A 72,089-nucleotide genomic window follows, 5' to 3' on the forward strand; every position below is an offset into this window, starting at 1 on the left:
GCCTGTTTTAGCCTTGGATCCGACTATTTTGTCTTTTAGTGGATGTGAAGCGTCCTTTATAGGGCGCGAGGCACCAATTTGACTAAATGTGGACATTTTGAATTTTTGACTAAGTTTGACAATCAGTCAAACTTTAGGGTTATAGGTCATATATTGAGGTTTGATCTTATATATAATGTTTAGGTGATTTGTGAGACCAACTTTCACATTTCCTGCAAGCTGTGGTTATTATATGTTTTATCTATAATGTGAGTTTTCTCACTATACCATTTAAGACACAAGGTATCAGTTTATGCTTGTTGTCTTCGTGACTCTTGCTTGTATGTTCGTATGTTTGATGGGCGAGGCCCAATTATTCAGGGTGAGGCAAATTATTTAGGACGGGGTCCAATATTCAGGGCAATATCCATTATTCGGGATAGGGTCCATTATTCAAGGCGGTGCCCATTATTTTGTGTTGTATATGGTATCTATGAGAACTCATTAAGTTTTGTGCTTATAGTTTTAAGTATAAATGGTGTAGGCACTTTTGATAGAAAAAGGAAGAGTTGCATCGCATCTACTAGAGATTCCACACTATCTTGTTTTTTATATGATTTTACTATGATATTTGATTGAGAAATCTCCAGAAAAGTCTCAATATTTTCAGAAAAGTTACACTTTAGTCTCAATATTTTTTTTGAATGAAAAAAAAAATCCTAAAAACCAGCAAAATTTTGTATTTTGATCCTTTTTGACCGGTTGGAACCGGTACCAAATTAATTTGGGACTATTTCGTAAACTAACCCAAAATATTTGGACTTTTCTAACACAAATATTAGGACTTTTCTGCAAACAAAGTCGTTATTATTATTATTATTATTATTATTATTATTATTATTATTATTATTATTATTATTATTATTATTATTATTATTTTGTTATTATTATTATTATTAAAAGTATAAATAATAATACTATTTTTTGAACTTGTATTATTAATATTGTTAATAATACATATAAGTACATTTAAATGAAAAAAAATAATATTAATGACATTGTTTAAGGGTGGATGTGGAAGAAATGATGATGCTTTTAGATTGTTAAAGAAGTTGCATATTTGTAATTCTTCTTTTAAATATGCATCTTCTTTTAAATTGTTAAGTATTAATATTTTAAATTGAAAACAATAATAACAAATGTGAAATGATCATATACAAAATAAAAATATACAAGCAGACATTCATGATTTCAATGCTAAAAGCATCAACATCTTCTCCACCTCCACCCTTAAACAATGTCATTAATATTTTTTTTTATTTAAATGCATTTATATGTATTATTAACAATATTAATAATAACAAGTTCAAAAAATAGTATTCTTATTTATATTTTTAATAATAATAATAATAATAATAATAAGAGTTTTGTTTGCAGAAAAGTCTTAATATTTAAGATTAATTTACGATATGATCCCAAATAAATTTAGTACCGGTTACAACTGGTCAAAAAGGGTGAAAATGCAAATTTTTATCTGTTTTTTAGACTTTTTCGTTCAAAATTTTTTTTGGGTCTAAAGTATAACCTTTTCGTAAATATTGAGATTGTTATGACAATTTCCCTATTTAGTTAGTACATCAAACTCATACTTTATTTATCTTTTGAGGGTTAATGACATAGGAGGGTAATGCGGTTTTAATTTTGTCCACATAAGGTCCTCATGGTATTTTTTTTTTGTACATATTACATCAATATGGTTGTTATAAACCGTTTAAAAAGGGTAATAATGTTTTAATTTTGTCGATATTAGGTTCCTAAGGTCTTTTTTTGGTACATATTACACCAATATGGTTGTTATAACCGTTTAAAAAAAGATAATAAGGTTTAACTGTGTCCATAGTAGGTCCCTATTTTTAATATTTTTTTATCATTTAATCTAAGTCTTTTACAATTTATATTAGTATCTAGTTAGATGGCTTCATCATTTCACCTTTTTATTTTAGTCGCTCATTCACCACTACAATGATTTCAATCGAAAGGTTACATAACATTTTTTTTTTCATTTTTATGAAAAAAAGCTAATAATAATGAAAGTCTTAATGATTAAGACTACATTTGGCGCCATGGCTAGCTTATAAGCTAGTTTATTTTTTGATATTTTTTAAGTTATCATGTTTGACATGCCAAAAAGTATCTTATAAACTAGCATTTTATAAAGTTATTTAGACTAGTTTTTTAAAAGTTTTTTTTAATTTCCAAATATACCTCTTAATTAATTAAGAAAACATATTTTTTAAATGCCATTTTATGTCATTATATAAATTTCGGATAGTTTATAAGCTAGTGGCAGAGCTAGAGTCAAAGTAAAAGAGTATCCCCGACAAGTAATGAGGTATCCCCGATAAGTAATTGACTGTCGGGGATTCTCAATTGGCGGAGCCATTACTTATTGGGGATATTCCATTACTTTTCGGGGATACTCTTTTACTTTGATTTGACTTACGTAATCTTTTGATTGAAACCGTGGTTGTGGTGAATGGGCGACTAAAATGAGAAGATGAAATGATGAAGTCATCTAACTAAATACTAATATAAATTGTAAAAGAGTTAGATGAAATTACAAACATATTAAAAATAGGGACCTAACGTGGACACAGTTAAACCTTATTACGGTTATAACAACCATATTAGTGTAATATGTACAACAAAAGACGTTAAAGACCTATTGTGGACAAAATTAAAACCTTATTAATAAACTAACTAAAATCTTATCATATTTTTTAAACGGTTATAACAACAATATTGGTGTAATATGTATAAAAAAAACCTTAAGGACCTAAAGTGAACAAAGTTAAAACCTTATTACCCTTCTAAATAAATAGGGTTTGAATGGTTTTGATATATATATATATTTAAAATTGAAAAGTTTACTCTATCTTTTGGGATGTTACATTTGTAATGTAAGCTACTAACTACTATCACCAATTGCGAGACATGGTTGTCGACGGCGGAGACCAGACCTTGAGTCTCTTTGTTGCCTTCGACAATCTTGAGGCAAAATTGAACGACAAGAATTAATAACCAACAAAGAATAGACACGTCAACACATTTAATTGATATTTTCATGTAACATACTTGTTTTTATTCGTAGGTAACAAGGACAATACACAATACTCATAACCAAATATGGACAAGAATGACAAATGCTTATGTGACACTTGAAATTTTAATAGGAAAAAACATGACTGATCTAAATGCATGCATGATGGACTAAAAGTAAATATGAGAACTAGTCCACTATAGTCTACTACACAAATGTGTTTGTATCGACCAATTAACTTGTTCTCAGCAGCTTGAACCCCACTCCGGAAATCATCCGATTTCTCGTTTTCCCGGGAGGGACAGCCTTTATCGTCAATTTACCAACGGAATCTCGACCCGGTCGTTCTTCTTCAAGAAACAACACAAAAGTATCGCGATGAGTAAAAAGGATCCGATAGCAATGGCTAGGATGGCACTGTTCGTGAGTTTCCTGGATGTGGGGCATCGATTCAACGGGGGCCCACATAAGTGCTCATTCCCGGAAAATGAAGAATCCTGGAATTTTTGGAGGGAGAACGGGATTGGACCATTGAGTTTGTTATGGCTCAGGTTTAGGGCATGGAGTTTGGTACAGTGGATGAAGTCGGGAACAGGTCCCAAAAAGTAGTTGAATTGGAGTTTGAGGGTGGTGAGACGGGTGAGATCTTTTAGTGTTTCCGGGATGTTTCCTGTGAAGGAATTGTTGGAAAGATCTAACGCCATAATGCTGGGAGAAACATTAGTAGGGACAGTGCCAGAAAAATTATTGTGTTGAAGGTAGAGATTCTGGAGGGAGGGATTGGAGATGATATCATAAGGGAGAGACCCGTTTAGGAAATTGTATCTTAGGCTCAACACTTTGAGGGAACGCAGCTTTCCGATGGTATTATTCGGAATTGGACCGTATAGTCCCTTAGTAGGGAGATTAATGTCAGTAACATTGCCCTTCTCGTTACACTTGATGCCAACCCAATCTTTGCAGTTACGGATTGTGGAACTCCAGGTTAGTTTGTGTGGCTGTGGGAACGACGAAGAGAATTTAAGAAGAAGCTCCTTGTCGTCATTGCTGATGTCATTGTCAGCGGTTGTTTCATCAAGATTATGAAGTAGGAAGATAATGGTGGCAACCGCTAGAAATTGGAGGTTTTTCATTGTGGATATGTATATGTATGTCATGTCAACCTTCATAAATATGAAAAGAATTTGGAAATAAGAGTAAATATTATTAGCAAATGAAATTATGCAAAACGAAGGCTTACTTCTATCATTAATCACATTCCTAACAAGTGCAGACTGAAATTCTATGTAAACTAGAAGAATAAAACAATAAAATTCAGATGAAAGGGAAGAAATGGTTGGTCGTTACCTTGCAAGAATTAAATATGGAGGATGGAAGTGACTATGCCATAAATTTTTTTACCTTTTCTATATGGGGAAAAGCAGAGGACAATTATTTTTAGCTTCAGCTTTTCCACTAGAAAGTGGAAGCTTTCGATTTCAAGAATAGACAATTTCAAGGACATAAAAAGAATCATTCCCGTAGAAACATATAAAAAGACCATCACAGTAGAACCTTTTTCATATTATTATATTACTATATATTATATACGCTGATGTATAGCTGAAAGTCATGTAATTTTATATCTGTTAACAAGCACATACAGATGCCACGATCAGAATTCTGAATTATAATAACAAGTTCACGAGTTTTTAACCATTATTTACCAATCTAGTATAGCTCTAAAAATATTTATCAAAATAGTATTTTTCTTCATTTTACTTCTATTTTCTTATCATCTTTTTACTTTAGATATCTTTTTTTTCTATCTTTTTAATTTTATTTTTAATATCAGTTTTTTTACTAGTTTTATAAATCAGTCTTTTTTTTAAAGAGTAGATAAGTATAACGAATATATAAAAATGAATATTTATATATATGACTACATATGAATTCAACGTAATATATCTAACACCACTAATATTTTTGTGCTATCATTTCTATAATGCAATTATATACTTTAGTAACAAAGGTTTTTTTTTATTGTTATATGATCTTATATTTTGATTACCTTTTTTTCTCTTGCTTTAATCAAAGTTTTTTTTAAACAAAAAGAGAACAACATAAGTATACATAAAACTTTAAGATGTAAATACTAAGCCATAAAAAGATTTAAAAAACCATTAGGTTTATTATAGAAAATAATCACAAAAATTCAGTATAACTAATCTAGTGCACACTTGTTATTTTGGTTCATTAGATGCCTATTCGTTTAGTTTTTTTAACATTTCTATAGTGATTAAGATGTTTTTTGGAATTTTTTTTACCTTAGAAAAAACATTGTATAATGTTGAAGTTTTTGCATCTTAAAGAACATAGTATGTGCAATGGTAAATTTAATTTAAGATGGCTAAAATTTGTTCTTCAAAATGGTTTGTATAATTTGTCAAAATAATGTCAAAGCATTTATGTTAAACATAACTAAAAAAAACTAAAAATTTGAAATAAAAAACTAAAAAACTGATTTAAAAATAAAATTAAATAACTAATATTTGAAAAATAAAATAAAAAAGAAAATAAAAAACTGGAAAAAATATTTAAAGTAAAAAGATAATAATAAAAACTAAAAAAATACAAGAAAAATAAAGAAAACACTATTTTAGTAAATATATTTTTTATAAGACATGTAGTCATATATATAAATATTCATTTTTGCATATTCGTTATAATTATTTACACCTAAAAAAACTGATTTTTAAAACAAGAAAAAAACTGATATTAAAAATAAAATTAAAAAAATAGTAAAAAAAGATATTTAAAATAAAGCGATAATAAGAAAAACTAAATAATAGTGAATAATAGAAGTAAAACGAAGAAAAAAACCTTATTTTAGTAAATATTTTTAAAACGTAAATAGTTTTTTCAATAACCGTTTTAGTAAAAAACCCCAAGTTCACTATGGAAGAACCACATAACAATTTATGCACGTGGTCAATAATGTCCAGAGAGTACCATTTGGTGTTTTGTTACCTTTGAATAAAGTTAGGGATCCCCACAAAACAAAATGAATCTGATACGCTGCTACCAATCACATGGATAATAGGACAATAACACATTTATTAGGATCCACAAATTAGTTATTAATTACCAAAACAAATGGGAAGTCTTTCATTTGATTTGTTGATACATACACACCATATGAAAATTCAATTCAATTCAAATCAATTGTTTACATAGTAACGGTAGCAATAGATATTCTGTCTAAGTGTTGAAAAACTATCACTAATTATTATTTCTCTAACCAAAGGGTCTTTGGTTTGGCGGTAATGAATGACTCTCTCAAACGAAAGGTCATAGGTTCAAGTCTGACTAGGAGACATAAATAATATTTAGGATTAGATTAGGAGTAAGATCGTTCGCCGTTTCACTATTTAAATTAAACTAAATAAGAAAAAAAAAGTAATTGCAATTATTACTACACCACCAACCACCACCCCCACCACCATCACCATCATCCAACATTACCAATTACCACACCCACCAACCATCCCCAACACCGCACACCACCCACCACAACCACCCACCACCACCACCATCCACCTCCGTCACCACAACTACCCAACACCCACCACAACCACCCCCCCCCCCCCCCCCACCACCACCACCATCACTTACCGCCCATTACCATAAACCACCCTTACCACTCTCCACCAACCAACCACCCCCACCACCACACACCATAGCATTTACCACCCGCCACTACCATCACCACCACAACCACTACAATGACCATCACCACCACCACTATCTTTACTACCAACACTAGCACCACCGTCACCGCCACTGACACCATCATTAAACTATCCCACCCTTACTCACCCCACCAACTCACTTACCCCCATACATGTACATAGTTGATATATTCACATGTAAATATTACATTGTATATTAACTTGTGAATATTACATGGTATATTCACATATAAATATTAAATAACATATTCACATGTAAATATACACTTTTATATGTTTTTCATATGTAAATATTAATATGTGAATATACCATGTAATGTAATAGTTACATATGAATATACCATTCAATATCCACATATAAATATACCATTCAATATCCACTATTTTTACCCTCACCCATCACCTACACACACCATCATCACCACCATCCCCACCCTTACTATCCCTACCACCCCCAACACCGTCATTCGTCGCCACCGTCAACCCCCACTTTGAGTCCCACAATTACATTCGATTAAGTTATTCATATATGATTAAACCAAGTTATTCACATATGATTAAAGTTATTCATATATGATTAAAACATGTTATTCATATATAATTAAGCTATGTATATGTGATTAAAACATCTTTTTTACATGTGATTAAGGAATGTTATTCACATGTGAATATACATATAACAAAAAAAAAATTAAAAATCTTTTTTAGTGTTTATATTTAATCATATATGATTAAACCATATTATTCACATATGATTAAGTTATTCACGTGTGATCAAAACCACCTGTTATTCACATGTGAATATACACATAACGAATTTTTTATTTTTTTAATAATATTTCTTATTATACGTATCTATTTATATGTGATTAAACCATATTATCCACATGTAAGTAGGATTTCATATGTGATTAAAACTGTTATTTGTATGTGAATATACACGACAAAAAGAAATTTAATAATTTTTTATTGTATGTATTAAGTCGCATATGATTAAACGATATTATTCGCATATGATTAAAATTTTCACATGTGATTAAAACCTATTATTATTCATATGTTATCAATCTATTCTCGTGTTTTTGATTCCATAAGTTTTCTTGTTTAAACCTCCCTATGTTTATTATTTATACATACGATTTTTTTTTTATAAAAATACAATTTTTTATTTTTTATTTTTCTAATTTTTGTATTAATAAAATATGAATAAACATGTTATTCACATGTGATTAAGCTAAATGTGTACAAAAATAAAAGTTATTATCCCATACATATATTACAACTTTATTTTATCTAGTTCCTAAAAAGCATTTTCACAAGGTAAAATCAATAAATTACTATAAATATCATATATCCAAAAAGCTCTAAGTAACAAAATGATATACTTTCTTTTGGACCAAAGACAATTATGGATGTCATATAGTTTAAAATACCACAAAAAATATAACATCTGTCAAATACAACCACACCAATCGAACTAATAGTGATATTTCAATTTTGTTTCAAATCATACGCCTATCCATCACACGTTTGAATTCATGTTCTTTTCGTTTATCATAATTCCATACAAACATCACATGAAGGTTAGTGAGAGTAGGAGTGGGATCTATCCACATTACCTTTTGGAACCTTGAAGAAGGCAGTTGAGAGGTAAAAGAATTTGATTGATCTGAAAAGTACAAGAAATAAAGCAACGGTTATAATCTGCTGCTTCCACACAATTATTATCTACATCGTCATCAAACAAGTTGTCACAAACATCTCATTGGGTCACTACCAGACCTAACCAAATCAAAAACGAGAAATAATTACTCAATAACATCTAATCTACATCCAGCGTGCACAATACTTAGGTCATCTACATCCGTGCAATGCCACTAATCTTTCAATTATGACACATCAGCTTTGCAATTACTACTCACATCAGTGCAATAACACTCATCTTTCAAAAGTGGTCCTCACTGCCACATCAACAATTACTTTATATATATATATATATATATATATATATATATATATATATATATATATATATATAGGGTTAGGTTATTTTGTTTTCACTATCTATTGTGTGCCCGTATGACTGATTTTGGACCAATCATTTTAGTTATTTTAAGAAAGTAATTAATGCATATTACATGTTGAAGATATAATAGGTATTAATTACATCTTCAGCATTTAATATGCATTAATTACTTTCTTAAAATAACTAAAATGATTGGTCCAGAATCAATCATACGAGCACACAATAGATAGTGAAAACATTTGAACCTAACTATATATATATATATATATATATATATATATATATATATATATATATATATATATATATATATATATATATATTTACTTAATAATAAATAAACAAGATGAAATATTAAATAAACAATTACTTTATATATATATATATATATATATATATATATATATATATATATATTAATATTTACATAATAATAAATAAACATAAATTTTATTATTATAATTAAAATAATATTTTTAAAATAAAATAGCAAAATAATAATAAATATTAAATTTATTTTACTTTATTAATTATTTAAATATTAAGACGTTACAAAAAACATGAATTATAAAACAAATATTACAATATTATTCCTCATTTTCTTCGTCTTCAAATCAGTTCCAAATCTCTTCAATCAAATCTGCTTGTAGTTTTTGATTTATGGATCTGTTACGAATTTTTGCATGACTCCGAAGATACATTTCATATGAAGGTAAACGATTTCGGAAAATTTCAGGCCTAACTATATTAAAATTAACATCATTATCTGTATAATCAAATTGACGAATATACGAATCACGTTCATCTTCCACAATCATATTGTGCATAATGACACAAGCTCTCATTATTTCTCCAATTATTTCCTTGCACCGCATACGCGATGGTCCACTAATAAAATGCAAACCTTGCTTGTAATATGCCAAACGCTCTTTCAACATCTTTCCTAACCGCCTCTTGTTTCTTTGCAAATAGTGCATGTTTCGGTACTTGAGGTAATGGTATTGATTTTACAAAAGTTGCCTAATTAGGATAAATTCCATCAGTGAGGTAGTAACCTAAGTTGTAATTGTTACCATTCACTTGTGTGACAACCGTCAAATTCAAGTTAAAGTCAAAGTCAACAAGTCAAACCGGTCAATTTGTCTAATACTTGTATGATTAAAAGTTATTCTATGAAAACGTACATTTGTATGTCAAGAATTCAAGTGTCTCGGTAAATCTATGTGTTTATTAATGTGAAACCCTAACAAGGGAGTTAAACGCATCAAAACACGACTAAGGACCCTTTCGGGGACTTAAAATAATCATAAACAAAGTATAACGGGGTCCACGGACCTTGCTTTGCAAGATTATTCGATAAAAATGGCTAAAAATGAATCTCTCTCAAATCTCTCCTAACTTTTTATAGTCATCCGGGTAATCCCGACCCTTAACGTGGCCAAAAATCTCGCTAAACGGGGAGTTACATTGAAAAATAGCCATTTAGGGCCGAAAATCCTCTTAGGAGCCGAAAGTTTCAGAACTAAAAGTGTCAGAAGCCTCTCGGACCGAAGCCAGCAGTGAGGACCGAAACCAGCAGCGAGGACCGAACCTTGCCCCACCATCCGAGACCCTCGCATCCCCCTTCGGACCTTAGGACCCTCGGCCAACTCTCGGTTCCTCCTTTTCCCAACTCTCGGTTCCTTCTTTCCTCCTCCTACTCTCAGTTCCCTCTCGGTTCTCATACTCTTAGGAGTCGAACCTCACAGGTTCGGTCCCTAATGTCCGATTTTCGACTACTTTCGCCTGTTTTTGACGAGATTTTTTCACCAAATTCATATTTTTATCATTTTTAACCCCTATAACTATTATTTTATTTATTTCTCAAGGATTTATTAATTTAAAATCAATATTTTATATTAAGAGGATACTTACCCCACAAGTGGGTCAAGTGTGCCCACTTGCCTTCCATGTGTCACCCTCTCACTTGACACCTTATCCACATCACACAAACCAATGCACACATCACTTCAAACTAACAACTTGCTCCAGAAACTCCCCTATATAAAGAAATCCCTGGAGGATTTCTTGATTCACTAGATCATTCCCACACGGTTACACCTTTCTTACCACACAAATGAGCTTATTTTCTTTCAACCTCCAGCCACTTTTAGAAGTGTTCTTGATCTATTACTTCACTTTTTGGTAAGTATTCCCTCAAAAATCAAGTGTTATTTCATGTTTTCATAGCATCCTTGAATCATCTACACACATTCTAATGCCAAAGAATCGTTCTTAGGATCATCCAAGCTTTTACGTGTTCGTCAAGCGACTTGACTTGATACTCATCGTCTTGACCTTCCACTCTTCCAAGAATCACTAAAGGTGAGTTCATACCCCTAAATTTTCTTGTTTTCTTTAGTTTTCAAGGGGGAATACAAGTTAAAACACCAAAATATATTTGAAACTTAACTTGACAGCTTACAACAGAAAAGTTGTGACCTGCTCACGAACTTTTACCCAACTTAAACTTAATATTTTTCAAAACTGTTCAATATGCATATAGTTCAGGTTTATACCTTTAAAATGACTACTTGCACATCTTCATACGATTTTTCTATAATTTTTGGTGATTTTTACAAAACTGTCTATCACTGCAGCAACGAAATCGGACCAGGTTGTGAAAATGAACATTTTCACAATGGTTTGAGAACACCAAAAATTATAAGAAAATTTGTGAACATAGTAGACTTTTTTTCCAAACTCTCTGAGTTTACGAATTTAGTTTTCGACTTACGATGATTTTTCTATAAATAATCTAAAACAGTGACAGTTAAGAATTTAATTATTAAAACAAGATAAGTGTTATTCACACCTTGTAACATGTTGAGCAAGGTGTTGGATTAGTGTCTAAGTCCATAATTATTTTGGTATGTACTTGACCCGATGGTGCATGGTCCTTTTGGGTTGCCTTCACCAAAGCAACTTGATAGGATGAATTATGGAGAGAAAGGATTAAGTATGATTTATTAATATATTATGAGAATAATATATTAAAGGAGAAATCATATTGTTTGATTAATATTAGTCAAGAATTAATTGATAATTAATTTTGTGACTAAAAGCGATTAATTAAACTTAAGGGACTGGAATTGTAATTATAAGATAATTGCAATTGGGCTATGGATTACCTTGTAATATAAGGTTGGACGAATTCTATGGGAAAACCTTTAGAAATCGTCCAAGGCTTGTTAAAGAAGGGTTCATGGGTTGCTTAGGGTTTAAGCATCCAAATTAGGGTTTCCATGTTAGATAACCCTAATAGCCTCACTATTTAAGGACCCCTCGGGCACCAAAAAACGTGGCCAACTGAATCACTAGGGTTTCTACATGTCTTTGGGTGTTTCTTCTCTTCTTCTCTTCATCCTCTTGCTCTTGGTGTTTGTGAACCATTAGAGGAGTGACATTTGTGACTCTAAGCTTTCTAAAGTCTTTACAAGGAGGATTTGAGATTGTTATTGCTACATAACAATCAAGGTATGATCTAAACCCTAATTCATATGCTATATTGATTATGATATACTAGATCTAGGGTTTATAGTCTCGGATGAATTGCATGTACAATAGAGAAACCTAAATCCAAGCATTAGGGTTTGTATGAGCACATAGGATGTTCTCATGGCTAAAACCCATCACAAGGTGTGTAAGATTTTATATTTAGCATTTTCAATGTCATTCTATTCAAATACAAGGTCATGCTTAACAAGGTTTCATTTACAACATAAAACATTTTGATAAAACTATAATAGGTATAGTTTGGACACCTCAAATGATAATACTATCGATTTACAAAACGAGTATTTTATTACAAACTATGTGAACGTGTTAATGAATAAATTTGTGAGACATTCATCTTTAGAGTACTCTTTAGTACTACAGAAAAGTCTTGTAGTTATAGCCAGAATCTCTTGTAGGGAGAGCATGATAGTTGTATATAGATCTATATTGGGTTTGACAACCCACACCTGAGCTGCTTGCAACAGCTAGACCGACAGATCTGGGGTGACAAGTGTCATAACATTCCGACGTGTGAAGAACGTCGAGTACGAGGTCCTCGAGTCATAGTATGATTATAACAACTCACATGGGAAAATTAACAAGCACACCGTTCACGGCAATTTAATGATTTCACGAAAATGAGTTTTATTTAAATATAAAACCACATATAAGTATGATGATTTACTTACATACACTAAGTCTTTGTTCAGTTAAGACTACACTAAACCTTTTAGAAAATATTGGATTTTCTGGAAACAAACTTATAACAAACTTTAAGGAACAACATGCATTTTTCATTCATAAATTGCTTATGAACTCACCAGCTTAAATGTTGATACTCTTGCAAAAACAACTTGTATTATCAGGTAATCAGTAATACAGGAAATCACAAGACTTTTTTGAAGGCAAGATGCTAAGGCGTATATTTCTTTTGAACTATTTTGACATCATATGTAATTTATTTGGAAACATGTATTTTGCAATGATGTAACCTTTTAAATTATATTTATGATGGTTGTGTTTACTTTCTTCACTATGGTTATGATACTGAACATGACGTCCTCCGCCCCCGAACGTTTCCGCCGTTCCAGTTTTGGGGTGTGACAGATTGGTATCAGAGCTTTGTTTATAGTGAACTAAGTATATCGAACCACATAAGATATACAAACTATAAATACAACGGGACAAAATTCTTTGACGTAGCCTTTCAAAAATACTTTTAAGAATAAAAAATTCATATTTTATATAAAGTATTCGTACAATCGCACTCACTAGTTCAGTAGCATCAATAACATAAAAGTATTGAGACAAGTTGGACACCATGATCTAGTTTCGGGGTATGTAGTTAGGTCTTGGACGAATATAGCTTGATCAACTATATTTAGCCAAGGTATGTCCAACGTATGCCGAGGAGGGATCATGATGAGCAGCAAGTCTTCAACTTACCAAAAACCTCGAGAATCAAACGTAAAAATGCTATAAGAGTATTTTAACACAAAAACCATATTAAGCACTTTATTATTTTGCGTTAACTAACTTCTTTTGACACGACATTCTTCTTATCCCTATTCTCGTACAGGCGTAATGTGTAACGCCTGTGTTTCTGGGCTTGTCATTAATATCAATGTATTAGTCTACGTTAACCTTTGTAACCCATTTTGAAATAATAAGAATATGTTATTTGAGTATTATATGTTTTGTGCTTAGTTGTGTGGCTTAAATGAATTAAGAATAAAAAATATGCGTCAAAATAAAATAGTAGATAAAGCCGATATCTTTGGATAATGTTGTAGTAGTTGAAACGAGGTTTCCGAATATATAAAGAATGTCGAAATCCGAGTTATAACGAAAAAGTTATGATATGTCGAAGTTTCGCGACAGAACCGGCACGACGCCGAATGACATAAAATACGAATTTAAGATAGAATGATATCTAGCCTTACTAATCTAAACAAAAGTTGAAGAGTTCGTTAAACCGAGAGCGTGCATAAAAATAGTGCCCAAATCTGACTTCGTATGAGGAAGTTATGATTTTTTGAAGTTTCGATTTAGCAGTATGCAACCCGAATACTCGATTTGAGATCGAGCGGTTTTTAGCCAAAACAATCTAAACGAGAATCGAAGATCTCGTTAATAGTAGTGGAACGATAAAAAGATAGGCAAAAACGGACGTCGGATGAAGAAGTTATGAATTTATAACTGAGTTTTCCTGTCCCTACCTACTAAAAATAATATATAAGTAATATATTTATAATATATTAAAAATAAATTCAAAATTAGCCAACTGAGTCTAAACGAGAGTTGTAGATCATAATCTCATCTACACGTCGATATAAAGAACGTCGAAAACGGAGTTCGTATGCGAAAGTTATGAATTTATGAAGTTCGGGGCGCGAAACCCAAAACTGTTAGATACCACGACGTGGCAAGTCTTCTGACACCTCCTGGAGTCCCCCAGACGCAACTTGCGATGACGCATGCAGTGACGACTAAGCCCACGACGTGGAAAAAGGTGCCACGATGTGGCAAGGGAAAATTTTGCCCTATAAATAGATTTGAAGGGCCATCCGTTTAGGGTTGCTATTTTCTCTTCTCTCTCTCCCGTTCTACCTCGATTTACGTGCAAAGAAGTACCCCCGAAGCCCCGTTATCATCCCGAAACCCGAAGCGAGTCCTGAAGCCCGAAGATCCCGAGAAGAAAAGAGTTTTCGAGCCGAAGCTCTGCCTGCGAGAAGCTCGGTGTGTGATGATATTCCAGGTCTACCGAAGAATACTACTTCTGCAAGCCGTAGTGCTGTCTGATCATCTTCTGATCAAGTGAGTGTATATTCCTTTTCTTCTAACACATAGATATAAAGTATCTCCGAGCGAATACGTGCTATGGGTATATAGATAAATATTATCTGTTACTTGGAATGAATCTGTATATTTGGAACGAGTATTAAATGATTATCTTATCAGTTTTTAAGTTGCATATGTATGCATATGTATATTGTTATCTACAAAATGTTGCGTAGAACTTGGGTAGATAGTTGATGTGTGATAAACTGATGAGAGGCCTCGATGTTGTTGATGTTGACCTAGTCATCTAGCGGAGTATGGATGACGACTACGGACTCTTTCTAGACAGTCCAGTGGAATGCTAGCAGGTTCATAACCTGTAGGTGTTGTGAACGATGTGTTCACCGGTGTACTCTATCCCCCTCATGGTTGCCTTTAGGACATCTATTGTTAAGAAAACCCCTTGCAGTAATGTCCGTCCCGATGAAAATCCTAGATTAGGTCCCTTGTAATAGATGTTGTTTTAGGGACGTAAAGTGAGGATAACGGGAATGGGTAATCAGGTTATTGTTGGTTGGTGAAAATTAAATATAATTATTTATTGTGGGTTGAAAAAACCTATATGCTCACCAGGCTCCCAAGCCTAACCCACTCAGTCTTATTTGTATTACAGGAAGTGGCGCGAGGGCATAAAATGGATGAATCATCAAGTTGTTTTGTTTATGAGTCTGTATATGTATATAACTGTTGTATGGCTTGTAATATGTTGTTTATGCTTTTGGTCTGTTTATCGGAACATGACATCCCAGATATTGTTATATAATGAAAATGCGTCTCTTGATGAAATGCTTTGATAGACGTTATTTTATCATATTTTGTTTTGGGAACAAATTCCGCAACTCTTTTAAATCAAAAGGATTAACTCTGAAATTATTTTAAAAGCATAAATGAAACCGGTCTTTTTTGGCCGAGATTTTGGGGATGTCACAGTTGGTATCAGAGCATTAGTTTAAGCGAACTAGGAATTTGTAGGATTTCTAGACTTAAACTTAGAATGCTAAGTGAAGATTGTGAGGTGTGTGCCTGTTATATTATAGACACGAGCACTAGTTTATTTTAGGAAAGTTGCCTAAAATGCTTTTATGTGCTAAATGTTATATGTTGCCATATATGATATTATTTGTTCGGATCTATGGTCTGTTGCCAACCGGATCTGGAAACCTTATGTGTGTAAGATTCTAAGCATATGGTTACGATATTAGAACTAACATGTAAACGTTTCGGAGTGATAAGGATGATTTGAATATCTATCGTGAATGAAGATCTAAATATCACCTTACTCGGTGTATAGATTAAGAATGGCAATAACAAGGAGTGGAGTTGGAAACGTGGATGAAAACAGGAATCAAATACCTGTAATAGAGCAAGTAGCTATTGCAGCAGCAACACCTGAGCCAATAACAATGGTCGGAGTGGAATTGATGATTCAGACGATGTTGGATCGTCAGATGGAGGAAACTAGACGTCTGCTTAGGCAGAATCACGAAGAACTATCAATTCATGTCGAAGAGCCCGAAGTAAATGGAGGGCAGTCTGAAGGAGGAAACTTTAGTGGGATCATTGGTCAAGACGACCCACCGATGGTTAGACACAACAACCAGTATAGAGGAAATGATGTGCGTGGGTGTAAGTACAAGGATTTCATGGCATCCAAACCACCATGTCTATCCGGAAGCCCGACGCCAGTGGAAGTGATTAATTGGATCTCCGAAATGGAGACTATGTTTGAAAGTTGCGAGTGCAGCAACCAACAGAAGACCGCTCTTGCAATCCATCTGTTAAAATCTGGGGTACTAAGCTGGTGGAAGTTACTAGCTGACTCGATGCCCAAGGGAGAAGCTAGCAAGATGTCTTGGGAAGACTTTATGGAACAGTTGAAATTACAATACTGCTTAGAGCAGAACCTTCTGGGATTTTCAGAATTTGAAGAAGGGAAAGATGAGCGTTATTAAATACGCTGCAAGATTCACGGAGAAGATGAAACTAGTTCCATACCTAGTTCCAACTGAACTAGCAAAGGTCAACAAATTTGCTCGCGGTTTACCAGCGGACTTTGGTCCAATGGTTAAACAAGCAACGAACTTGAAAGCTGCCATCTGGGCTGCTAAGAATGTTGAGACCCAAATCAGGGAGAAAGGTCTGGAGAGGCGGAGGAGGCGAAGCAAAATGGTGCGACAAATGTAAGAAGAAGCATCATAGAAAATGTGAGGTAGTGGCCACATGTTTTAAATGTGGAAATCCAGGGCACTATGCCAACGAATGCACCCTCACCAAGAAAGTCTGCTATGGGTATGGTGAGGAGGGGCACATCTCAAGGGATTGCCCGAAGAAGAAGGAGGCAACTAGATCCAATATTATGCCAAAGCCGAAGGCGAGAGCCTTCCAGATGACACTGGAAGCTGCTAAAGATGAAGCTGATGTCGCTTCAGGTACCTTTCTCGTTAACAAATTGCCTGCCCAAATTTTATTTGATTCTGGAGCCAACTACTCCTTTATTTCACTTGAATTTGGTAGAAAACTAGCTTTGCCTATTGATAGACTAGATAATGCCTTATTAGTCGAAGTTGCTAGTGGCAAATTTGTACCTGTTAGCTATCGCATGAAAAACATCTTAATTGATTTGAATGAGAATAAGTTTCACGAGGAATTATTGACTATCGAACTTAACGGTTTCGACATCGTGCTTGGAATGGATTGGCTTAGCGCCAATGATGCCGAAATACTATGCAAGAAGAAGATTGTAAAAGTAAACCCGCCAGGGAAAGAGTCATTTATGGTGTATGGAGATAAACGCAGAGTAAATTCTGGAATCATTTCATTGATGAAAGCCAGAAAGTGTTTGGCCAAAGGATGCACATCGTATCTAGCATTCGTGATCGATGCTAAGAAGGAGAAAAAGGCGATGCAGAGCAATCCTGTCGTGTGTGATTATCCGGAAGTATTTCCTGAAGATCTTCCCGGATTACCTCTTGATAGACAAGTGGAGTTTAGAATAGACTTGTTACCAGGGATGACGCCAATAGCAAAAGCACCTTACCGATTAGCACCGACGGAGATGAAGGAGGTGATGATGCAACTTCAGGAGTTATTGGACAAAGGTTTCGTTAGACCTTGTTCATCACCCTGGGGAGCTCCGCTGCTATTTGTAAAGAAGAAGGACGGAAGTATGAGAAAGTGTATTGATTACAGAGAGCTGAATAAAGCAACGATAAAGAACAGATATCCGTTGCCAAGGATTGATGACCTGTTCGATCAACTTCAAGGATCGAGCTATTTCTCGAAGATCGATCTTAGGTTAGGATATCATCAGCTGAAAGTAAGAGAGCATGATATAGAGAAGACTGCATTCAGAACACGATATGGACACTACGAGTTTTTGGTTATGTCCAACAGCATTCATGGATTTAATGAACAGGGTTTGTAATCCGTTCCTTGATAAATCTGTGATATTGTTCATAGATGACATTCTGATTTACTCAAAAAGCCGAAAGGAGCATGGCAGACACTTGCGAGAAGTGTTAGAAGTATTGAAGAAGGAGAAGCTGTATGTAAAGTTCTCCAAATGTGATTTTTGGATTCGAGAAGTCCAATTCTTGGGTCACGTGGTCAACCAAGAAGGGATAATGGTTGATCCAGCAAAGATTGAAGCTGTGATGAAGTGGGAACAACCAAAAAGTCCCTCAGAGATCCGAAGCTTTTTGGGATTATTCGGATATTACCGAAGGTTTATCCAAGGCTATTCTTCGATCGCTAGTCCATTAACAGCTTTGACCCACAAAGGAGCTACTTATGCTTGGAGTGATAAGCATAAAGAAGTATTCGAGAAGCTAGAGAAAAAGCTATGTGAGGCACCGATACTTTCTCTACCCGATGGAGTTGAAGACTTCGCTGTTTATAGCGATGCTTCTGGGGTTGGATTGGGTTGTGTTTTGACCCAAAGAGATAAGGTGATCGCGTATGCATCTCAACAGCTGAAAGACCATGAAAAAAACTACCCGACTCATGATTTGGAATTGGCAGTGGCAGTTTTCGCTCTAAAAATATGGAGGCGTTACCTTTATGGCACGAAGTGCAAACTTTTCACTGATCATAAGAGTCTCCGATATCTCTTTAGTGAGAAAGGATTGAATATGAGACAAGGACGCTGACTAGAATTACTTAAAGACTATGACTGTGAGATACTTTACCACCCCGGTAAAGCAAATGTTGTAGTTGATGCTCTCAGTCGAAAAGTCAATCTTGAAAGGAAAAGGCCAAGAGCGTTGAGAATAGAAGTTTTCTCGACCATTGTGGAGGGTATAAAGAAAGCTCAAGAGGAAGCTTCAGAGAAGAATGACCGAAAGGAAGAATGTTTGGGCAAAACGTTGGTGTTCGGTATAAACAGTCATGGACTGATGGTGTTCCAAGATCGGATTTAGATACCTAAGACAGGAGGATTCAGAGAAATTCTGATGGAAGAAGCTCACAAAACCATGTACTTAATTCATCCCGACAACACTAAAATATATAGGGACCTAAAACCCTACTACCGGTGGCTGACGATGAAGCTTGATGTTGCAAAGTATGTGGCCGAGTGTGTGACTTGTGCTAGAGTCAAGACACAACATTAGAAACCATATGGGAGTTTAGAACCTTTGCCTGTGCCTCTGGGTAAGTGGGAAGACATTGCTATGGATTTTGTCACTAAACTGCCCAGAATAAAAAATGGTCACGACATGATTTCGGTGGTCGTTGATCGATTCACTAAGAGTGCGCATTTCATAGTAGCCAATGAGAAATGGTCTATGGAAAAGCTTGCGAATTCTTACGTGAAGGAAATTATGAGGCTTCACGGTGTTCCGTTAACGATTGTATCAGTTTGTGATAGCCGTTTCACATCGAGGTTTTGGAAAAGTCTACAAGAGGAAATGGGTACCAAGTTGTGTTTAAGTACAGCTTACCATCCGCAGACTGATGGTCAGAGCGAAAGAACGACACAAACACTTGAAGATATGCTGAGAGCATGTACCCTGGAATTCCTAGGTAATTGGGATGAACATTTACCTTTGGTAGAATTTTCCTACAATAATAGTTTTCACTCGAGCATAAAGATGGCACCTTATCAAGCTTTGTACAGACAGAAGTGCCGTACGCCGTCTTGTTGGCTTGAGGATGAGGAAAAGCAGTTTATGGGACCCGAGATGGTTCATCAAACCGCTGAAAAGTTGAAAATAATTAGGGAAAGTATGTTAGCCGCTCAGGATTGTCAAAAGAGCTATGCTGACAAAAAGCGAAGACCGATGACTTTTGAAGTTGGAGATTCGGTTTTGCTTAAAGTCTTGCCGTGGAAGGGACTTATAAGATTTGGTAAAAGGGGAAAATTAAGTCCAAGGTTTATTGGACCGTTTAAAGTTCTTCAGAGGATTGGGAATCAAGCTTACAAGCTCAAACTACCAGAAGAACTGAATGGAATTCATAATTCTTTCCATGTGTGTTATTTGAGGAAGTTCACGGGAGAAGTTCCCGACATGATTCCACTTTCGGAGTTGAGAATTGATGAAAACAAGAGGCTAATTGAGGTACCGGAGGCAATCGTTGACCAAAAGACTAAGAAGTTATGACGCAAGATGGTCGAGTTAGTGCTTGTTCGATGGAAACACACAAATGGGCCGAATCTTAACTGGGAAACAGAGAGTGACATGATGAGTCGCTACCCGCAGCTGTTTGTTGATGTGTGATTTCGGGGACGAAATCATTCTATGGTGGAGAGAATTGTAACGCCTGTGTTTCTAGGCTTGTCATTAATATCAATGTATTAGTCTACGTTAACCTTTGTAACCTATTTTGAAATAATAAGAATGTATTATTTGAGTATTATATGTTTTGTGCTTAGTTGTGTGGCTTAAATGAATTAAGAATAAAATATAAGCGTCAAAATAAAATAGTAGATAAAGCCGATATCTTTGGATAATGTTGTAGTAGTTGAAACGAGGTTTCCGAATATATAAAGAATGCCGAAATCCGAGTTATAACGAAGAAGTTATGATCTGTCGAAATTTCGTGACAGAACCGGCACGACGCCGAATGACGTAAAATACGAATTTAAGATAGAACGATATCTATCTTAAATTCTGCAACTCTTTTAAATCAAAAGATTTACTCTGAAATTATTTTAAAAGCATAAATGAAACCGGTCTTTTTTGGCTGAGATTTTGGGGATGTTACATAATGGCAGGATTTCACTTTCCAGGTGACCCCTACTTACCCAACCAAGGGAATGTCGGTTAGATCGAGGAAGAACCCATGGAGGATGAAGAACCCATAGAGGACGAAGAGCCTATAGAATAGGAAGAGTCGGTAGACGGTGAAGAAGAAGAAGACTCAGATGGAACCGACTCTGAACCTGAAGTTTACAATCCACACCCTTCCCCTATCACTCTGAAACACTTCCAAGGCCCGACACCCCAATGGGCCAAGACTATACATAGATGGAGTGGAGAGCAAGGTCAACGACCTCCTTATGGCATGCAACGAGGTTTCTACAACCTCAACAGAGGAGGATCAGCCGACAGAGCCCTCCCTATCATGGTTCACCGTGTCACACGCCATGAAGAACAAACTAGGATAAACATCTACCACCTCATGGAAATACGTGCAACTAGCCAAGTCAACTCCGTTCACATCCGCCAGATTAATGAAGAACACGATCGAACTCGAGACCGCACCGAAGTTCTTCGAAAGGAAATGGCCACAACCCGAACCGAAGTATAAGAACTTTGGAAACACCGAACCACCTTAGAAGAACGTCTGACAGAAGCAGAGTGCCAATCGATAGAATCTAGAGCTGAAATGAGGGAAACCAGGAACCTCATGTCTACACTTCGTGGTCCTCAAAGCTTCAACTGTCGCAAGTAGTACTTGCACTGCTCGCTCCATTTTAATCTAGTTTTGTGGATAAATATTACTATTATTTTCTAGTATGATATGTTTGACCACGCAAGTTACTTGTTTACACTTTTGGGATCTGTTAGGTGGTCAAAAATTTTCCGTACATTGATGTAACCTAGACCCTTATAGGGTCAAATTTTTCCCAATATTGTATACTAAGTTATATCAATGAAATTGGCACGCTATTTGCTTTATCACATCAAGTTCATGATAAGGATTGTTTTCAGGCTAAATTTACTGGTGTCCGATTTATGATTGTTTGAATTATAAGTCAAATTGTATAATTAAGACCATGTCGACCTAGAAATGGTGGTTTCGCCTTGGATCATGTTCCTTGTTTGGTTGTGGACCCAGGGCAGACCCATTAGATTTGAAAGTTTATTTAATCTTAATTATATGTAAATATTATACATCAAACGAATTATAGATGGGCCCAGTATGGATTCTATCACAGACATTTCATGTAAATCAAATCTATCAGCATTCATAAAGTCTATATTTTATTATCTATAGACCTCCAGTATGGATGGATTCATACAATTCATGTCGAAATCATGATGCATTTAAAGAACTAATGATGTTTAGTCTAACTCTCGACTTGTGAGTATTATCAAAGACTTATTGTCTTTTCATTCTTGATATGGCAGAAAATGTCACCTCGTAGAAATCCCAGACGTGGCGGCGCCACAGGAGCTGCACCACCGCCACCACTACCTCCACCACCCCCTCAGTTCGACCCAGTAATGTTTCAGGCTGCTGTAACAACTGTAGTAGCAACCGCAATATCCCAAATCAACACCAATAATGCAGGTGGTGCGAGTAATGGTCCCACAATTTCTAACAACGGGGACAGTCAGGGACGCTCGAGAGAGTGTACCTACAAAGACTTTACTAATGCCAAACCCAAAGCGTTCAATGGGAGCAGAGGTTTCATAGCATTGTTGAAATGGTTCGAGAAAACCGAATCTGTCTTAGAAATATGTGCATGCCCTGAAGCAAACAAGGTCATGTTTGCAGCTTGCACATTCTCTGAAAGGGCACTCACGTGGTGGAATGGCCACGTCAAGACATTGACACTTCCGGTGGCTAACTCGATAACTAGGGAAGACCTGAAAACCATGTTGATGAAGGAGTACTGCCCAAGGGGCGAGATACAAAAGCTGGAAGAGGAACTTTGGGGTCTCAAAATGACAGGCTCTGACATCCTATCTTATACCTCCAGACTTAATGATCTAGCAATACTGTGTCCAGGAATGGTTCCTTCGGAAAGCAAGAAGGTCGAAAGGTACATTTGGGGATTATCTTCGCAACTTCAAGGAAGTGTATTGGCCTCAAGGACAACTACCTTTGATAGTGCCAAAGAACTGGCACAACAACTCATCGATCATAAAGGCATTCATGGCACTGTGACAACCACCTTTGAGCAAGCTAAAGGAGGAAACAACAAAAGGAAGTTCTGGAACAAGAAGAAGGGTCAACCTGCTCAAGACCCTGCCAAGAAACAACAAGTAGTTGCTGTAAATGCCGTCACAACTACTGCCAAACCAACTCCGATAAGGCAATACGCCGGGAACCTGCCAAAGTGCAACAAATGCAACTTTCACCATAATGGCGCTTGCCGTGAAGTGCATTGCACCAACTGTAACAAAAAGGGGCACATCGCTCAATTTTGTAAAGCTCCAGTCCAACAAAAAGCATAAGCTGCCAACGCAGGAGCAAGTCAAACCTACTATGGTTGTGGAGAGGCAGGACACTTCAAGCGGAACTTCCCAAAGGCAAGAAACCCTAACACTGGTGGAGTGGGCAGAGTTCTGGCGATAGGTCATGAGGAAGCAGTTGCAGACCTAACTGTAGTTATCAGTACGTTTCTCCTCAACAATACATACGCATGCATTCTTTTCGATAGTGGCGCGGAGGAAAGCTTCACGAGCCATCAATTTAAACGCTTTCTTAAACAAAAACCACAAACATTAAAAGATACATTCACCGTAAAGATGGCCAATGGAAAAATAGAGAACACTAACGACATTTACATTGAGTGTACCCTCACACTAAGCAATCACTCTTTCCAAATCGACCTTATGCCGGTCACCATAAAAAATTTTGATGTCATTATTGGCATTGATTGGTTATCCCCTCACCATGCCGAAATCCTATGTCACGAAAAGGCCGTTCGCCTAAATCTGCCTAGTGGTGAAACTATCGTTGTCTATGGCGACAAGCCTAGCTCAAACTTTCAGATAATTTCATGTATCAAGGCCCAAAAGTACCTCCGCAAGGAGTACCATGCCTTCCTAGCCAACGTCGTGGATAAGAATCAAGAAGCTAAAAACATAAAGGACATTCCGGAGGTCTATAATTTCCTTGATGTATTCCTGGAAGAACTTCCAAAAGTGCCCCCTGCTAGACAAGTCGAATTCCGAATCGACCTAATTCCTGGAGCTACTCCTGTAGCCAAATCGCCATACCATCTAGCCTCAGCTGAGATGCAGGAACTATCCAGTCAATTGAACGAACTACTGAGCAAATGCTTCATTAGACCAAGCTTCTCGCCTTGGGGAGCACCGGTTCTGTTCGTTAAAAAGAAGGATGGATCGTACCATATGTGCATTGACTAACGCGAATTAAATAAACTCACCATCAAAAACCGGTACCCTTTTCCTCGAATCGATGACCTCTTCGACCAGCTACAAGGAGCAAGTTTCTTCTCAAAGATTGACCTTAGATCTGGATAACATCAACTACGAGTTCAAGAAGAGGATATTCACATGACAGCCTTCAGAACGCGCTATGGTCACTACGAGTTTGTAGTGATGCCTTTTGGCTTAACAAATGCACCCGCAGTGTTTATGAACCTGATGAATAGGGTGTGTCGACCTTACTTAGACAAATTTGTGATTTTTTCATCGACGATATACTAGTCTACTCCCGAAGTGAGGAAGAACACAACCAGCATTTACGTCAAGTCCTGGAAACACTGAGGGCGGAGAAATTGTACACGAAATTCTCTAAGTGCGAGTTCTGGATTCGAGAAGTGGATTTCCACGGACATGTAGTCAGCAAGGAAGGAATACACGTGGACCCTTCAAAGATCAAGGCAATTAAAAGCTGGGCAACGCCGATAACACCCACCGAAATCCGACAATTTTTAGGACTCGCCGGTTCGTATCGAAGATTCATCCAAAACTTCTCCAAAATCACAAAACCACTCACCACCTTGACTCAAAAAGGAGTGACCTTCACATGGGGGGATAAGCATGAGGGTGCGTTCCAGACGCTGAAACGAGCTCTACGTAGTGCTCCAATCTTGTCCCTACCAGAAGGAACAGAGGACTTTGTGGTTTATTGCGATGCATCAAACCAAGGTCTTGGATGTGTGTTGATGCAACGAGAAAAGGTCATTGCCTACGCCTCAAGACAGATGAAGACACACGAGGTAAACTATACGACGCACGATCTCGAACTAGGAGCGGTGGTTTTCGCCCTAAAAATCTGGAGGCATTACCTCTACGACACCAAGTGCACTATCTTCACCGATCATAAAAGCCTTCAGCACATCCTCAACCAAAAAGAACTCAACATGAGACAAAGACGATGGGTAGAATTGCTAAACGATTACGAATGAGAGATTCGTTATCACCCAAGAAAAGCAAATGTGGTGGCAGAAGCTTTAAGCAAAAAGGAATACTCTGGCCGCCGAGTAAAGGCACTAACCATGACCATCCATTCACAACTGTCCACGCAAATCAAGGAGGCACAAGAAGAAGCCTTAAAACCAGAGAACATGGCAGGCGAAGTGTTGAGAGGAATGGACAAAAATCTTGAAGTCAGGGATAACGGAGTTCGTTGTCTCATGAACCGGATCTGGACACCAAGGTTTAATGGATTCAGGGATGTTGTCATGAATGAATCTCACAAAACTCGTTACTCAGTGCATCCCGGCTCAGATAAGATGTATTTAGACCTCAAGAAGATGTATTGGTGGCCGAACATGAAAGCCGAAATAGCTACCTTCGTGGGTAAGTGTCTGACTTGCGAAAAGGTTAACGTAGAGTATTAGAAGCCCTCGGGACTACTTCAACAGCCAGTGATACCCGAATGGAAGTGGGAGCGAATTACAATGGAATTCATTACCAAGCTACCTTAGACAACGGGTGGACTTGACACCATTTGGGTAATCGTCGATAGATTAACCAAATCCGCTTACTTCCTGCCAATAAAGGAAACCGACAAAATGGAGAAACTAACAAGGATCTACATTAAAGAAGTTTTGCGACTTCATGGGGTACCGATATCCATTATCTCCGATAGAGATATTCGGTTCACGTCGCGATTCTAGCAGTCACTACAGAAAGCTATGGGAAGTAGGCTGGACATGAGTACAGCCTACCACCCATAGACCGACGGGCAGAGTGAAAGGACCATTCAAACGTTAGAGGACATGCGAAGAGCTTGTGTGATGGACTTTGGGAAAGCGTGGGATGCCCACATACCCCTTCTCGAATTCTCATACAATAATAGTTATCACACTAGCATCAAAGTTGATCCGTTCGAAGCCCTCTATGGCCGTAAGTGCAGATCACCCCTATGCTGGGCTGAGGTGGGCAATACACAACTAGCAAAAGGGAAAGTTCCTAACAACACACTCACTGGCCCGGAGATCATAAGGGAAACAACAGAAAAGATCATCCAAATTCGAGAACGGATGAAGGCTTCACAAGACCAACAAAAGAGCTACGCCGATAAAAACGGAAGCCTTTGGAGTTCCAAATTGGAGATCGAGTACTACTGAAAGTATCACCTTGGAAGGGATTAATACGTTTTGGAAAACGTGGGAAGTTAAATCCAAGGTACATCAGGCCATTCGAAATCCTTGCCAGGATTGGCCCGGTGGAAAACATGCTCCGATTACCATAGGAACTCAGCAACGTGCACCCTACCTTTCATGTGTCGAACCTAAAGAAATGTTTGTCTGATGAGACCCTTGTCATTCCTTTGGAAGAGATTGAGATCAATGAGAACCTCCATTTCATAGAGGAACCTGTTGAAATCATGGATCGAGAAGTCAAATCGATGAAAAAAAGCCACATCCCCATCGTAAAAGTCCGCTGGAACGCCAAGTGAGGACCCAAATTTACATGGGAACATGAGGATCAAATGAATCAAAAGTATCCACATCTATTCCCCAAACCTTAAGGTCCCTCTCAAAAATGCAAATATCAGGACGAAATTCCTTCTAACGGGGGGATAATGTGACAACCGTCAAATTCAAGTCAAAGTCAAAGTCAACAGGTCAAAGTCAAAGTCAAGTCAACAAGTCAAACCGGTCAATTTGTATAATACTTGTATGATTAAAAGTTATTCTACGAAAATGTACATTTGTATGTCAAGAATTTAAGTGTCTCGGTAAATCTATGTGTTTATGAATGTGAAACCCTAACAAGGGAGTTAAACGCATCAAAACACGACTAAGGACCCTTTCGGGGACTTAAAATAATCATAAACGAAGTATAACGAGGTCCACGGACCTTGCTTTGCAAGATTATTCAATAAAAATGGTTAAAAATGAATCTCTCTCAAATCTCTCCCAATCTCTCCCAAATCTCTCTCAAAATCTCTCTCAACTTTTTATAGTCATCCGGGTCATCCCGACCCTTAACGTGGCCAAAAATCTCGCAAAACGGGGAGTTATTTTGAAAAATAGCCATTTAGGGCCGAAACTCCTCTTAGGAGCTGAAAGTTTCAGAACTGAAAGTGTCAGAAGCCTCTCGGACCGAAGCCAGCAGCGAGGACTGAAACCAGCAGCGAGGACCGAACCTCGCCCCCCCATCCGAGACCCTCGCATCCCCCTTCGGACCTTCGGACCCTCGGCCAACTCTCGGTTCCTTCTTTCCTCCTCCGACTCTCGGTTCTCACACTCCTAGGAGCTGAACCTCGCAGGTTCGGTCCCTAATGTCCGATTTCGACTACTTTTGCCTCCTAAGCCCGTTTTGACGTTTTTGATGGGATTTTTTTCACCAAATTCATATTTTTATCATTTTTAACCCCCATAACTATTATTTTATTTATTTCTCAAGGATTTATTAATTTAAAATCATTATTTTATATTAAGAGGATAATTACCCCACAAGTGGTTCAAGTGTGCCCACTTGCCTTCCATGTGTCACCCTCTCACTTGCCACCTTATCCACATCACACAAACCAATGCACACATCACTTCAAACTCACAAATTTCTCTAGAAACTCCCATATATAAAGAAATCCCTGGAGGATTTCTTGATTCACTTGATCATTCCCACACGGTTACACCTTTCTTACCACACAAATGAGCTTATTTTCTCTCAACCTCCAGCCACTTTTAGAAGTGTTCTTGAGCTATTACTTCACTTTTTGGTAAGTATTCCCTCAAAAATCAAGTGTTATTCCATGTTTTCATAACATCCTTGAATCATCTACACACATTCTAACGCCAAAGAATCGTTCTTAGGATCATCCAAGCTTTTACGTGTTCATCAAGCGATCTTGACTTGATACTCCTAGTCTTGACCTTCCACTCTTCCATGAATCACTAAAGGTGAGTTCATACCCCTACATTTTCTAGTTTTCTTTAGTTTTCAGGGGGGGGGGGGGGGGGGGGGAATACAAGTTAAAACACTAAAATATATTTGAAACTTAACTTGACAATCTGATCACGAACTGTTTTACCCAACTTAAACTTAATATTTTTCAAAACTGTTCAATATGCAAATAGTTCAGGTTTATACCTTTAAAATGACTACTTGCGCATCTTCATACAATTTTTCTTTAAATTTTGGTGATTTTTACAAAACTGCCTATCACTGTAGCAACGAAATCGGACCAGGTTGTGAAAATGAACATTTTCACAATGGTTTGAGACCACCAAAAATTATAAGAAAATTTGTGAACATAGTAGACTTTTTTTTCCCAAACTCTCTGAGTTTATGGATTAGTTTTCGACTTACGATGATTTTTCTATAAATAATCTAAAACAGTGATAGTTAAGAATTTAATTATTAAAACAAGATAAGTGTTATTCACACCTTGTAACATGCTGAGCAAGGTGTGTAAGATTTTATATTTAGCATTTTCAATGTCATTCTATTGAAATACAAGGTCATGCTTAACAAGGTTTCATTTACAACATAAAACATTTTGATAAAACTATAATAGGTATAGTTTGGACACCTCAAATGATAATACTATCGATTTACAAAACGAGTATTTTATTACAGACTATGTGAACATGTTAATGACTAAATTTGTGAGACATTCATCTTCGGAGTACTCTTTAGTACTATAGAAAAATCCTGTAGTTATAGCCAAAATCTCTTGTAGGGAGAGCGTGATAGTTGTATATAGATCTATATTGGGTTTGACAACCCGCACCTGAGCTGCTTGCAACAGCTAGACCGGCAGGTCTGGGGTGACAAGTGTAACGCCCGTAGATCAGGGCTAGTCAATTAAGAGACGATAGGCGTCAAAAATGAATTTTTGATGAAAGATTATTTAGAATGAATAATCTTAACTAAGTTATAGTATATGTTACAAGGTTTCCGTACATATAAAGAACGCCGAAATCCGAGTTATAACGAAGAAGTTATGACCTGTCGAAGTTTCGCGACAGAAGCGGCACGACACAGCGCGACGTAAAAAGTGAATTTACGTTAGAGCAATATTTAGCCTTAGCAATCTAAATGAAAGTCGTAGAATACGTTAAACCATGAGCGTGCATAAAAAGAACGCCCAAATCTGACTTCGTATGAGGAAGTTATGATTTTTCGAAGTTTAGACTTAGCAGTATGCAGCCCGAATGCTCGATTTGAGACCGAGCGGTTTCTAGCCGAAACAATCTAAATGAGAATTGAAGATCTCATTAATTTTAGTAAAACGATAAAAAGATAGGCGAAAACGGACGTCGGATGAAGAAGTTATGATTTTATAACGGAGTTTTCCTGTCCCGGCCTACTAAAAATAAATAATTAAAATAAAGTCAAAATTAGCCGACGGAGTCTAAATGAAAGTTGTAGATCGTAGTCTCACCTACGCGTGGATATAAAGAACGTCGAAAACGGAGTTCGTATGAGGAAGATATGAATTTTTGAAGTTTATTTAATAAATTCGATATTTAATTTAAATAAAAATTGGCTGATATTATCCATGGGGGGGAGTCAGCGACCTTATCGTCGTTACGCCCTGCGTAACCTGAGAGTACGCCCCGCGTAAATCGGCCTTCCAGACCCTATAAAAGGGAGTCGAGTGCAGCCGATTCATTTGCTAATTTCTTCCATTTTTTCTTGCGTTTTTGCATCGATTTGCGTGCCAGAAATACCCCGAAGCCCCGGTATCATACTCGAGCCCCGAGGCGAGTCCCGAGATCCCGAAGATCCCGAGAAGTGCGGTTCCCGAGCCGAAGCTCTGCCCGCGAGAAGTTCGATTTTTGTAGAGATCTTCCAGATCTACCGGAGAATACTACTTCTGCGAGTCGTAGTGCTGTCCGATCATCTTCTAATCAAGTGAGTGTGTGGTTACTTTCTTCTAACGCATAATTATGAAGTATTTTATACGAAATACGTGTTATGTGTATAGTTTTGTTGTTATGTGTGTGAATGTATATTCACTTTCTTCTATCTCATAGATCTGATCTATTCTCTATGAAATACGTGTTATGTGGGTGTGCCTCATCTGTTATGTGGAATAGGTATTGAATGAGAATGTTATACAGGTTTCAAACTATGGATAAAAATATATATATTTTTATCTACTAATATGTTGGGTAGAACATGGGGAGACAGTTGATGTGTGATAAACAGATGAGAGGCCCCGATGTTGTTGTTGTTGATCTAGTTATTCAGCGAGTATGGATTAGATCAAGAGGTTAGTTTAGATCCGTGAGTAGGGATCAAATCAAGAGGTCAGTTTAGATCCGTGAGTAGGGATCAGATTTAGAGGTTAGTTTTAGATCCGTGAGTATGGATCAGGTAAAGAGATAAACTTGCTATTAGTCCGGGAGTATGGATTAAGACTAAGTTAATTGTCCCTAGTCCGGGAGTATGGATTGGGCACAATTATAGATCCGGGAGTATGGATCAGATATGGATTAAGATTAAGATAATTGTCCCTAGTCCGGGAGTATGGATTGGGCATAATTATAGATCCGGGAGTATGGATCAGATCAGGATTAAGGTATAGTTAATTGTCCCTATTCCGGGAGTATGGATTGGGTACAATTATTGATCCGGGAGTATGGATCAGATCAGGAGGTAGTTTTAGATCCGTGAGTATGGATCAGGTAGTTTTAGATCCGTGGGTATGGATCGGGTAGTTTTAGATCCATGAGTAGGGATCAGGTAAAGAGGAAAAATATTAGATGCGAGAGTTTAGATCGTGTCATTGTGAGGATCAATGGGGTGGGTTAAGAGTTGTCTTTATATGGTGAAATTGTGCAGGTTTGAATGTTCTATATTTATAAATATATGATATAACATTGTGGGATGAAAACCCTATATGCTCACCAGGCTCCCAAGCCTGACCCACTCAGTTTTCTTTGTATCACAGGTATTAGTACGAAGACATATTTCACAGAGAGATTTAAAGGAGATATAAATCAATTGTGTAATTAAATGTAAGTTCTGTTTATGCTTATATGTCTGTATCGGAACATGACATCCCGAGGTTTTATTATTAAATGAAAATAAATTCTCTTTGAGAAATGTTTTGATAAGTTATTATCATATTTTGTTTTGGGAACAAATTCCGCAACCGTTTTCTTTAAACGATTACTCTGATTTATAAAACAAAGCATAAACAAATCGGTCTTTTCTGGCCGTGAAAAATGGGGATGTCACAGTTGGTATCAGAGCATTAGTTTAAGCGAACTAGGAATTTGTAGGAAATTTCTAGACTTAAACTTAGAATGCTAAGTAATGATTGTGAGGAGTGTGTCTAAAATATGTTAGGTAGTACACCTAAATTGACACAAGCACTAGTTCATTTTAGGAATGATGCCTAAAATGCTTTTATGTGCTAAATGTTTTGTGTGATAGCTATATTGATGCTATTATTTGTTCGGATCTATGGTCTATTGCCGACCAGATCTGGAAACCTTATGTGTTTAGGATTCTAAGCGTACGTCTACGATATTAGAACTAGCATGTAAACGTTTCGGAGTGATAAGGATGATTTGAATATCTATCGTGAATAAGGATCTAATTTCACCTTATTGGGTGTGTAGATCAAAAATGGTGAGAACAAGAAGTGGGGTTGGAAATGCTGATGAAAACAGGAATCAACCACCTGTGGTTGAGCAAGCACCTGTTGTAGCAACAGCACCAGAGCCGATGACAATGGCTGGGGTGCAAGCGATGATACAGATGATGTTGGATCGCCAAATGGAGGAGACAAGGCGATTACTCCAACAGAATCGTGAGGAAGTGTCACTTCAAGTGGAAGAGCCTGAAGTGAATGGAGGGCATTCAGAGGGAGGTAACTACAGTGGGACGGTTGGACGAGCAGAACCCCCAGTAGTAGAAAGGAATGACCCAGAGAGGGAAAGAAACAGGGATGGGCGTATGTATAAAAATTTCTTGGGCGCCAAACCGCCAAGTCTTTCTGGAAGCCCAAAGCCTGTTGAGATTATGGACTGGATCTCCGAAATGGAGATGGTGTTTGAGAGTTGCGACTGTAGCAACAAACAGAAGACTGTCTTTGCAGTTAGACAACTAAAGACCGGAGTCTTGAGCTGGTGGAAGTTACTGGCAGATATGATGCCTCGAGGGGAAGCCCTGAAGATGTCTTGGGAATCATTCCTGGAGCAGTTAAAGATGCAGTACTGCTCAGAGATAGATCTGATTGATCTGAACAATGAATTCCAGAACATGAAGAAAGGTAAATTGAGCATTGATGATTATGCTACTACATTTACCGAAAAGATGAAGTTATTTCCATACTTAGTGCCATCTGAACTCTCAAAAATTGAGAGGTTCGCAAATGGACTGCCTGCCGACTTTGGCCCAACGGTCAAGATGGCAACTACTTTGAAGACAGCAGTCCGAGCAGCTAAAAATGTGGAGACCCAGTTAAAGGAAAGGGGTCAGGAGAGAAACGAGGTGGGTGAGAAAAGAAAGATGGAAGGATCTTCAAGGTCCGATGAGAAGAGAAAATTTTCGAAGTATGATTCGAAGAAGCTCGAGGGAGGAGCACAATGGTGTGACAAGTGCAAAAGGAAGCACATTGGTGAATGCTCTAAAGAAATGACCTGCTTTAAATGCGGGAAGACTGGTCATTACGCCAGCAAATGCCCAACCAAAAGAGAAGTTTGCTTTAAGTGTGGCGAAGAAGGGCACTTCAAGCAAAACTGCCCAAGAAGAGAAGAGGCTATAAGGCCAAATGCACCACCAAAACCAAAAGCATTCCACATGATCCTTGATGAAGCAGATGGCAATGCAAGGAATCAGGAATGAGGATTTTATATCCAAAGATCAAGATATAAAGTAGCGATATGAAAAGTAACATGTGGTGTAGCCTATTAGAGGCATAGTATAGGGTGAACTTGAACTTTTGTGTAACCGTTTCAAGGAAATAATATAAACCCTAGTTTTGCTATCTGATGTGTTGATTGATTATGTGATTTTCTTGTATGGTGACTTGGTCGACTGCGGGACAATACTTGGGACAAGTATGAGTAGGTGTGAAAGGTAGTAGATGCATATACTACCGGAAGCACAGGACTCGCACTTGGATCAGGGAAAGTCGCAAGGTTACCAAGAAACTAGTGATTGATTCCATTTTATTCTTGTATGTCATTACCATTGTTTCGGTGATGACTAGTAAGATGGTTCTTGTTCCGACCCTAGTGGTCATGTTTAATTTGAGTTCGACTACGAGGAGTATGTTACGTGGTCTAGAGGACCAAGTTAGATGTAACATCTGACTTAAGTCAGAAGGTTGAAGTTAATGCGATTGATAGTGTCGCGCTCGTTGTTAAAAGAAGTTTGTAGGCAGAAATGCTACATGCTGAAATGTGATTATATCACATTAGAATATGAAGGAAGGTATATTCCATTTTGGAATTTAACTCTAAGAGACCTGAGTCTAAGCATTGCATCATTCGATGAGAGGTCAGTAGAGCACGACCCATCGGTTTGTTACAATAGATAAAGGAAAGTATTTATCCTGAGAAGACGAAGGAGTCCATAATAACGACTTATTTGGTAACTCGAGGGTTACGATTGAAAGTACAACATAGTACGATAAGCAGATGCAAGATTGGGCATCGTCTACGGTCAAGAAAGCCATAGAGTTAAATACTCTTTCGAGGAAACATGGAATTTACGGTTAATACTTAGGATGAAGAGATAGCGTATGGAATCATTATACAAGTTCTATTTTCGTTGATGATTCCGGGACGTAATCATCCTAAGGGGGAGATAATTGTAACGCCCGTAGATCAGGGCTAGTCAATTAAGAGACGATAGGCGTCAAAAATGAATTTTTGATGAAAGATTATTTAGAATGAATAATCTTAACTAAGTTATAGTATATGTTACAAGGTTTCCGTACATATAAAGAACGCCGAAATCCGAGTTATAACGAAGAAGTTATGACCTGTCGAAGTTTCGCGACAGAAGCGGCACGACACAGCGCGACGTAAAAAGTGAATTTACGTTAGAGCAATATTTAGCCTTAGCAATCTAAATGAAAGTCGTAGAATACGTTAAACCATGAGCGTGCATAAAAAGAACGCCCAAATCTGACTTCGTATGAGGAAGTTATGATTTTTCGAAGTTTAGACTTAGCAGTATGCAGCCCGAATGCTCGATTTGAGACCGAGCGGTTTCTAGCCGAAACAATCTAAATGAGAATTGAAGATCTCATTAATTTTAGTAAAACGATAAAAAGATAGGCGAAAACGGACGTCGGATGAAGAAGTTATGATTTTATAACGGAGTTTTCCTGTCCCGGCCTACTAAAAATAAATAATTAAAATAAAGTCAAAATTAGCCGACGGAGTCTAAATGAAAGTTGTAGATCGTAGTCTCACCTACGCGTGGATATAAAGAACGTCGAAAACGGAGTTCGTATGAGGAAGATATGAATTTTTGAAGTTTATTTAATAAATTCGATATTTAATTTAAATAAAAATTGGCTGATATTATCCATGGGGGGGAGTCAGCGACCTTATCGTCGTTACGCCCTGCGTAACCTGAGAGTACGCCCCGCGTAAATCGGCCTTCCAGACCCTATAAAAGGGAGTCGAGTGCAGCCGATTCATTTGCTAATTTCTTCCATTTTTTCTTGCGTTTTTGCATCGATTTGCGTGCCAGAAATACCCCGAAGCCCCGGTATCATACTCGAGCCCCGAGGCGAGTCCCGAGATCCCGAAGATCCCGAGAAGTGCGGTTCCCGAGCCGAAGCTCTGCCCGCGAGAAGTTCGATTTTTGTAGAGATCTTCCAGATCTACCGGAGAATACTACTTCTGCGAGTCGTAGTGCTGTCCGATCATCTTCTAATCAAGTGAGTGTGTGGTTACTTTCTTCTAACGCATAATTATGAAGTATTTTATACGAAATACGTGTTATGTGTATAGTTTTGTTGTTATGTGTGTGAATGTATATTCACTTTCTTCTATCTCATAGATCTGATCTATTCTCTATGAAATACGTGTTATGTGGGTGTGCCTCATCTGTTATGTGGAATAGGTATTGAATGAGAATGTTATACAGGTTTCAAACTATGGATAAAAATATATATATTTTTATCTACTAATATGTTGGGTAGAACATGGGGAGACAGTTGATGTGTGATAAACAGATGAGAGGCCCCGATGTTGTTGTTGTTGATCTAGTTATTCAGCGAGTATGGATTAGATCAAGAGGTTAGTTTAGATCCGTGAGTAGGGATCAAATCAAGAGGTCAGTTTAGATCCGTGAGTAGGGATCAGATTTAGAGGTTAGTTTTAGATCCGTGAGTATGGATCAGGTAAAGAGATAAACTTGCTATTAGTCCGGGAGTATGGATTAAGACTAAGTTAATTGTCCCTAGTCCGGGAGTATGGATTGGGCACAATTATAGATCCGGGAGTATGGATCAGATATGGATTAAGATTAAGATAATTGTCCCTAGTCCGGGAGTATGGATTGGGCATAATTATAGATCCGGGAGTATGGATCAGATCAGGATTAAGGTATAGTTAATTGTCCCTATTCCGGGAGTATGGATTGGGTACAATTATTGATCCGGGAGTATGGATCAGATCAGGAGGTAGTTTTAGATCCGTGAGTATGGATCAGGTAGTTTTAGATCCGTGGGTATGGATCGGGTAGTTTTAGATCCATGAGTAGGGATCAGGTAAAGAGGAAAAATATTAGATGCGAGAGTTTAGATCGTGTCATTGTGAGGATCAATGGGGTGGGTTAAGAGTTGTCTTTATATGGTGAAATTGTGCAGGTTTGAATGTTCTATATTTATAAATATATGATATAACATTGTGGGATGAAAACCCTATATGCTCACCAGGCTCCCAAGCCTGACCCACTCAGTTTTCTTTGTATCACAGGTATTAGTACGAAGACATATTTCACAGAGAGATTTAAAGGAGATATAAATCAATTGTGTAATTAAATGTAAGTTCTGTTTATGCTTATATGTCTGTATCGGAACATGACATCCCGAGGTTTTATTATTAAATGAAAATAAATTCTCTTTGAGAAATGTTTTGATAAGTTATTATCATATTTTGTTTTGGGAACAAATTCCGCAACCGTTTTCTTTAAACGATTACTCTGATTTATAAAACAAAGCATAAACAAATCGGTCTTTTCTGGCCGTGAAAAATGGGGATGTCACAGTTGGTATCAGAGCATTAGTTTAAGCGAACTAGGAATTTGTAGGAAATTTCTAGACTTAAACTTAGAATGCTAAGTAATGATTGTGAGGAGTGTGTCTAAAATATGTTAGGTAGTACACCTAAATTGACACAAGCACTAGTTCATTTTAGGAATGATGCCTAAAATGCTTTTATGTGCTAAATGTTTTGTGTGATAGCTATATTGATGCTATTATTTGTTCGGATCTATGGTCTATTGCCGACCAGATCTGGAAACCTTATGTGTTTAGGATTCTAAGCGTACGTCTACGATATTAGAACTAGCATGTAAACGTTTCGGAGTGATAAGGATGATTTGAATATCTATCGTGAATAAGGATCTAATTTCACCTTATTGGGTGTGTAGATCAAAAATGGTGAGAACAAGAAGTGGGGTTGGAAATGCTGATGAAAACAGGAATCAACCACCTGTGGTTGAGCAAGCACCTGTTGTAGCAACAGCACCAGAGCCGATGACAATGGCTGGGGTGCAAGCGATGATACAGATGATGTTGGATCGCCAAATGGAGGAGACAAGGCGATTACTCCAACAGAATCGTGAGGAAGTGTCACTTCAAGTGGAAGAGCCTGAAGTGAATGGAGGGCATTCAGAGGGAGGTAACTACAGTGGGACGGTTGGACGAGCAGAACCCCCAGTAGTAGAAAGGAATGACCCAGAGAGGGAAAGAAACAGGGATGGGCGTATGTATAAAAATTTCTTGGGCGCCAAACCGCCAAGTCTTTCTGGAAGCCCAAAGCCTGTTGAGATTATGGACTGGATCTCCGAAATGGAGATGGTGTTTGAGAGTTGCGACTGTAGCAACAAACAGAAGACTGTCTTTGCAGTTAGACAACTAAAGACCGGAGTCTTGAGCTGGTGGAAGTTACTGGCAGATATGATGCCTCGAGGGGAAGCCCTGAAGATGTCTTGGGAATCATTCCTGGAGCAGTTAAAGATGCAGTACTGCTCAGAGATAGATCTGATTGATCTGAACAATGAATTCCAGAACATGAAGAAAGGTAAATTGAGCATTGATGATTATGCTACTACATTTACCGAAAAGATGAAGTTATTTCCATACTTAGTGCCATCTGAACTCTCAAAAATTGAGAGGTTCGCAAATGGACTGCCTGCCGACTTTGGCCCAACGGTCAAGATGGCAACTACTTTGAAGACAGCAGTCCGAGCAGCTAAAAATGTGGAGACCCAGTTAAAGGAAAGGGGTCAGGAGAGAAACGAGGTGGGTGAGAAAAGAAAGATGGAAGGATCTTCAAGGTCCGATGAGAAGAGAAAATTTTCGAAGTATGATTCGAAGAAGCTCGAGGGAGGAGCACAATGGTGTGACAAGTGCAAAAGGAAGCACATTGGTGAATGCTCTAAAGAAATGACCTGCTTTAAATGCGGGAAGACTGGTCATTACGCCAGCAAATGCCCAACCAAAAGAGAAGTTTGCTTTAAGTGTGGCGAAGAAGGGCACTTCAAGCAAAACTGCCCAAGAAGAGAAGAGGCTATAAGGCCAAATGCACCACCAAAACCAAAAGCATTCCACATGATCCTTGATGAAGCAGATGGCAATGCAAGGAATCAGGAATGAGGATTTTATATCCAAAGATCAAGATATAAAGTAGCGATATGAAAAGTAACATGTGGTGTAGCCTATTAGAGGCATAGTATAGGGTGAACTTGAACTTTTGTGTAACCGTTTCAAGGAAATAATATAAACCCTAGTTTTGCTATCTGATGTGTTGATTGATTATGTGATTTTCTTGTATGGTGACTTGGTCGACTGCGGGACAATACTTGGGACAAGTATGAGTAGGTGTGAAAGGTAGTAGATGCATATACTACCGGAAGCACAGGACTCGCACTTGGATCAGGGAAAGTCGCAAGGTTACCAAGAAACTAGTGATTGATTCCATTTTATTCTTGTATGTCATTACCATTGTTTCGGTGATGACTAGTAAGATGGTTCTTGTTCCGACCCTAGTGGTCATGTTTAATTTGAGTTCGACTACGAGGAGTATGTTACGTGGTCTAGAGGACCAAGTTAGATGTAACATCTGACTTAAGTCAGAAGGTTGAAGTTAATGCGATTGATAGTGTCGCGCTCGTTGTTAAAAGAAGTTTGTAGGCAGAAATGCTACATGCTGAAATGTGATTATATCACATTAGAATATGAAGGAAGGTATATTCCATTTTGGAATTTAACTCTAAGAGACCTGAGTCTAAGCATTGCATCATTCGATGAGAGGTCAGTAGAGCACGACCCATCGGTTTGTTACAATAGATAAAGGAAAGTATTTATCCTGAGAAGACGAAGGAGTCCATAATAACGACTTATTTGGTAACTCGAGGGTTACGATTGAAAGTACAACATAGTACGATAAGCAGATGCAAGATTGGGCATCGTCTACGGTCAAGAAAGCCATAGAGTTAAATACTCTTTCGAGGAAACATGGAATTTACGGTTAATACTTAGGATGAAGAGATAGCGTATGGAATCATTATACAAGTTCTATTTTCGTTGATGATTCCGGGACGTAATCATCCTAAGGGGGAGATAATTGTAACGCCCGTAGATCAGGGCTAGTCAATTAAGAGACGATAGGCGTCAAAAATGAATTTTTGATGAAAGATTATTTAGAATGAATAATCTTAACTAAGTTATAGTATATGTTACAAGGTTTCCGTACATATAAAGAACGCCGAAATCCGAGTTATAACGAAGAAGTTATGACCTGTCGAAGTTTCGCGACAGAAGCGGCACGACACAGCGCGACGTAAAAAGTGAATTTACGTTAGAGCAATATTTAGCCTTAGCAATCTAAATGAAAGTCGTAGAATACGTTAAACCATGAGCGTGCATAAAAAGAACGCCCAAATCTGACTTCGTATGAGGAAGTTATGATTTTTCGAAGTTTAGACTTAGCAGTATGCAGCCCGAATGCTCGATTTGAGACCGAGCGGTTTCTAGCCGAAACAATCTAAATGAGAATTGAAGATCTCATTAATTTTAGTAAAACGATAAAAAGATAGGCGAAAACGGACGTCGGATGAAGAAGTTATGATTTTATAACGGAGTTTTCCTGTCCCGGCCTACTAAAAATAAATAATTAAAATAAAGTCAAAATTAGCCGACGGAGTCTAAATGAAAGTTGTAGATCGTAGTCTCACCTACGCGTGGATATAAAGAACGTCGAAAACGGAGTTCGTATGAGGAAGATATGAATTTTTGAAGTTTATTTAATAAATTCGATATTTAATTTAAATAAAAATTGGCTGATATTATCCATGGGGGGGAGTCAGCGACCTTATCGTCGTTACGCCCTGCGTAACCTGAGAGTACGCCCCGCGTAAATCGGCCTTCCAGACCCTATAAAAGGGAGTCGAGTGCAGCCGATTCATTTGCTAATTTCTTCCATTTTTTCTTGCGTTTTTGCATCGATTTGCGTGCCAGAAATACCCCGAAGCCCCGGTATCATACTCGAGCCCCGAGGCGAGTCCCGAGATCCCGAAGATCCCGAGAAGTGCGGTTCCCGAGCCGAAGCTCTGCCCGCGAGAAGTTCGATTTTTGTAGAGATCTTCCAGATCTACCGGAGAATACTACTTCTGCGAGTCGTAGTGCTGTCCGATCATCTTCTAATCAAGTGAGTGTGTGGTTACTTTCTTCTAACGCATAATTATGAAGTATTTTATACGAAATACGTGTTATGTGTATAGTTTTGTTGTTATGTGTGTGAATGTATATTCACTTTCTTCTATCTCATAGATCTGATCTATTCTCTATGAAATACGTGTTATGTGGGTGTGCCTCATCTGTTATGTGGAATAGGTATTGAATGAGAATGTTATACAGGTTTCAAACTATGGATAAAAATATATATTTTTATCTACTAATATGTTGGGTAGAACATGGGGAGACAGTTGATGTGTGATAAACAGATGAGAGGCCCCGATGTTGTTGTTGTTGATCTAGTTATTCAGCGAGTATGGATTAGATCAAGAGGTTAGTTTAGATCCGTGAGTAGGGATCAAATCAAGAGGTCAGTTTAGATCCGTGAGTAGGGATCAGATTTAGAGGTTAGTTTTAGATCCGTGAGTATGGATCAGGTAAAGAGATAAACTTGCTATTAGTCCGGGAGTATGGATTAAGACTAAGTTAATTGTCCCTAGTCCGGGAGTATGGATTGGGCACAATTATAGATCCGGGAGTATGGATCAGATATGGATTAAGATTAAGATAATTGTCCCTAGTCCGGGAGTATGGATTGGGCATAATTATAGATCCGGGAGTATGGATCAGATCAGGATTAAGGTATAGTTAATTGTCCCTATTCCGGGAGTATGGATTGGGTACAATTATTGATCCGGGAGTATGGATCAGATCAGGAGGTAGTTTTAGATCCGTGAGTATGGATCAGGTAGTTTTAGATCCGTGGGTATGGATCGGGTAGTTTTAGATCCATGAGTAGGGATCAGGTAAAGAGGAAAAATATTAGATGCGAGAGTTTAGATCGTGTCATTGTGAGGATCAATGGGGTGGGTTAAGAGTTGTCTTTATATGGTGAAATTGTGCAGGTTTGAATGTTCTATATTTATAAATATATGATATAACATTGTGGGATGAAAACCCTATATGCTCACCAGGCTCCCAAGCCTGACCCACTCAGTTTTCTTTGTATCACAGGTATTAGTACGAAGACATATTTCACAGAGAGATTTAAAGGAGATATAAATCAATTGTGTAATTAAATGTAAGTTCTGTTTATGCTTATATGTCTGTATCGGAACATGACATCCCGAGGTTTTATTATTAAATGAAAATAAATTCTCTTTGAGAAATGTTTTGATAAGTTATTATCATATTTTGTTTTGGGAACAAATTCCGCAACCGTTTTCTTTAAACGATTACTCTGATTTATAAAACAAAGCATAAACAAATCGGTCTTTTCTGGCCGTGAAAAATGGAGATGTCACAACAAGTGTCATAACATTCCGACGCGTGAAGAACGTCGAGTACGAGGTCCTCGAGTCATAGTATGGTTATAACAACTCACATGGGAAAATTAACAAGCACACCGTTCACGGGAATTTAATGATTTCACGAAAAGGATCGGAGTTTTATTTAAATATAAAACCACATATAAGTATGATGATTTACTTACATACACTAAGTCTTCGTTCAGTTAAGACTACACTAAACCTTTTAGAAAATATTGGATTTTCTAGAAACAAACTTATAACAAACTTTAAGGAACAACATGCATTTTTCATTCATAAATTGCTTATGAACTCACCAGCTTAAATAATGATACTCTTGCAAAAACAACTTGTATTCTCAGGTAATCAGTAATACAGGAAATTACAAGACTTTTTTGAAGGCAAGACGCTAAGGCATAGATTTCTTTTGAACTATTTTGACATCATATCTAATTTATTTGGAAACTTGTATATTGCAACGATGTAACCTTTTAAATTATATTTATGATGGTTGTGTTTACATTCTTCACTATGGTTATGATACTGAACATGACGTCCTCCGCCCCCGAACGTTTCCGCCGTTTCGGTTTGCGGGTGTGATAACTTGGAAGGTAATCTTTGGTGCTTTCCCTTCTAACACCTCGTGAAAAATAGGTGAACGGTCTTGTAACAACCCAAAAATACGACCCAAAATTTTCGTTTTTTTTTTTTTTTAACATAATCAAAAACCATAATCTGAGTGTTATATCATAAATCATACATGATGTATCTCAAAATAATAGTAAAAACAATGTGCGGAAAACTGTATCATATCCATGACATATAAAAATCAAGAACCAAATCAACTCCCAGAATACAAGCTGAAGCTGTGGTGTGTGCGATGCCATCATCCCGAGCTCTTCCCTCTACAAGCGGAAGTACCTGAAACCAAAACTGAAACTGTAAGCACGAAGCTTAGTGAGCTCCCCCCCCCCCCCCCTCCCCCCGCCAAACTACCACATACCTTACAATACATATAAATCACATACTGGGCCTTGCCCACTGCATCAGACCGAGGTCTGGAACTAGCTGCATCGGACCGAAGTCCGGAACTGACTGGGACCTTGTCCCCTGCATCGGACCAGAGTCCGGAACTAACTGCATCGGACCGAAGTCCGGAACTCACTGCATCGGACCGAAGTCCGGAACTAACTGCATCGGACCGAAGTCCGGAACTAACTGCATCGGACCGAAGTCCGGAACTGACTGATCATGACATAGCATAACACATAACAACTATTATAATCAAATATAATGCATACTGCATCGGACCGAAGTCCGGAACACATACTCGAATATGCTTGAATCACAAAGACATCAAGCACTCTAGCTACTGCATCAGACTAAAGACCAGAACTACTGATAATTACACGGGCCGGCATTGCGGCCGTAGACCCATTCCTACTGAAGGGAAACTCACCTCGTGAACTGGCTGCTGAGTGTATGGCTCTGGAAGCTAGCTGCTGCTGCTCCGGTATCTCCCCGGCTACAAGTCCATAAACACACTCAATCAAATACTAAACACTGCACTGGGTAAAATGACTCTCTTACCCTTGGCCAAAGTCAACTCTCAGACAAAGTCAAATCTCGGTCAAAGTCAACCCACAGTTGACCTGACTCGCCGATTTGGGCCGCCAACTCGCCGAGTCCCTATTCTCACTCCTCGACCCTACCCGCTGCTACTCGTCGAGCATGGCATCGACTCGACGAGTACTCATTCGATCCAAGAACTCAGACAATCTCCATCCGACTCGCCGAGTCATATGAACAACTCGACGAGTTGTTCTTGAGCTTAAGAAGATTGCCCTGGACTCGTCGAGTTGTATGAACAACTCCCCGAGTCCCTCCATTACTGAGTCTACCCTCGAACTCGCTGAGTCCACTCCACAACTCACTGGGCCACTCGACATCGCTCAAAAGGAAGAAATCGGGGACTCGCGACTCGACTCGCCGAGCCGTTCTTCCGACTCGCCGAGTCACCGCCATGCAACTATTCTACACTCGATTCTGCTCGAATCCAATACATACTAATGATAGATCTGGGTCCAATAAGCTGATTTACCACGTAAAGTTTCCAACTTTACGTGTACAAACACATGAATAAGGGAATAAAGGCTAAAAAGGCACTTAAAAGGGTAGATCTAGGGTTATGATGCACAATGGCTCCATAAAGACAATAGATCTGGACTCTAAAACCCCTAAATGAACAGATCTATGGATATCTCGACATACAATGGCTTCCATATCAACATAAGGCTTGAGAAAAGCATCAACTAGATCTAAAGGGGATTTTAAAGCATAAAAGGGAAGGAAATCTGAAGAATACCTCAAAGAACTCTTGCTTTCCCTTGAATCTTCGCTTGACACTTCTTCTCCTTGCTCCTTCCTTCTTCTCCTTCTTCAAGCCTTCACAATTAGCACACCAAAACACTTAGAACACTCAAGAACGAAATAGGGTTTTTCTCACAGCTTTAGAGGGTGAAGGAGGCGAGATTGGGGGCTATAAGGTGGCTTAAATAGTGAGCAACCCGGGGATTTAGGGTTTCTCCCAGACGGACAGACTCGCCGAGTCCAGAATATGGACTCGCCGAGTCACCAGCTAACACGTGCTCGAAATCCCGACCCTACTCGGCGAGTCAGGCTATGAACTCGCCGAGTCCCTTTACAAAACTTCAAAAATAAATACCAAGGAATCATCATACCGGGAACGGGTCGTTACAATTCTCCCCCACTTATCTCAGACTTCGTCCTCGAAGTCTGCTACGGCTGAATCTGCAAATATCTCTGGGTAGTGCTCCCTCATCTCCTCCTCAGCCTCCCACGTCCACTCAGACCCCTTCCGGTGCTGCCACTGCACCTTCACTAACTGAATTACCTTGTTCCTCAAGGTCTTGGTCTTCCGGTCCAGAATCGCGACCGGCCTCTCAATATAATTCAGGCTACTATCAACCTGAATATCCTCTATGGGAACGACTGCTGATTCATCCACCAAACACTTCCTCAACTGCGACACATGGAAAGTGTTGTGGATCTGACTAAGCTCCTCAGGAAGATCTAACCGATAAGCGACCCGACCCACCCGGGCCAAAACCCTGAAAGGACCAATAAATCTGGGGCCCAACTTGCCTCTCTTCCGGAACCTGATGACACCCTTCCAAGGTGAGACCTTCAGAAGGACCATATCTCCCACCTGGAACTCCAAGTCCGAACGCCTCCTGTCGGCGTAGCTCTTCTGCCGACTCTGAGTAGTCTGCAGTCTACTACGGACCTGCTGGATCAACTCAGTCGTCTTGAGCACTACCTCCGTGCTCCCAATGACCCGCTGACCAACCTTGCCCCAACAAATCGGGGTCCTACACTTCCTCCCATACAGCATCTCAAAGGGAGGTCGGTCAATGCTCGCATGATAACTGCTGTTATACGAGAATTCCGCTAACGGAAGATACGTATCCCAACTGCCACCGAAATCTAGGACACATGCCCTAAGCATATCCTCGAGAGTCTGAATCGTCCTCTCGCTCTACCCGTCTATCTGAGGATGGAAAGCGGTGCTGAAATGGAGACGAGTACCCATCTCGTCGTGGAACCGCTTCCAGAATCTGGATGTGAAACGGACATCTTGATCAGACACCATCGATACTGGCACTCCATGACGTGCCACAATCTCTCGCACATAGATATCGGCTAACTTCTCCGCCGATATACTCTCCTGGATCGGGATAAAATGGGCACTCTTCGTCAACCGATCCACTACTACCCATATCGAATCCACTCCTCGTGCGGTCCTGGGAAGCTTGGTGACAAAATCCATGGTAATGTCCTCCCATTTCCACACGGGAATGTCTAACGGCTGCATCCTGCCGTGAGGTCTCTGGTGCTCCGCCTTGACCTTCCGGCAGGTCAGGCATCTCTCGACGTACCAGGCGACGTCCCGCTTCATGCAGGGCCACCAATAATCAGGTCGAAGATCTCGATACATCTTCGTCGCCCCTGGGTGGATAGAAAACCGAGACTTATGAGCCTCATCCATCAACACTTGCCGTACTCCACCCCAGTACGGTACCCACACTCTCCCGTGAAGCGTCAGCAAACCACGGCTATCATAATCAAACGAGGCTACTCGGCCCACGATCCTCTCACACTTCTGTCTCTCCTCCTTGAGGCCCTCCACCTGAGCCTCCTTGATCCGCTCCAACAACGGAGTGATCACTATCATCCTCAAACATAGATCTCTGATAGGGGCCGCCGACACTTTGCGGCTTAGGGCGTCGGCCACCACGTTGGCCTTCCCTGGATGGTAAAGGATCTCACAGTCGTAATCCTTTAGCACATCCAACCACCTTCTCTGCCTCATATTCAGACTCGGATCCATAAGGTACCTCAAACTCTTGTGATCCGTGTAAATAGTACAACGGACCCCATAAAGGTAATGCCTCCAAATCTTGAGGGCAAACACCACTGCCCCCAGCTCCAAATCATGGGTAGGATAATTAGCCTCGTGAGGCTTCAGCTGTCTCGAGGCATAAGCTATCACATGGCCTCGCTGCATCAAAACTGCTCCCATACCTGTGATCGAGGCATCACAATAGACTACAAAGTCCTCTACTCCCTCTGGCAAGGTAAGGATCGGAGCCTCGCATAATCTCTGCATGAGGGTCTCAAACGCTGACTGCTGCTCAGGACCCCAACGAAATACCACTGACTTCCTGGTCAGTCGGGTGAGCGGCACTGCTATCTTGGAGAAATCCTGGATAAATCTCCGATAATACCCTGCCAACCCTAGGAAGCTCCGAATCTCAGATGGAAACTTTGGGACTTCCCATTGCATCACGGCCTCTATCTTGGCCGGATCTACCAGAATACCCTTCTGGTTGACGAGGTGACCAAGGAACTGCACCTCGCGCAACCAGAACTCACATTTGGAGAACTTTGCGAAAAGTCTCTCCCTCCTCAAAACCTCCAGCACCTCCCGCAGGTGCTCCTCGTGCTGCTCCTGCGTCTTGGAATATACCAAGATGTCATCTATGAACACTATCACTGACCGATCCAGCATCGGCCTACACACGCGGTTCATGACATCCATGAACGCGGCTGGAGCATTGGTGAGCCCAAATGGCATCACCACAAACTCGTAATGACCATACCTGGTCCTGAAAGCAGTCTTCTGCACATCCTCATCTCTAACCCGCATCTGATGATATCCGGAGCGTAGATCGATCTTGGAGAACCAAGACGCTCCCTGAAGCTGATCAAACAAATCATCTATCCTCGGGAGTGTGTAACGGTTCTTCACCGTTACCTTATTCAACTCCCGGTAATCTATACACATACGATGCGACCCATCCTTCTTCCTCACAAACAAGATCGGCGCTCCCCAAGGCGAACTGCTCGGCCGAATGAAACCCTTGTCTAACAGCTCCTGCAGCTGTGTAGACAACTCCTGCATCTCAGGGGGAGCTAGTCGATACGGTGCCTTGGCTATCGGAGCCGCACCAGGAATGAAGTCGATCCTGAACTCAACCTGTCTCTCAGGAGGTATCCCCGGCAAATCCTCGGGAAACACGTCCGGGTAGTTTCGAACAATAGGAACATCATCAACTGTCGACTTGCCCTTCTCCCGGGCATCCAAAACGTAAGCTACAAAACCGGCGCAACCCTGCTGAACATAGCGCCTCGCCCTTGCGGCGGAACAAAAGGTCGGTCCTCGCTGTGGCCTCTCGCCCTAAATCACCAACTCTCCCCCACTGGGAGTGCGAACCCTCACTAGCTGAAGCTCACAATCAATCACCGCCCCATTGGGGCTCAGCCAATCCATACCCACAATAACCTTATTCCCTCGCAGGGGAATAGGTACCAGATCCACTGAAAACTGCTCATCAAATAACTGAAGAGAACACCCTCTATGCACTCTGCCGACCCTCACGGTTCTATCATCCGCTATCTCAACCTCTAATGGGCAATCCAGCTCCCCTGGAGCTCTACTGAATCTCTTGCTAAGCGCAAGTGATACGAATGATCGGGTAGCCCCCGAATCGAATAATACCATAGCAGAAATGTCGTTCACAGAGAACGACCCCGTCACCACATCAGGAGTCGCTCGCGCCTCCTCTGCTGTCATCTGAAACGCCCTACTCTTCGCCACTGGCGCATCAGCTCGGCCCTGCCGGCCATCTGTAATCCTCAAGGTAGCAGGGGCAGGTGCAACCACCTTCCCTGCTGCAGCTAAACCCGGACACTGGGACTTTTTATGTCCCCTCTGATTGCACTGAAAGCAAATCAGATCTGATGCTGCGACGGCAGTAGCAGGGGCCGTGCAATCTCTACTCAAATGCCCAATCCGACCGCACTTGTAGCAGCCAGAACTCCCTGCCTTGCACGCTCCCTCGTGCAATCTCCCACACTTGCCACATCGACCGTGGCTCTGCTGACTCCTAGATCTGTGGTCTGAAACCTTGGGCTTTTTGCCCGAACCGCTTGAACCCGAAACCGCCTCCGGCTTCCTTTTCTTCTCCATCTCGAGATCAATCTCCCTCTCCCGAGCCCTAGCAATCATATCTTCCAGCGTTTTACAGCTGGACCGGCTCACAAACTGGCGGATATCGCTCCGCAAAATCTCATGATATCGGGCCTTCTTCATTTCCTCATCGGCTACGTACTGAGGAACGAGAAGAGCCCTCTCCCTGAACTTGGCGGTGATCTCCGCCACTGTCTCTGTAGTCTGGGTGAGGTCCTGAAACTCCCTAGCTAGCTGTTGCACCTCAATGACCGGTGCAAACTCCGCCCTGAACCTGGTAGAGAAATCAGCCCAGGTCATAGCGTCCAATGCTGCATCATCCCCAATGGCATGTCCGACCTCCTCCCACCAATCCCGTGCCCTGTCCTTCAGAAGACAGGACGCCAATCTGACCTTGTCCCCCTCGGGACATCTGCTAGTACGGAAAGCGTTGGCCACATCTGCCAACCATCTGGTGCTCGCTATGGGGTCTCGCGCCCCATGATAGTCCGGAGCTCCACATGCCCTGAACTCCCTGAAGGTAAGGGTGCGCGACCCCATCATGGCCGCCACCTCGGCACGGAAGGTGCCCAATCTCTCATCCATCAGCTCTAGAATCCCCTCCTTGATCGAACCATAGATCACAGGAGTCTGCTCTATAATGATGCGCGTAATCTCCGAAGAAAGAAACTCTCGGGTCTGCTCATCCATGCGCTCATCCCCCGATCCTGAACCTGATCCCTCCCCGGCACCTCCGCTGCCGGCTGCTGGTCTCGAACGCAAAACCACCATTCTGAAACACATCACAACTATATCAGAAAACATAAATATCTCGAGGGATCATTGATACTACAACTAGCTTCCTGGTCTCGTCTCAGCCTTTCTTGATTCGAGTACGGATCCTCTGCTTCCAGTAGTACGGGCCCATACTACCTTCCACATCTATCCGTACTTTCTTCAAGAACTGCCCTGACTCCACCAAGTCACTTCTACTACTACTGATCTCTGCTGCTCTCATCCTAGGCTTGCCCCAGGGAAACCTCATACTCAATTCAACTGGTCCTCAGCTGCTGCAGGTCTCCTTATAATGCTAATTAACCATCACCTGAACACCATCACATGTGACGAAGATCAGATAATCCTTCAAGTAAAAGACCCGTCCCTATAACGGTTGGACTCAAACAAGAGCTGCGCAATAGGGCCAGTTCCATCACTCTGGGATTATTCAACCCTGATCACATGTGGTGTAACGTGTTCACCTAATGGCTAACTTCCATCAATCAGAACTCCTACAAAGCACGAAGCAAGCAGCATTCGGATAAAGGAAACATACTCAAGCAAAACTATTCTCAATACGAGAAACTGATCTAGCATACAGTGCTAAGCTCATACTATCAGGCATAATCTAAACAGGCTATTCTACTGCTGTCTACTCAATACTAGCATGCAATACTCATAAAGCTGTAACACGTAAAACAGGAACATAAGGCATCCTCCTAGATCCTTAGTCCTATACTAGCATGCTGTTCTACTGAAACTGAAACTGAACAAATAACTTGTATGGGTAATTTGGGAGTACTTACTTGAGCTCGGCTGATCGCATGCACCACACCCTTATCTTGTTTAAAAATTTCTTTCTTTCTAAGTGCTTTCAAAATTTCTTTTAGAAAACATTTTCCTTTTAAAAAAAAAATCTTTTTATTTCCCCTTAGTTTGAGTTCAGATACACCCAGAAGTGTATCTGAATCCCTCAAACCAGGGCTCTGATACCAACTTGTAACAACCCAAAAATACGACCCAAAAATTTCGTTTTTTTTTTTTTTTTTTTTTTTTTTTTTTTTTTTTTTTAACATAATCAAAAACCGTAATCTGAGTGTTATATCATAAATCATACATGATGTATCTCAAAATAATAGTAAAAACACTGTGCGGAAAACTGTATCATATCCATGTCATATAAAAATCAAGAACCAAATCAACTCCCAGAATACAAGCTGAAGCTGTGGTGTGTGCGATGCCATCATCCCGAGCTCTTCCCTCTACAAGCGGAAGTACCTGAAACCAAAACTGAAACTGTAAGCACGAAGCTTAGTGAGCTCCCCCCCAAACTTCCACATACCTTACAATACATATAAATCACATACTGGGCCTTGCCCACTGCATCAGACCGAGGTCTGGAACTAGCTGCATCGGACCGAAGTCCGGAACTGACTGGGACCTTGTCCCCTGCATCGGACCAGAGTCCGGAACTAACTGCATCGGACCGAAGTCCGGAACTCACTGCATCGGACCGAAGTCCGGAACTAACTGCATCGGACCGAAGTCCGGAACTGACTGATCATGACATAGCATAACACATAACAACTATTATAATCAAATATAATGCATACTGCATCGGACCGAAGTCCGGAACACATACTCGAATATGCTTGAATCACAAAGACATCAAGCACTCTAGCTACTGCATCAGACTAAAGACCAGAACTACTGATAATTACACGGGCCGGCATTGCGGCCGTAGACCCATTCCTACTGAAGGGAAACTCACCTCGTGAACTGGCTGCTGAGTGTATGGCTCTGGAAGCTAGCTGCTGCTGCTCCGGTATCTCCCCGGCTACAAGTCCATAAACACACTCAATCAAATACTAAACACTGCACTGGGTAAAATGACTCTCTTACCCTTGGCCAAAGTCAACTCTCAGACAAAGTCAAATCTCGGTCAAAGTCAACCCACAGTTGACCTGACTCGCCGAGTTGGGCCGCCAACTCGCCGAGTCCCTATTCTCACTCCTCGACCCTACCCGCTGCTACTCGTCGAGCATGGCATCGACTCGACGAGTACTCATTCGATCCAAGAACTCAGACAATCTCCATCCGACTCGCCGAGTCATATGAACAACTCGACGAGTTGTTCTTGAGCTTAAGAAGATTGCCCTGGACTCGTCGAGTTGTATGAACAACTCGCCGAGTCCCTCCATTACTGAGTCTACCCTCGAACTCGCTGAGTCCACTCCACAACTCACTGGGCCACTCGACATCGCTCAAAAGGAAGAAATCGGGGACTCGCGACTCGACTCGCCGAGTCGTTCTTCCGACTCGCCGAGTCACCGCCATGCAACTATTCTACACTCGATTCTGCTCGAATCCAATACATACTAATGATAGATCTGGGTCCAATAAGCTGATTTACCACGTAAAGTTTCCAACTTTACGTGTACAAACACATGAACAAGGGAATAAAGGCTAAAAAGGCACTTAAAAGGGTAGATCTAGGGTTATGATGCACAATGGCTCCATAAAGACAATAGATCTGGACTCTAAAACCCCTAAATGAACAGATCTATGGATATCTCGACATACAATGGCTTCCATATCAACATAAGGCTTGAGAAAAGCATCAACTAGATCTAAAGGGGATTTTAAAGAATAAAAGGGAAGGAAATCTGAAGAATACCTCAAAGAACTCTTGCTTTCCCTTGAATCTTCGCTTGACACTTCTTCTCCTTGCTCCTTCCTTCTTCTCCTTCTTCAAGCCTTCACAATTAGCACACCAAAACACTTAGAACACTCAAGAACGAAATAGGGTTTTTCTCACAGCTTTAGAGGGTGAAGGAGGCGAGATTGGGGGCTATAAGGTGGCTTAAATAGTGAGCAACCCGGGGATTTAGGGTTTCTCCCAGACGGACAGACTCGCCGAGTCCAGAATATGGACTCGCCGAGTCGCCAGCTAACACGTGCTCGAAATCCCGACCCTACTCGGCGAGTCAGGCTATGAACTCGCCGAATCCCTTTACAAAACTTCAAAAATAAATACCAAGGAATCATCATACCGGGAACGGGTCGTTACAGGTCTAACACATTGATGTCATTTAATGTACCTGGAAGACCAAAGAAAGCATGCCATATCCACAAATCTTGTGATGCAACAGCTTCTAACATTATTGTTGGACTTTCATGATCTCCTCTAGCATATTGCCCATGCCATGGAACTGGACAATTTTTCCATTCCCAATGCATACAATCAATACTACCTAACATACCTAGAAACCCTCGTTCGTGTCCAAGATGAAGTAACCGTTGAAGGTATTCAACAGTTGGTCTTCGCAAGTACTCGTCCCCAAACACACTAATGATAGCTTTTACAAATTTCTTGACACATTTTATTGTGGTGGTTTCTGCAATACATAGATATTCATCAACGACATCTGCAGCTACACCATACGCTAACATACGCATCGCGGCGGTGCATTTCTGAACAGATGATACACTTTGTCTACCCGTGCAATGTCTATTAATATATGTTTATGATCATTTATATTTTAAATAAATAATAGTTATTAATATTTGTTAATTGAGAAATGAGGTATCTATCATTGTTTTAAAAATCAGTTTTTTAGTTGAACCGATCTTATGACTGGTTCCGGGTTCAATCGGTTCTACCACTGGTTCAACCCGTTCATGCATTTTTATGTATTTTATGCTCTACGTTTAAATTAAATAGTTGTATTCATTCTAATTTAATGTTTACAATTATATTTTTTAAATAAACTATAATTATTACTATTTGTTAATTAAATAATAATTAAATTTAAAATTGAAGTTAACATAAACACAAATAAAAATTGCAAAACAAAATAAACAATGTTTTTATATATTAATTGCAATACAAATGCTATGAAATTAGAGATTTAATCAATTGTGAGACCACATAGCCTTTTGAAAGGCTTTCACAGTTTGAAAGAAGAATACACACATGGCCTTTCATTTGTTCTTTGCAAGAGCGTTGACAGACCGATGTGGAAGCTCGTACTTATAATCGAGATATGATGTGAATCCAGGATGTAATTTACAACCCAAAGACAACATTATATCAATAAATCTGAAACCTACCAACATAAAGAAGCAAGAGAAGAATTTAACAGATGGCATGACAGGGGCAATCTCGACATACCTGATAATAATACACATAATCTAAATCCAGAAGTATAGGGCATCCACGATTTGATGGGTTTCCAGCTCGAAGAAAATATCACTGTTGCAGTAGATGAAGAGCAGAAGGGAAGCTTGTCTAAAAATACCGGAATCGGCTTGAGAGGGTTTGGGGTTGCTGGATTTCTGCAGGTTTTTGGGCATAACGACCATCGCAGGTGAGATGGTGGGGTGGCGACCGGTGAAACCAGATGGGGAAACCATATCTAGTTGCCTTCTGCTTCAGATCCGGTGAATCCGCATCTAGTAGTCGGTAAAATGAGACAAGAGAGGAGAGTAGATGAAATCGGTTTCCGACGAGGTGAAGTGTAAGGCGGGGGGAGGTGTTGAAAATAAAATCGGAGGGAGGTAGTTTCCGACGTCGGGACGAGTGCAGGATATTGGTAGTTCCGTGATTTTGGTGGCGGTCCAGTGCTCAGTGCTTCTGGCGAAGTGTAGATGATTCGGCGGAGGTTGGGTGGCTCAATGGTGGTCCGACGCGATGAGTGATACGATAAAAACATAGATCTGATAGGTAGTAACGCCCCGTTCCCGCGTTCAATAATTTTAATTTAAGCATAAAAAATTTACTGGATTCTTTTAGTTCCTAGTTACTGAGTGCAAAAAATTAAGTTCATTCAAGGAAGAAAATAGAAAGAAATGAAATGATCATTTTTCTTCTTAACTTTCCTTACGATTTGGAAGGATTTAGAGAGAAAGAACAAAATGTTTAACTTTTCTTTCACTTCTCTCCAATTCGAGAACACAAAAGACAAATTTTATTTCTTTTCTTTTTTCTTATTTTCTTCAGGAACCGGGTGTAAATGGTTGGGGTGGGGTATGCTATTTTATTTTTATTTTTGAGAGAATTACTAATATAGTCATTTTTCTAAATTATCTATCTAAAAATAGCAAAAAATTAGTAATTATCCAAAAATAGCCCATAAAATTGTAGGTAATAAGAGTGAGCTATTTTTTCGTCAATTTGTCTACTGTTTCATGTTAACTATAATAAAAAAAATTGAAAATCTAAAACCGTAAGTTATTTTATAACTTATGGTTTCCTCTTGACGAACTATGGTTTTCCAAACGATAGTCTACGGTTTTGGATATATAATCTATGGTTTTAATTTTTAATTTTTTTAATAAATGGAGAGTAGTTTTACAAAAAATATTTTCTAACAAATGATTGTCAAAAAAAACTATTCTATATTTTACAAACAATTTGTTTATCAAAATAATTCTCAAAAAACTACTCACCATTTATTTTTATTTTTTTTTTAAATTAAAATCAGACTTTTTACCCAGAACCGTAGATTATGGTTTGGGAAACCGTAGACTACGGTTTGGGATACCATAGTTCGTTGAGAGAAAACCATAGGTTATAAAATAACCTACGGTTTTAGATTTTCGAAATGATATATATATATATATATATATATATATATATATATATATATATATATATATATATATATATATATATATATATATATATATATATATATATATATCCCGAAACAATAGACGATTTGACGAAACAGTAGTCCATTGCCTAAAACCGTAGATTTCCCCCTTTGATCGTAGTCAACGCTCGTTGATCGTAATCAACTCTGACCGAACTACTCTTTTGTCGGCTATTTTTTGGCTATTTTTTTATAGGTAATTAAGGAAAATTGCTAGTTTAGTCATTTCCTCTTTATTTTGCTAATTAATGAATTATAAATAAATAAAACTAAATTATAAAATAATAAATACTTTTAACTAACCTTAAAATTTTCAGATTTAAAGTTAGTGGCTTAGGTTAGTACTAAAGTTAACATATTCTTCATCGTCTCTATGTAAGTTATAGCAACTTTTATTATCTCATTCGTTGGATCAATCATAGACGTAAATAAGAGAAATTTTCGAAAAATCCTAAAATTTTATCCTATTTTACGAAAAAAATCTCATAATAAAATTTGTTTACGAAAAAAGCATGACTTATCGATAAAAATAGCAATTTGACCCATTTTTCCCGGTTTACCGGTTTCATTAGAGTCTCATTGTTTTACCCTAATTTACGAATAAGTCTCAAACTAAAATTTAGTGATGAATTGGTCATTTTCTGTAACGCCCGTAGATCCGGGCTAGTCAATTTAGAGGCAATAGGGGTCGAAAACGACTTTTCGACAAAAGGTTATTTAAAATAAATAATCTTAATCAAGTTGTAGAATATGTTAAACTAAGAGCGTCGATAAAAAGAACGCCCAAATCTGACTTCGTATGAGGAAGTTATGATTTTTCTAAGATTCGGCTTAGCAGTGCACGACCCGAAACTCGAATTTTAGTTCGAGCGGTTTTTGGCTTACGCGACCTAAATGAGAGTTGAAGATCTCATTAATAGGAACTCAACGGTAAAAAGATGGACGAAAACGGAGTTCGTATGAAGGAGTTACGAATTCTTTGCGGTCATTTAACAGTCTAAACTCCTCCTACTGTTAAATTTGAGATCGGTCGAGAATTAGCCGACGAAGTGTAAACGAAAGTTGTAGATCTTGATTTTACCTACGCGTGGATCTAAAGAACGTCGAAAACGGAGCTCGTATGCGAAAGTTATGATTTTTCTAAGTTCGAAGGGTGATACGCGATAGGGGGTGACGTGGCACCACCAGAATTGGACACGTGGCACCACCAGAAGGTTGCCACATGCACCAACTCGGCGAGTCATGACTCAGACTCGGCGAGTCCATCAGATTTCTCCCCTATAAATAGAGGTGCCGGGTTTCATTTTCTCACCCCTCAACCTTCTTCTTTCTCTCTCTATACTCTCTCTCTAAGCTCCCTAACCCCCCTAAAAGCCTAGGTAAACCCCCTAGCACCCGAAGGAAGCCCCAAGGCTCCCAGAGTCCCGAGAAAAGAGCCTTTCGGCTCGGGAACACTGCTCCAGCGAAGCCCGGTTTTCGAGAAAACCCGCTGTAAGTGAGCTACGCCTAACCCATCTTTAGTATAACTTATGTTTTAATATAGTAACATTATTAGGAACTTATAATGAGTATTTGGGATATTATTATGAGTTATATTGAGTGTTATTTAACGCTTATATAATAATAATAATAGTCAGACTATTAGTTTGTCGCGGTTATCGTTGGACTAAACCCTAGTGGTATTGATACTAGGTTTTATCAAAGGAAATTGTTTTGAGAGTATCGAAGCGCTGTTCGAGTGTTGAGTCACCACCTACTCAGGTGAGTGCATATTCCCTTTCATCTTACACATAGATATGAAGTATTTTATATAAACTACGTGCTATGTGTGCATATTATCTGAATACTTGTTGTCTATGCTGGTTGAACGTTTTATACATGTTTTAAAGGACTTAAATTGTATACGTATTTTATATATATACGAAAAATATTGGGTATGAGATGGATAGATGAATGATGAGAGATAGAAGATGACGTGAGTATAGATTGGCAGCTATAGACTTAGTGCCTATGGGACAAACATCGGTAGCTATGGACTTAGTACCTGTTAGACGTTGGTAGCTATGGATTTAGTACCTGTTGGGAATTGGTAGCTATGGACTTAGTACCTATTAGCTAGACGCTGGTAGCTAAGGATTTAGTACCTTTAGGAATTGGTAGCTATGGACTTAGTACCTGTTGAACATTGGTAGCTATGGACTTAGTACCTATTAGATAAAGACTGGTAGCTATGGATTTAGTACCCGATGAATAGACTATAGCAACTATGGAATTAGTGCTTTATGAATGAACATTGGCAGCTATGGACTTAGTGCCAGTCCTATAACCCTGGAAGTTGGGGACTTCGGAATAAACGAATGCAGGATAGACGACTCTTAGGTTAAATCCTTAAGAGTAAAGAAGATAATGGGGATGGGTAATTGGGTTGATTGTTTGATTGAACATAATAATTATATTATTGTGGGTTGAAAACCCTATGTACTCACCAATGTTTCCCAACCTGACCCACTCAGTTTATGTATATCACAGGTGACGAAGTGAAGTGACATTACACTGAGAGATTTAAAGAAATGTAGATCACTAGTGTAAATCATTGTAAGTTCTGTTTATGCTTATGTTTCGGTATTAACAATGACATCCCAAACGTTTTAAAATAAAATGAATACGTTTCTTCGAAATTGTTTTAATAACGTATTCACCATGAAGTACTCTGATTTTTATAAAGCATAAACAAAAATCGGTCTTTTCTGGCCGTAATTTTGGGGATGTCACAGTTGGTATCAGAGCATTAGTTTAAGCGAACTAGGAATATGGATTTATTTCTAGACTTAAACTTAGAATGCTAAGCGATGATTGTGAGGTGTGAGCACTAGCTTATTTTAGGAATGATGCCTAAATTGCTTTTATGTGCTAAATGCTTTGCGCATGATATGATTTGTTCGGATCTATGGTCTGTTGCCGACCGGATCTGGAAACCTTATGTGTTTAGGATTCTAAGCGTTTAACTACGATATTAGAACTAGCATATAAACGTTTCGGGGGTGATAAGGATGATTTAAGACGTCAATCCTAAATTAAGATCTAGATTCACCTTATTCGGTGTATAGATCAATATGGCAAGAACCCGTAGTGGAGCTAGGAATGCAAATGGAGATAGGAACCAACCCCCAGTGGTTCAGCAAATACCTGTTGTTGAAGAAGTTGCACCTGAGCCAGTCACCATGGCTGGAGTTCAAGCCATGATTCGGGCTATGTTAGCTGAACAAAGGGAAGAAATGAGACGGATGTTGAATAGGGACGAACCTACCGTACATTTTGAACCGACGGAGCCAGTTCCCGAGCAATCCGAGGAAGGGAACTACAGCCGCCAAGTGAGTCAAGTAGGGACTCAAGGTGAGTAAAGGGATGGCCCAGAAGGGAGAAACAACAAGGATGAGCGGATGTACAAGAATTTCTTGGGTGCGAAACCACCAAGTCTCTCAGGAAGCCCTAAGCCGGTTGAGATTATGGATTGGATCTCTGAGATGGAGATGGTGTTTGAGAGCTGTAGCTATAATGAGAAACAGAAGACTGTCTTTGCAGTAAGACAGCTGAAAACTGGAGTCTTGAGCTGGTGGAAGCTATTGGCAGATACGATGCCACGAGGAGAAGCCTTAAGGATGTCATGGGAAGAGTTCTTGGAACAGTTGAAAATGCAGTACTGCTCGGAGATAGATCTGATAGACCTAAACAACGAGTTTCAGAACCTGAAGAAAGGGAAGATGAGTGTTGATGAGTATGCCACCGCATTCACCGAGAGGATGAAGCTATTCCCCTACTTGGTGCCTACTGAACTCTCCAAGATTGATAGGTTTGCTAACGGACTGCCCACTGACTTTGGCCCAATGGTCAAAATGGCAACTACCTTGAAAGCAGCTGTTAGGGCAGCTAAGAACATAGAGGCCCAGATAAGAGAAAAAGGTCTAGAAAAAGATAACGCAGGAGAGAAGCGGAAGTTTGAAGGATCTTCGAGGTCGAACAAGGAAAGCAAATTCTCAAAGCTTGGAGGAGGAGATGGAGGTGAAGCAAGATGGTGTGATAGATGCAAGAAGAAGCATGGTGGGAAGTGCAATGAAGAAGTGACTTGTTACAAGTGTGGGAGGACTGGTCACTATTCCAAAGACTGCACACATAATGATAAAGTATGCTACGGATGTGGAGGCAAGGGGCATATGTCCAGAGACTGCCCAAAGAAAAATAAAGCAGTAAGACCAGAAACGCCACCAAGGCCAAGGGCATTTCACATGATCCTCGACGAAGCAGAAAACCGTGCGAGGAATCAAGGATGAGGACTTCATATCAGAAGATCAAGTTATGTAGTAGCCATAGTATTTTATGATGTAGCCTATTAGAGGCATAGTCTAGGGTGAACTTGAACACCTATGTAATAGTTTCAAGAAATAATAAAATCTTCGTTTTGTTATCTGGTGTGTTAAATTGTTGTTTGATTTGCTGCATAGTGACTTGGGAAACTGCGAGACAATACTTGGGACGAGTATGAGTAGGTGTGAATGGTAGTAGAGGCCTATACTACCGGAAGCACAGGACTCACACTTGGATCAGGGAAAGTCACAAGGTTACCAAGAAGCTAGTAATTGATTTCGTTTTATTCAAGTGTGTTGTTACCATCGTTTCGGTAAAGATTGTTGATATTCCGACCCTTGTGGTCATATCGAATCGAGTCCGACTACGATGAGTATGTTGTGTGGTTCAGAGAAACAAGTTTGATGTAGCGTCCGACTTAAACGAAACGGTTGAAATCAAAATAGAAGTATCGCACTCGTTGTTAAAGAAGTTGGTAGCTAGAAATGCCTAATGTTAAAGTGTGATTATATCACATTAGAACATGAAGGAAGGCATAGTCTATTTTAGAATTTAACTCTAAGAGACCTAAGTCTAAGTGTTGCAACATACGATGATAGGTCATTAGAATATAACATATCGATCTATAGTAGTAATAAAAGAACTTATCTCAAGTCTGTATCCAGCAAGGATCGAGATTGTGACTTGAAGGTCATAATTTGGAGTCTACCCTGAGGTAGAGAGCAGGTGCACGATCGAGTACTCTTACAATCAATGAGTTTAAGAGATAGAATTGAAGGAATGTAGAAGTTATAATTATCACCTAGGATGAAGAGATGATGTATGGAGTCATTATACGACCCTGTTTCGTTGATGATTCCGGGACGTAATCATCCTAAGGGTGAGACAATTGTAACGCCCGTAGATCCAGGCTAGTCAATTTAGAGGCAATAGGGGTCGAAAACGACTTTTCGACAAAAGGTTATTTAAAATAAATAATCTTAATCAAATTGTAGAATATGTTAAACTAAGAGCGTCGATAAAAAGAACGCCCAAATCTGACTTCGTATGAGGAAGTTATGATTTTTCTAAGATTCGGCTTAGCAGTGCACGGCCCGAAACTCGAATTTTAGTTTGAGCGGTTTTTGGCTTACGCGACCTAAATGAGAGTTGAAGATCTCATTAATAGGAACTCAACAGTAAAAAGATGGACGAAAACGGAGTTCGTATGAAGGAGTTACGAATTCTTCGCGGTCATTTAACAGTCTAAACTCCTCCTACTGTTAAATTTGAGATCGGTCGAGAATTAGCTGACGAAGCGTAAACGAAAGTTGTAGCTCTTGATTTTACCTACGCGTGGATATAAAGAACGTCAAAAACGGAGCTCGTATGCGAAAGTTATGATTTTTCTAAGTTCGAAGGCTGATACGCGATAGGGGGTGACGTGGCACCACCAGAAGGTTGCCACATGCACTAACTCTGCGAGTCATGACTCAGACTCGGCGAGTCCATCAGATTTCTCCCCTATAAATAGAGGTGCCGGGTTCCCTCATTTTCTCACCCCTCAACCTTCTTCTTTCTCTCTCTATACTCTCTCTCTAAGCTCCCTAACCCCCCTAAAAGCCTAGGTAAACCCCCTAGCACCCGAAGGAAGCCCCGAGGCTCCCAGAGTCCCGAGAAAAGAGCCTTTCGGCTCGGGAACGCTGCTCCAGCGAAGCCCGGTTTTCGAGAAAACCCGCTGTAAGTGAGCTACGCCTAACCCATCTTTAGTATAGCTTATGTTTTAATATAGTAACATTATTAGGAACTTATAATGAGTATTTGGGCTATTATTATGAGTTATATTGAGTGTTATTTAACGCTTATATAATAATAATAATAGTCAGACTATTAGTTTGTCGCGGTTATCGTTGGACTAAACCCTAGTGGTATTGATACTAGGTTTTATCAAAGGAAATTGTTTTGAGAGTATCGAAGCGCTGTTTGAGTGTTGAGTCACCACCTACTCAGGTGAGTGCATAGTCCCTTTCATCTTACACATAGATATGAAGTATTTTATATAAACTACGTGCTATGTGTGCATATTATCTGAATACTTGTTGTCTATGCTGGTTGAACGTTTTATACATGTTTTAAAGGACTTAAATTGTATACGTATTTTATATATATACGAAAATGTTGGGTATGAGATGGGTAGATGAATGATGAGAGATAGAAGATGACGTGAGTATAGATTGGCAGCTATAGACTTAGTGCCTATGGGACAAACACCGGTAGCTATGGACTTAGTACCTGTTAGACGTTGGTAGCTATGGATTTAGTACCTGTTGGGAATTGGTAGCTATGGACTTAGTACCTATTAGTTAGACGCTGGTAGCTAAGGATTTAGTACCTTTAGGAATTGGTAGCTATGGACTTAGTACCTGTTGAACATTGGTAGCTATGGACTTAGTACCTATTAGATAAAGACTGGTAGCTATGGATTTAGTACCCGATGAATAGACTATAGCAGCTATGGAATTAGTGCTTTATGAACGAACATTGGCAGCTATGGACTTAGTGTCAGTCCTATAACCCTGGAAGTCGAGGACTTTGGAATAAACGAATGCAGGATAGACGACTCTTAGGTTAAATCCTTAAGAGTAAAGAAGATAATGGGGATGGGTAATTGGGCTGATTGTTTGATTGAACATAATAATTATATTATTGTGGGTTGAAAACCCTATGTACTCACCAGGTTTCCCAACCTGACCCACTCTGTTTATATATATCACATGTGACAAAGTGAAGTGACATTACACTGAGAGATTTAAAGAAATGTAGATCACTAGTGTAAATCATTGTAAGTTCTGTTTATGCTTATGTTTCAGTATTAACAATGACATCCCAAACGTTTTAAAATAAAATGAATACGTTTCTTCGAAATTGTTTTAATAACGTATTCACCATGTTTTTCTGGGAACAAATTCCGCAACCTTTTTATAAAATGAAGTACTCTGATTTTTATAAAGTATAAACAAAAATCGGTCTTTTCTGGCCGTAATTTTGGGGATGTCACATTTTCTCCATATAACATATTTTTTATTGGTTTCATAGTGATAAATTGGTCATTTTCTCCATGTAACATACATTTTATTGGTTTCATTGCTAGCTTTGACACCTAGTTATTAAATTAGTTGATAAGATGGATACGATGGGTTATATAATACTACATTTATTGTAAATTCGATCTTCATCTCATCGACTCATTTATGACTATGTATCTAGGTTAGCAATGACACCAATAAAATGAGCATTTCCAGGAAAAACAGCACGAAATGAGTTGATGTCTGATGAGATGGATATATTGGGTTCCATAAGTTTAGATAGACAATTTGAAATTTCATATAAACGTAAAAATAATGAATTTGTTGCTAGTTTATATAATTTGGGAGTAGGTATGAAAGAAGATTGTCGTGAATTGGTGTGTAGATTGTCTAAAGTGTATTAGAAATAACAAAAGTTTGCTACAACGTTCATGAGTGCTTATGAATAAGATTTGAGCATTGGAATAAACTCACGCTTGCTGGAATCACTTCATGACATTTATCACGAGTGATCGCAAGACGATAATATCATATGGTCTTAAAACCTAGATATATGGTTTATTGTTTGCTAATTGGTTGTGCATTGATAATGCGTAAACGCATCAGTAACTTGATGTTATAAAATGCATTGTTGTGTATGATTTGATTAGTGAATAGTAAATGAATATAAGTCGAAGTTTATCTGTTCCTTTTATCCAATGAGGGTAAAAGTGATATCTGGGCCCCTCGATGATTTGTTTTGACTTATGTGTCGGGCCCGGTCAGGACTGAATTGATGTGTTTAATTGAGTTTTATGTCAGACGAATTAGAGATCGAGAAACAAACCGCTGGACAATAAATATGACTATGTTCCATGTAATTGTATGCACGATATCTAGAACGGAGGTCTATATGATCCCTTATCTAAAGGACAGGTTATTGATAAGATCAAAGTTCGACAACGTCTTTGAGAGCTACGATTGCTAATCGGATTGTACTTACATTTGTAGCTACTAGACTTATCCAAGTGGGAGATTGTTGGATTAGTGTCTAAGTCCGTAACTATATTTGGTATGTATTTGACCCGATTGTGCATGGTCCTTTTGGGTTGCCTTCACCAAAGCAACTTGATAAGGTTATTTTTGAAGAGAGAGGTTATTATGGTTTATTAATATATTATATGAATAATATATTAAAGGAGAAATCATATAGTTTAATTAATATTAGACAAGAATTAATTAAGAATTAATTCTGTGACTAAAAGACATTAATTAAATAAAGGGGACTTAAGCTGTCAAATGTGTGATAGTTGAATATTGGGCTGAGAAGGCTTATGGACCAGGCTGGGACGAAATTAGGGATGTGTCCATCCTAATTTTTATTTTATTCTAGAAGCTTCCTTGAATTGCTTAAGGTCTAAGTTGTCCATTAGGGTTTGACTGAAACCTTAGCAGCACAAGTATAAATAGAACCACTAGGGCATCAGATTTTGGTCACTGGAAACCCTAAGAGTCTTCAGAGCCGAAATTATGCCTTTCCCCTCTCTCTCAACTAGCATCCTCTTGCTTGCGGTGTTTGTAAGCCATTAGAGGAGTGACATTTGTGACTCTAAGCTCCAAGACAAGAAGATTCAAGCCATTGTTGAAGAGGTAATCATATATATATATATATATATATATATATATATATATATGTTTTCGTATGTCAATTTCGAAATATACATACTAGATCTAGGGTTTATAAGTCTTGGATGAATTGCATGTATAATAGAAAAACCTAGATCCAAGCATTAGGGTTTGCATGAGGACATAAGATGTTATTTGTGTAAAACTTATCAACTTTATCCTTTAATACATTGTTAGGGATCAGACCTGGAAGCTTAAGCTATAACTTAATGGAATAAGTCGAAAATCTCTTAAGAAGTAGGTCCGGACGTGACATGTCTTTTCCACGCGCAACACATTTTTGGAAAATTTTGAAATATGCCTATTTTAGCCTTGGATCCGACTATTTTGTCTTTTAGTGGGTATGGAGCGTCCTTTATAGGGTGTGAGGCACCTGTTTGACTAAATGTGGACATTTTGACTTTTTGACTAAGTTTGACAATCGGTCAAACTTTAGGGTTATAGGTCATATATTGAGGTTTGATCTTATATATAATGTTTAGGGGATTTGTGAGACCAACTTTCACATTTCCTGCGAGCTGTGGTTATTATATGTTTTTATCTATAAGGTGAGTTTTCTCACTACACTATTTATGACACAAGGTATCAGTTTATGCTTGGTGTCTTCGTGACTCTTGCTTGTATCTTCGTATCTTTGATGGGCGAGGCCCAATTATTCCGGGTGACGCCAATTATTTTAGGAAGGGGTCCAATATTCAGGGCAATATCCTTTATTTGGGACAGGGTCCATTATTCAAGGTGGGGCCCATTATTTTTTGTTGTATATGGTATTCATGAAAATTCACTAAGATTTGTGCTTATAGTTTTAAGTTTAAATGGTGTAGGTACTTTTGATAGTAAAAGGAAGAGTTGCATCGCATCTACTAGAGATTTCATACCATCATGTTTTTTTATATGATTTTACAATGATATTTGATTGAGAAATCTCCAGAAAAGTCACAATATTTTCAGAAAAGTTACACTTTAGTCTCAAGATTGAATGAAAAAGTCTTAAAAACCGGCAAAATTTTGTATTTTGACCATTTTTGACCGGTTGGAACCGGTACCAAATTAATTTGGGACTATTTCGTAAGCTAACCCAAAATATGTTGACTTTTCTAATAAAAATATTCGGACTTTTCTAACAAAAATATTAGGACTATTCTGCAAACAAAACCGTTATTATTATTATTATTATTATTGTTGTTGTTCTTGTTGTTATTAAAAGTATAAATAATAATACTATTTTTTGAACTTGTATTAATATTGTTAATAAAACATATAAGTGCATTTAAATAAAAAATAATAATATTAATGACATTGTTTAAGGGTGGATGTGGAGGAGGTAGTGATGGTTTTAGCATTGAAATGATAAATGTGTGAATGTATATTTTTAATTTGTATATGGTCATTTCACATTTGTTATTATTGTTTTCAATTCAGAATATTAAAACTTAATAATTTTAAAGAAGTTGCATATTTGTAAAATTGTTTATAAATAGTTTAAGGTAGAAGGATTTCTCAATTTGTATATAAAATTGTTTAAGGTAGAAAAATTACTTTCAAACGACAATAGATCCACTACAAACATCTACAAAAGTGGTCAATATCAAAATTCAAAAGTATTAATTACAATATTGTGTTTAATAAAAAGTAATATGAGATGTTTTTGGATTAATATTTTTGTTTTTGGATTAATACTTTTGAATTTTGAATTTTGGAGTAATTGCCTATCGGGGATTTCCAATTGGCGGAGCCATTACTTATTGGAGATATCCCATTACTTTTCGGGGATACTCTTTTTCTTTGACCTGGCTCCGCCACTGGCTTAAGTAACCTTTTGATTGAACCCGTGGTTGTAGTGAATGGGCGACTAAAATGAAAAGATGAAATGATGAAGTCGTCTAACTAAATATTACTATAAATTGTAAAAGAGTTAGATGAAATGATAAACATATAAAAAATAGGGACCTAATGTCGACATTGTTAAACCTTATTACCTTTCTTTAAACGGTTATAACAGCCATGTTGGAGTAATATGTACAACAAAAGATGGTAGGAACCTATTGTGAACAAAATTAAAACCTTATACATTTTTTAAATAGTTATGACAACCATATTGGTATAATTAGTATAAAAAAAACCTTAATGATCTAAAATGAACAAAATTAAAACCTTATTACCTTTCGAAATGAATAGTATTTGAATGGTTTTGATATATTTAAAATTGAATGTTTTACTTTATCTTTGGACATTACATTTGTAATGCAAGCTACTAAGTACTATCACCGATTGCGAGACATGATTGTCGACGGCGGAGACCACACCTTGAGTCTTTTTGTTGCCTTCGACAATCTTGAGTGGCACATATGTGCAGATGCAAAATTGAACGACAAGAATTAATAACCAACAAAGAATATACACGTCAACACATTTAATTGATATTCTCATGTAACATACTTCTTTTTATTCGTAGGTAACAATGACACTACACAATATTCGTAACCAAATATGGACAAGAATGACAAATGCTTATGTGGCACTTGAAATTTTAATAGGAAAAAACATGACGGATCTAAATGCATGCATGATGGACTAAAAGTAAATATGAGAACTAGTCCACTATAGTCTACTACACAAATGTGTTTGTATCGACCAATTAACTTGTTCTCAGCAGCTTGAACCCCACCCCGGAAATCATCCGATTTCTCGTTTTCCCGGGAGGGACAGCCTTTATCGTCAATTTACCAACGGAATCTCGACCCGGTCGTTCTTCTTCAAGAAACAACACAAAAGTATCGCGATGAGTAAAAAGGATCCGATAGCAATGGCTAGGATGGCACCGTTCGTGAGTTTCCTGGATGTGGGGCATCGATTCAACGGGGGCCCACATAAGAGCACATTCCCGGAAAATGAAGAATCCTGGAATTTTCGGAGGGAGAACGGGATTGAACCATTGAGTTTGTTATGGCTCAGGTTTAGGGCATGGAGTTTGGTACAGTGGATGAAGTCGGGAACAGGTCCCAAAAAGTTGTTGAATTGGAGTTTGAGGGTGGTGAGACGGGTGAGATCTTTTAGTGTTTCCGGGATGTTTCCTGTGAAGGAATTGTTGGAAAGATCTAACGCCATAATGCTGGGAGAAACATTAGTAGGGACAGTGCCAGAAAAATTATTGTGTTGAAGGTAGAGATTCTGGAGGGAGGGATTGGAGATGATATCATAAGGGAGAGACCCGTTTAGGAAATTGTATCTTAGGCTCAAGACTCTCAGGGAATCCAGCGTTCCGATGGTATTCGGCGGAATTGGACCGTATAGTCCCTTAGTAGGGAGATTAATGTTAGTAACTTCGCCCTTCTCGTTACACTTGATGCCAACTCAATCTTTGCTGTTACGGATTGTGGAACTCCAGGTTAGTTTGTGTGGCCGTGGGAACGACAAAGAGAATTTAAAGAGAAGCTCCTTGTCGTCATTGCTGATGTCATTGTCAGCGGTTGTTTTATGCAGTTGGAGTAGGAAGATAATGGTGGCAACCCTTAGAAATTGGAGGTTTTTCATTGTGGATATGTATGTCAACCTACATAAATATGAAAGGAATTTGGAAATAAGAGTAAATATTAGACAAATTTGCAAAAATGGTCCATGTGGTATGTATTCTTTTGGGTTTTGGTCAAGACCATAAGTTTTTTGGATTGGTGGTCCTTTTGAGCTAGTTTGCTTGTAATTTTGGTCCCTAAGAAAACTAAAAAGACTAAAATGTCCTTTTTGATATATTTTTTTATATTTTTTCTATTTAATTTAAAGGAAAAAAATAAATAACTAATTTGGGCCCACTTCTCTCTCTCTCTCTCTCTCTCTCTCTCTCTCTCTCTCTCTCTCTCTCTCTCTCTCTCTCTCTCTCTCTCTCTCTCTCTCTCTCTCTCTCTCTCTCTCTCTCTCTCTCTCTCTCTCTCTCACCCAAACACCCCCTTTTGCTGCTGTTGCTTCCCCTCTATGGGTGTGCCACTGGAACAGAAAGAAGAACCACGAGGGAGTTGCCGGAGCAACCTCCCTTACCACATCAGACGGCGGGATCGCCTCTTCCTCCACTCCGTTGCAAATCGCCACCATAAGACAAACTGCCACCACCTCTGCAGCTCCCTTCCTCCCTCATTTTCTTTCCTGTTGATTAATCACCCCAAACACCCTACGATCACTTCGAGCGCTACCCCACATCCACATCTGACAACAAAAAAGGAATGTAGCAGAGAAGAGCACCGGAGCAGCCTTATTGCCACCACCATCTTCAGCCCCTCACCACCACCGTTGCCCTGTTCCAGCCATCACCTTCGATTGTTCAACTAACCCACGAAGGTGAAGAACCCCCCTCCTTCATCGCTTGTGTTACAGGACAAAAACAACCCCTCTCACCATTAATGGCGGCGAAAGCGATCGCCGTTTATGCTACTCCTCTTCCTAGCATATGAAGTCGCCGGTGACGAGTTGAATGAGACTAAGAAGATCACCGGCCTTGAAAGTTCTTCCTTAAACCACTGCCTAGTCACCTCACCGAAACTGCTTTGCTCCTTTGATCTGTGGCTGCCGATTGGAGATTAAACCATAGGGGTGGCCGGAGATCGACTTCCCTCCTAGCGATCTACAAAGCCTTTAGCGAACCACCCACTCCCACCTTGGTCGCTGCCACTGTGAGGACTCCAACCATTGCTAGCCATTGATTTCGATCACCACCAACTCCTCCTTCCTCCCTTGTGTCATTCCCGTCGAGTGTAAGTCGAAAACGAAGCAGCAAAAAGGGTCGGTATTTTAAGAGATGAGTATAAAGGTAGAGAGAGAGAGAGAGAGAGAGAGAGAGAGATAAGTGGGTCCACTTTTATATTTATTAATAATAACAATTTTAAAAAGTAAAAGAAAAATGAAAACTAAATTCATTAAGGGTATAATAGTCATTTTAGTTTGGACACCAACTAGCTCAAAATGTGCAAGCAAACTAGCTCAAAATGACCATCAATCCAAAAAACTCGTGGTTTTGACCAAAACCCCAAAAAAATGCATACCACAGGGACCATTTTTACAATTTTGTCTAAATATTATTAGCAAATGAAATTATGCAAAACGAAGGCTTACTTCTATCATTAATCACATTCCTAACAAGTGCAGACTGAAATTCTATGTAAACTAGAAGATTAAAGCAATAAAATTCAGACAAAGAGGGAAGAAATGGTTGGTCGTTGCCTTTGCAAGAAATATGGAGGATGGAAGTGACTATGCCATTGATCTTTTTACCTTTTCTATATGGGAAAAAGCAGGGGACAATTATTTTAGCTTCAGCTTTTCCTCTAGAAAGTGGAAGCAATTTCAAAGACATAAAGAATCATTCCCGTAGAAACATATAAAAAGACCATCACAGTAGAACCTTTTTCATATTATTATATTACTATATATTATATACGCTGATGTATAGCTGAAAGTCATGTAATTTTATATCTGTTAACAAGCACATACAGATGCCACGTCAGAATTCTGAATTATAATGACAAGTTCACTATGGAAGAACCACATAACAATTTATGCACGTGGTCAATAGTGTCAAGAGAGTACCATTTGGTGTTTTGTTACCTTTGAATAAAGTTAGGGATCCCCACAAAACAAAATGAATCTGATACGCTGCCACCATCACATGGATCATGCCCTCATGTATAAGACGAGAACACATTTATTAGGATCCACAAATTAGTTATTAATTACTAAAACAAATTGGAAGTCTTTCATTTGATTTGTTGATACACACACAACATATGAAAATTCAATTCAAGTCAATTCAATTGTTTACATAGTAACGGTCGCAATAAATATTCCGTGAAGTGTTGAAAAACTATCACTAATTATTATTTCTCTCCAAGTAATTCTGTTATAATAGATCACTATTCCTAGCATCACAAGAAACAAAATCTCAATTTCTTTCAATCTCGAAAACAAATCAATGACAATAATATATACATATACATCTGATAATTAGGTTACGTTAGTACTAAAGTTAACATATTCTTAATCGTCTGTATTTAAGTCACGGCAACTTTTACTATCTCGTTCGTTGGATCAATCATAGACGTAAATAATGTCAGATCTTTGTTATTCGGCCACAAATTGCCTGATTCTTCTCTCTATTTTTCTGGTCAGAAGATGCGATTGGCAGCGGCGTAGATGGGCGCGGGATTGGAGGGGCAAGGTTTAAGGGGACGCGTGATAGAGAGATTAAGCTGATGGAAGCGAAGGAGGTGTGCGCCGGTCAAGACTCCGATGAATGTAAGGTGGCGTGGGAAGAGGTAGAAGAGATTAGTCAAGCGAAAGCTCATCTTCGAGTGAAGTTGGAGCATGAGGAAGATCCTCTTGGAGTCGTTTGCTCTGGAAATCCAGAAGTGGACGAGTGTAGCGTTGACTATGATTGATCGGAGAGGAGGCTTAACACCGACGGCCACAATTCATGTTTGCACCGGCTAGCTGTGTGTTTGAATTTTCTCTCCCTTGTAGCATATATTATTAAAGTTTTTATTTTTATTTTTATTTTTTTTACATAAGTGTATTTTTTTTATTTCCGGAAATCTTCAAAATTTTGGTTCATTTTATCCCAACATTTACTTTTTGAACAAAAAAATCATAATTATTTAATTTTATATGATAATCTGTTATTTTTTTTGAAAAAAACAGAGATTGTTTCATTAATTCGAGCAAAATATAAAATAATCGCGATTTAATGTTCAAAAAATAAAAATTGAGATTAAACCGTAAACTGACCTAAAATATCGGGACTTTATCGGAGATTTCCCTTTCATTTCTATCAAAATATTTTATATAATGGTCTAACAATAAAACGAGGACATGAAATGGATTCTCTCATAGATTGAGTATGCAATGCATGTATTTATATACAATAAAAAGAGTTGTAACCTAACATAATTTCATACAACTAGGAAACATGTAAGTTCCTCAAGGGAAGGACTAGAAGAATAAATCATAGGACTAAATCATAAAACTAAATCATATTGGCGAATTGACTTTGACTTGTTATTATCCTCTGCAAGCTCAAGTGCAGGTTGGACTTGGAGCTTGAAACTGTAACGTCCGTGTTTCTGGGCAAAACATTAAAGACGATGTAATAGTCTAGGTCAACTATTGTAACGTGTTTTGAAGTAATAAAAAATACATTATGTGAATTTATGTGCTTTATGTTTAATTATTATGATTTAATAAATTAAGGATAAAAATAAGCGTCGAAAATAAATGTTAGATAAACTCAATGTCTACGAAGAAAGTTGTAGTGGTTGAAACAAAGATTCCGGAAATTAAAAGAATACCGAAATCCGAGTTATAACGAAGATGTTATGATCTGTCGAAGTTTCGCGACAGAACCGGTACGACGATGTGTGACCTAAAAAGTGAAGTTACGATAATGTGCTTTTAGCCTTAGCAATCTAAATGAAAGTCATAGTAAACATTAAACCGAGAGCGTGCATAAAAAGAATATCTAAATCTGACTTTGTATGAGGAAGTTATGAATTTTCTAAGATTTGACATAATAGTATGCAGCCTGGAATTCGAATTATAGATTGAGCGATTTTTAGCCGACACAACCTAAATGTGAATCGAAGATCTCGTCGATATTAATTCAACGGTAAAAAGACAGACGAAAACGGACGTTGGATGAAAAAGGTATGAATTTTTAACGGACTTTTCCAGTCCCGGCATGTTAAAAATATAACTTTAAAAATAAATTCAAAATTAGCCGACGGATTCTAACCGAAAGTTGTAGGGTATAATCTCACCTACACGTGGATATAAAGAACGTCAAAAACGGACCTCGTATGCAAAAGATATGGACTTTTGAAGTTTTAAATATAAAATTTGAGGTTTATCCGAAACCGTATGCCCATCGTATGAATTTAGGCCCTGCGTTCTCGGACTAGGTCAGAAGTTGGCCACGTCGACCTCTTTCTTCGGACGGAGGCACGTATCTCACCCCATCGACACGCCCGAGGCCTGGAAAACGAACCC

General features: G+C 38.7%; 4 protein-coding genes across 6 annotated transcripts; 1 reads left to right on the top strand and 3 right to left on the bottom strand.

Moving 5' to 3' along the window:
- Nucleotides 1-3,085: 3,085 nt before the first annotated feature.
- LOC111883631 (probable inactive receptor kinase At5g58300) lies at nucleotides 3,086-4,600 on the bottom strand. 3 transcript variants are annotated; one of them, XM_042899601.1, is made up of 2 exons: nucleotides 4,481-4,600; nucleotides 3,086-4,242 (listed from the first exon to the last, which is right to left on the bottom strand). In XM_042899601.1, exon 2 carries the CDS (start codon nucleotides 4,234-4,236, stop codon nucleotides 3,394-3,396), a length of 843 nt encoding a protein of 280 aa, XP_042755535.1. In that variant the 5' UTR covers nucleotides 4,237-4,242; nucleotides 4,481-4,600; the 3' UTR covers nucleotides 3,086-3,393. The 3 variants fall into 3 exon arrangements, with proteins under 3 accessions (XP_042755535.1, XP_023735723.1, XP_042755534.1); XM_023879955.3 differs by having other exon boundaries at nucleotides 4,427-4,580; XM_042899600.2 differs by lacking the exon at nucleotides 4,481-4,600 and adding an exon at nucleotides 4,320-4,407.
- Nucleotides 4,601-9,450: 4,850 nt separating this feature from the next.
- Nucleotides 9,451-9,813, bottom strand: LOC111883808 (uncharacterized). The gene has a single exon (XM_023880135.1). It carries the CDS (start codon nucleotides 9,811-9,813, stop codon nucleotides 9,451-9,453), a length of 363 nt encoding a protein of 120 aa, XP_023735903.1.
- A 12,978-nt stretch (nucleotides 9,814-22,791) lies between these two features.
- LOC111883799 (uncharacterized) lies at nucleotides 22,792-23,841 on the top strand. The gene has a single exon (XM_023880123.2). The coding sequence runs from the start codon at nucleotides 22,792-22,794 to the stop codon at nucleotides 23,839-23,841; it is 1,050 nt and encodes a 349-aa protein (XP_023735891.2).
- Nucleotides 23,842-52,381: 28,540 nt separating this feature from the next.
- LOC111883791 (uncharacterized) lies at nucleotides 52,382-53,731 on the bottom strand. The gene is made up of 3 exons (XM_023880111.1): nucleotides 53,617-53,731; nucleotides 53,331-53,424; nucleotides 52,382-52,826 (listed from the first exon to the last, which is right to left on the bottom strand). Exons 1-3 carry the CDS (start codon nucleotides 53,729-53,731, stop codon nucleotides 52,382-52,384), a joined length of 654 nt encoding a protein of 217 aa, XP_023735879.1.
- Nucleotides 53,732-72,089: the final 18,358 nt, after the last annotated feature.

This window comes from Lactuca sativa, chromosome 2 (genome assembly GCF_002870075.4).
Source record: "Lactuca sativa cultivar Salinas chromosome 2, Lsat_Salinas_v11, whole genome shotgun sequence".
NCBI classification, from domain to species: domain Eukaryota; kingdom Viridiplantae; phylum Streptophyta; class Magnoliopsida; order Asterales; family Asteraceae; genus Lactuca; species Lactuca sativa.

Excerpts from the sequence above, each read along its gene's own strand:
- LOC111883808 (XM_023880135.1), bottom strand. The coding sequence starts at position 9,813 with ATGCACTATTTGCAAAGAAACAAGAGGCGGTTAGGAAAGATGTTGAAA.
- LOC111883799 (XM_023880123.2), top strand. The coding sequence starts at position 22,792 with ATGTCACCTCGTAGAAATCCCAGACGTGGCGGCGCCACAGGAGCTGCA.
- LOC111883791 (XM_023880111.1), bottom strand. The coding sequence starts at position 53,731 with ATGGTTTCCCCATCTGGTTTCACCGGTCGCCACCCCACCATCTCACCT. Across the intron at positions 53,425-53,616 it reads ACCCTCTCAAGCCGATTCCG|GTTTCAGATTTATTGATATA; the intron begins GTATTTTTAGAC and ends TTATGTTGGTAG. Across the intron at positions 52,827-53,330 it reads AAGTACGAGCTTCCACATCG|ACATTGCACGGGTAGACAAA; the intron begins GTCTGTCAACGC and ends ATATATTAATAG.